Source organism: Dipteris shenzhenensis, chromosome 11 (assembly GCF_047967505.1).
Source record: "Dipteris shenzhenensis isolate YYH24624 ecotype China chromosome 11, Dip_SZ_1.0, whole genome shotgun sequence".
In the NCBI taxonomy this organism is placed as follows: Eukaryota; Viridiplantae; Streptophyta; class Polypodiopsida; order Gleicheniales; family Dipteridaceae; genus Dipteris; species Dipteris shenzhenensis.
In genome coordinates, this window is record NC_141606.1 from 18,842,305 (window position 1) to 18,914,393 (window position 72,089).

Consider the following 72,089-nt stretch of genomic DNA (forward strand, 5'->3'; position numbering starts at 1 on the left):
TCATTTGTGTAGTTCCTTCCACTAGAGAGGAGATAGCCAGACAATCACTTTTCCATAACACCTTGGTACGATATCAAGGTCTTACTCTTGGCAGTGAGCTCAAATCCAGAGTGGCAAGATGGCATGCCCAGCATTTGACTAATATTGGAGATTGGTTCAGGGAAGGCCAGGAGATCATGGACAAGACTAGTATGCATACTTATGGACCTCCCTCACACGTTGCTACCACTAGACTCTAGATTATAAGAGCCATTCCTCAGCCGTAAGCCTCAAGAGTATCCTCAACCTATTTTTAGGTGGTCTAGATGATTCAATGAGCTTGGCATATGTGTAGGTGTGAGAGTAGGGCTAGCACCTTTCTTATATTATTTTGTAGATACTTCTCATAGACGTACATGGACAAAGCCACTCATAGATTAGTAGGATCAGAGTTATAAGCTACTTAGGGAAGCAAGGGTAACTAGATCCCTCGACTGTCAAAGAGGAGCCTAGATCGAGACTTTTGATTTTTCAGGGGAGACCTTTAGCAAAGTTGGCTTAGAATCTGAGAGAGTGGTCAAGGCTAGCACCCACTGCTTCAAATCCTTTTCCCTTTTCTCAGTATCTATACAAGATCCAGTAGAGAGATATACATCATACACACATGACTAGTCACTGTTCAGCATTAGCAGTCACGAGGGATTACTGAGTAGCATTTGGTGAGGTTTTGGACCCATTTTTGGGGGATAGGAATGCCCCTGTGAATGATAAGCTAGAGAAAGTATGAAACTTTCTTAGCTCTACTAGTGGGCTCATGGCTACAATAGATGGGTAGACCTGCTCTTTGTATGAGATGTCAACTTGCAGAGGAATCTTACAAGCATTAATGGCTTACGGAGATGTCAAATTGCCAAGGGGGTTTGGACTGGTGTTTTTGGGCAAAGTCATGCTTGTTTTTCTGCTTAGTCTTTTCAAACAATGCATATAATTAGATTTTGAAGAAGAATCTAAAGGAGTGCTTTGAAGGTTAGATTGAAGTTGTTAGCATTGGAACAAACAATGACTATTGTGTCACTTTCTTAATTATTCAATCATGTGAGAGTTTGGATAGAAAGAGCTTAGGGTCCCATTCTATCTTTCTTATCTACATTGATTCATATCTATTAGCACATAGAATACTATTTATGGGGATTTATAAGTATGATCACTTGCATCAATATGTTGAACATAAATTATTTAGTCCAATCACCCACATTTGGCATCAAACTTTCCTATTTTGTGTGTAAGTATAGATCCAAAAACTCAAGGTGATAGACACTTAACTTGTGCCCCATTTATGATTCCTTCAATGTCATGCCATTTAAGGCATTGATGGGTGATCTATTAATCAATATACTATTGTTTTTGGCTAAAACTTTAGGGCTTTCATTTTGTCTAGATCATGCTACTTCTTGCACTCTCAATTATCTTGCGCTTCTTCCATTTACACACACTATTTTGGTGATGAGTACTTGGCAAAAAAAAAAATCTATGGATATCCCTCTATTTGCAAATTTAGGAAATAATTTTGAGACATGTTCTCACTGGTGGTTTTCATAGATGGTATCAATGACTTATATATAGTGGGCCCTTGAAGTTCTCTCCCATTGTTATTCCAAGACATTTAATCTAGTAGTTAGATTAATCTTCTTCAATACTTTTGAAAACATCTAAAGTAATTCAAGCCTGTCTTCATGACATAGATGAATACTTTTTTAGTAGTGTCATCTATAACATTTCCTTGATAGATTGGAGTCCACCATTGGCCTTGTTCCAGTGGCCAAGCAATTACATGACCCTAAAGTGAAGATGACCAAATCAGTGGTGTAGTAGATTCACTTTTGTGCATACATAGTGATCTAGGTAATTGTATTATAAACTTATAGAAAGTTTCATCTTTAACATGCCCAATGATTGCTTGTTTTCTTGATAATGCTAACTTCTTATCATCCAAGTGAACCTTTACCTCCTTAGTAACACAATGCAAGACTAATAAGATAATCATTACTAATCTAAGATATTTGAATGTCACCTGTCCCTTGATTGATAATAGAATACTTTCACATGCTTACAAATTTAGTGCACCCTTAATTGGAGTAAGTGTATTTTTACATTATTTTATTCAATATAGTTGTTATGATGCACCTAAGTCCATTATCATAATCAAAGACATGCATAATCTAAGATTGATGTGCCCTACAATCTTGTATGGCCTTTCTAACTCTATGGGGCCTCTTGCCATTCTAAACACATTTTCTTAGATGTGTGGCCTTTGTCTATTGACCCTTATGAAGCATATCCTAGATCCATTGAATGTGCACAATGTTGCTAGTTCCCTAGATTTCCTTACCCGATCTTTTGGCTTGTTGTGGTGGAAATCCTTGGCAATGTGGCGTAATTTGTAACAACGATAGAATTTCACCTTTCCAGTTTCCTTTTCTATTGAATGAGGAGGCTATTAGTTGTAACTGCACTTATTCCATCCATGCTTGGGTGTAGAGCCATTATGTTATTCATTCCATTATGATTTCTTTCCTTTGATGTGCATATTCTATATCTTAATAATAAAACTAATGCACCATCCCTTCCCTTGATCCTTTTCATCAACTTTCTTCTCAAGTTAATAAGCCTTTCAATTCATTTATGAGTCATCTATCTTGAATTCCCTGCCTGTACCATTGTTACTTAATGGCCTTCAATTGAGTCATTTCCACAAACTCAACGTCTTCCATGTCAAAGCCCACATTTTGAATCAAGCTTTCATATTAGTCAATGTATACATTGTTGCATCACAATAAGCTCAATAACTAAGACTTGAGATTGAGATGAGTGAGTTGTTTGGGTCTTAGTCATAGATTAAGGGTAATTTTTACCATACCCCAAGGGGGGGTGTTAAAGTGAGGGATCAAGCTCTCCTAGTCATGAGACAACATCATACTTAAACACTAATCTAAGGAGGATGCAGCCTAATTGCAAACATGATGAAGAGAGTGCTCATGGCATGTACCTCAAGTCAATTAGGTTCCAAGATAGATTAGCTTGGATTCATAAATAGAATCTTGGGTGTATGCGCATCTCTTTGTTTTAATTCAACGATACATGATAAGCCTCTTATATAGAGAGTGCCCTTAGAATAGTCAACACTTGTGGGAGCCTCTGATCCACATCTCTCCTTCTGGATATCCTTGATCCACATCTCCACATCATGTAGTCCACATCCTACGGTGGCTACTTTAATTCTTTCCTATACCATACTTAGCCTTTAATCTATGTGCTCATGGCACCATATCTCAACACCTCCCCTTGGTGCCATGATCCTTTGGCTACCCTCAAGGTGGTCAAATGTGAGTTTACATTCCATCACGTCCCCTTAGTGCATACCTTGCTACATAAGGTGGTCAAGTGTGGCTTTTACATGTCAATACCTCCCGTAGGTGCTTTCATAGCTACTCTCAGGTGGTCAGGTTTGATTTATAAACATGTGGGCTAAAGCTAGAAAGGTTGTTGCTTTTCAATGCCTATTCTCGATGGTGTTCTCTTCTTTGCTTGACATAGCTTGATGCATGATGCTTTGTTATTCCATGTGCCTTAATGCTTTATGTGTGGATGCCATGTTCTGGGCTCATACACTTATGCTTTTGGTATTGTGCATTCATGCGTTGCTTTTCCATTTGTTGCAAAGGTCTTACCACCATCAGCTTCGTTTTGCTTCAATGGTAGTGTCTAATTGCTAACAATGATTCCTAAGGTTTCCTTACCTGACACATGGCAGATAAGATTTGGTGTGATTAAGTTAATCTATAGTTAGGTGAGTTATTTCTGATGGAGATTTCCATCTTCGTACCTGTGCCACTTCTCTTTGCACATCTTTCTTACAAGAATCGATCTCTTGGAGTCGCATCTTAGACATGTGCTAGGTAGCAGCAGCCACAATTCTTTCCCTGGATCTCTATGGGATCCGTCGATCTTGCATTGTAGTGTGCTTTTGATCGATTGGATCGGTGGGGTTCTGATTTGCCGCAGTTGCCTTGCTTTTTGGCTCGCGCTGTTGAAGGTTGCTAGTTGAGGAGGTTGAGTTTTACATGAGGGATGACCTTGTCTCCTTAGTTGTAAGCAAGGAGCGTAATCCACAGACGTTGTGGGACTTTGCAGTTAGCTACGTGGATGGTTTCCTTGATGGTTATGGTGCTCTGTTGGTGCTTAATGCAAAAGCTATCATTGAGGAGACATCACCTTAGTTGCTTGTCAGTTGTAGTGCAGCCTATGGTGGCCTCATTGGCTTGTAGCACAGTCATCAACTGTGGTGGTTGCTAGGTGAGTATTGCATTGGCTATGTTGTTGGAGTCATCTGCTAGCTACTACATTGGTCGTTGCTAAGGGTTGAAGGTTGAGTCGTTGGATGGGGTCATTGAGGGTTACTTGTTGGCGCTGGCCTTGCCTAGCTCGCTTCAAAATAGTAACATTTATTCAAGGGCTCAGTGAAGGAGGATGCTTACCGTGGGGTCGACTAGCAGGTATTGGAGCTGCTTGTGTTGCTGATGGAGGCCGCTGGTTGAGCTTTTTCCATCGCATTATTTTGTTTGGAAAATGGAGAATTTGACTGTGGATGGTCATTTGAGCCGCTATTGGACAATTGCGCAGCCTATGGAGACCTTTTGCATAGGTAGAAAGCCCGTGAAGACTTTGTTAGGCTGCTCGTTGATGGCGTTTGTTTAAGGCTATCAAAGAGTGAGCTCCATGGGTAGTTGGAATTAGCTTTTGATGCATCCAATCGGCATTTTGAAGGAAGATTAGTTCAAGCTACAGACACATAGAGAGTTTGTTGTCCCATAAAGTCAGGAGCTGGCCCTTTGCAAAGATAGACCCCGCAATCTATGCCAAAAATACAGGCTCAAAGTTTTTGAAGAGGTGGTAAGGGTTTGTTACTAGCTCAAACGGCTGAGCATAAGGGAGAGGAGAAAGATCTCTCTCTCTCTATCTCGAACTCACAGACTTGTAAGGCAATATTGCAAAAATCTCTCTAAAAACTAATCTAGGAGAAAACATGAACTCCTAAGGCGTGCCTACAACAAATCTACTAGGAGACTAGACCTAAGCGCTGATACCATGTTAAAGTGAGGGATCAAGCTCTCCTAGTCATGAGGCAACATCCTACTTAAACACTAATCTAAGGAGGATGCAGCCTAAGTGCAAACATGATGAAGAGAGTGCTCATGGCATGTATCTCAAGTCAATTAGGTTCCAAGATAGATTAGCTTGGACTCATAGCTGGGATCTTGAGTGTATGTGCATTTCTCTTTTTTTATATTCAACAATACATGATAGGCCTCTTATATGGAGAGTGACCTTAGAATAGTCAACACTTGTGAGATCCTCTGATCCACATCTCTCCTTGTGGATATCCTTGATCCACATCTCCACATCATGTAGTCCAAATCCTAGGGTGGCACTTTAATTCTTTCCTATACCATACCTTAGCCTTTAATCTATGTGCTCATGGCACCATATCTCAATAGGGGTGACAAAATATGAAGAGGGGAGAGGAGAAGAGTGGAGATGAGGAGAGAGGGCATAGCTAGAGAGCATGCCACAAATGACTAACTGTACACTAGATTTAGTTGAAAAATGTAGAATATATACAAACCCATTTAGCGTTAGGGTTAGGGGATCTAACCCTTTCCTTTATAGCACTGCACATATGATCACATGATGGTGCTATGCACACATGATCACATGATGTTGAGCATGAACTCTCAACAAGGGGGTGCATGGGCAGGAGGGGAAATCATGTGTAAACATGGTTTTCTTCAAGAATGTGGTACATAGAAGTGTTTTTGTGGTAATGTTATACAAGGTGCCCTTTATTGGAGATGCGCAATCAGAATTCCCTCATGATTTGACCCATCTTCTAACAAAACATGTTTTGCATAATGTTATTATATTAAGTGCTTTCTATTCTTATAAGTCCATTTTGAAAGAGTGTAGTGGGAACCTTATAACATGGGCTAGGTAGTAATAGTAAAACTACATAAAATGGGATTTAATTGATGGCTCTTATAGAGTGGGAACACAAATCCATAAGCAAGAGTGGATGCTCCTTCTTGTGCTCCTCTATTGTGTTTCAACTAGACCCCTCCCTTTGCCATCCCCTCTCTCTGTCAACCCCCCCTTAGCCTCTGCCACCCTTCCCTCAGCTAACCCCTATCTCCCTACCTCCTTGGCCCTTCCCTCGCCTCCTCTCCCCCTCTTCCTTGCCCCCTTTGCCCTCCCTCTCTCCCTCCCTACCTCGCCCCTTCCCTCGCTCCATACCCTGCTACCCTTGCTCCCTATCCCTACCTCCTACCCCCGCTTCTCAACCCTAACCCCTGCCCCCTCCTCTTAGCCCCCTACCCCTGCCCCCTCCCTTGCCTCTCAGCCCCCTACCTCCACCTCCTGCCCCTACCCCTGCCCTCGCCTCTTAGCCCTACTCCTCCCTCTCTCTGCCCCCCTGGGCCTCCCCCTCCCCCTCCCCCTCACAATCCTTTTCCCTCTCCCTTCTTCTTTCTACCCTCCTCTCTCTTCCGGATCCCTCTCCTCTCCCCTAACATAGCAGAAGAGGTTGTCAAACGAATATTTATTGTGAATAAATCAACCTTGTCCGCCCAAATTTACAAATGGTTTCCCATTCAATCAATCCTTGATTGCTTCCACCAACTCCCATGAGACAAGTAATTTTTTCTAAAGAGGAGTTGTAGTAGCTCAGAAAGTAGAGCTTGAAATCTCTACTTCTCTCCATGCCTTGATCTTTGGATCCCATCCTTCTAGGCTACAGGCTTGGGATTAGATGCATGTAGCGTTCCGTGGTGGACACCTCGCACCCCATCTCTCCTACGTTTAGTTATTGGGATGAGGATTCTTCCAGGTGTTCTTTGATACTCCAGAGTCTGCGGCCACATTGCTTAAAGCAACCCTTGGATGCTAGGCTCCAGGAGGATATTCCTCTCACATTTGGATTTTGACCCTATTGAGGAGGACAACCACATCTCTTCCCTCTTCATCAATTTTTTGGCCTACAAGTATACCATTGAATCGTGGCTTACAGCCAACCTCTCCACAGGCATGCATTCAATATACAGTAAACAAAGCCTTAAGAATAGTGTAGTATGCAGAGTGTTCCATGAAGTGAAAGTGGATGAAGTGCAAAGGATAAGCCGGCACGATTGCGAGAAAATTAAAGGAGTTCATGGTCTTCACAGCATATGGGGCTTTTCAAACAACCAACCAATTGGAATGAGAAAACTTTATTGTTTCTGCAGTGCATGCATCATAGGGGATCATGACGATTGTGAGAACATTGCAACTGTGAAGACATGGGACCATGTTCAAGCTTTTCCTGTACGTTCAGATGGAGTCACAAACAATGGAGAGACAAATTACTTGCCACAATTTGGGGAGAGTTTCAAAGACGTCACTGACTGTCTGGAAGAGAGGGATAACTTTGCAGTTGTTGCAGATTTTGGGGAGAACGAGGAAGATGACCCATAATTTCTGTTGTAATGCACAAAACCTAAGTACAAGGTTGAGGAAACATTTGCCTAGCTCTAAGCCTCCCCAGGCTAACCTGAGCTAGTCCTGTGTACCTAGTACACGTCCAGATACCAATCCGTGCACATTAAGAAAACCGTCCCAAAAGATGCCGATGGAAAGAGATGCTGGAATCTGGCGAACCGGAAGCCCACGAATCCTGAGACCTCTCTGAACCCGCTACTAGATGCACGTACGAAATCCTGCAGCAACCGTGCTACTGATGTGGCTGTACGGTCTGCTGATGCAGGCCGTACAGTCTGCTGACGCAGGTCGTACGGTCTGCTGATGTGGCTGTACGGTTGTTGACGCAGGTCGTACAGATGCTGACGTGGACTGTACAGCATCCGTATAGTCTGCGGGTACTGTCTCGGAGCAAGGGGTGCTGATGCAGGGTTCGTTGCTGCAAGAACCGCACAGACGGCGCTGGCTGCCGCAACAGTGTACCGCTGATGGCGTAGGCTGGTGTAGGTTGTACCATACAGATCTGTACAGTGCTGATGCAGAGCCGTACGATGGCTGACGTAGGCTGGCGCTGGCAGTTGTACGACTGCAGGCTGTACGGTGCAGAAGTAGAGCTGGCGCAGGCAAGTACGGCTGACGCAGGCTGGCGCAGGCTGGCTCGCAATTCGAGGAGCTGCTTCGAGGCTCTAGGCTAGGCTTGTGGGTAGGCTGGTACCCTGCGCCCATCTATATAGGGAGTAGGGCAGCCTTATTTGGAAGCTGTGCTTCCAAAAAAGGCCAAGCTCCCCTAGCTTTGGAGGGGGTGCTTTTTTGAAAAAAGCACCCTCTGCGCAGGCTGCACGCAGCCCTCTGCGCAGGCTGTACGCAGCCCTCTGCGCAAGCTGTACACAACCTGTTCGCTACCCTACGAGCCTCTCCTTGCATCCGCCTATTACCGTACTGCCCTGGGCGTCACCTCTACACCTCCCTTGCAGCCTTGTCACCTCTCTCTCCTACCTTTCTGCTCTCTCTCCACTTCCTACAGCCTTCTCTCACAGGCCCCTTTCAGGGATCTCAAATTCTCTCCCTCCTTTTCTTTTTCCTTTTCCCTGATATCTCTCCACCCCTCCTATCCCAGGTACCCAGCAAAAAAAACGCAGCAACAGATTTCGAAATTTAGGGCATACCTGGAGGAAAAACTCGTCAAAAGTTCTCGCATCAGAAGTTCCTACCTCAGGAGCTGGCTCTGATACCAACTGACACATCCCAGCACTCCTGAAACCCCTGATCTGCAAGCAAACCACACACAACGTCAGATCTGAGTAGGCTGCTCACCACCCAACCATGACATCTACGGGATGTGATCCCAAATCAATAGATGTCCCCTCCGAGCCACGAGCTGAGCTACTGGCACGAACTCCCAATCAGATCCAAACCAGCCTGGTGTCCCATACCACCAGGTGGCGCTATGAAGCCTTGGATCTACCACTGGGACTTGGGCTACGCTAAGATGCAGGCGCGCGTCCGCGACTCAATCCAGGATCAGACCTAGCACCTGGGAACGAGACTTGCTCCCAACTGCACACTGAGAACTGAACCCCCTAGGCCTCTTATATAGACTCGGGCCCCAAGCGCCAAAAATAGCGAAGACCTATAAATAGTTCGTACCCTTGCCACTCAACCCGAGAATGCGGTTTCCTTTGAGCATGCATTAACTAACTTATTAAGCCATCAAGTTAGTTTTGCCAGCGAAACCCTTTTGAAGTAGGTCTTCCAAGGTAGTTGATCCTAAGTATGTAAAACCATGACCAGTTTCATTGCTATTGTGAAAACTCTGATTTGTCTGGTTTCTCAACATGAGAATCCTAAATGTGTTCTTGGACACATAAAGAGCTGTGAACATATTCCATGCTTCTTTGGATGTATTTACTGTGTTGAGCTGTCCAAGCATGACATCTTGCACATTTTATTTGATCGAATTATATGCATATTTGTCTTTCTTGTCCCATTCTACCTATGCTTGGCCAATGGCAAGCCTGACTTGTAGGAGTCATTAAGACTCACATGGGTATTTGATCCATCAATTCAACTTCCATAGATTGTTGAGAGTAAGTTAAAGGCTACTATGTGCCATAAGACCTTATATTGTAGCTTGACTCATTGGAAATTTAGATTTGTAAGGATGTGTATACTTGCTACTAGAGCTCATGGAGCTAATGGAGCTAATGGAAACACTCACCAATGGAGCTAATAGAAAAATTCCTATACATTGATCTTCACCAATGGAGCCAATGGAAACACTCCTACCCATAGGAGAAACATGGATATACCATTTATATCCTATATGTAAGGATTCTAGATAACTCATCCTATCTAAAAATATGTGGGCATGGTCGTAGGTACCCCTCTTGTAGGTAACTAGGCCTCCACCCAAGATTCTATGCCATGACAATTTGAAGCATATTGGTAGTCCCATATTGGACTCCCATTTTGTCTATCTCCCAATTAATTGCTATTGTTACAACAATATGTAAAGGGGTTGATTGTTGCATTCTTATGTGGAAACCCATGCCCATTGGTAATATAAACCTTTTACAAAGTGACTCATTTTCTCATCTTGAACTATTTGTGTGGAATTCTTACCTATGAGCCTGTTTACTCTATTAGCATTGATCTATATAGATTCATAAGGTAAGACAAACTAGCTCCTCCTTTCCCCAATCAACATAACCAACTGGTTGAAAAGCCTCTAAGAAATATTTTCTTAGAGCATCCTAGTTGCAAAGTGACTTGCCCCAACCTAGAATTTACCATCCAAAGCATCTAGAAAAATCCTAAGCTTCTCAATATCTATGCCCTAAGTACTGGCCAAAGCCAATTAATTAGACTTATTTATCTACACATTGGGGTCCTCTCCTATCCATTTAAAAATAGTATGATGTATGATAGAATTATTATTTGTAATATTTTGACACACGGGTGGCTCTACTAGTTGAGGGACCTTGGCAGCTGTCGTAGCTACTTCTTGTTCTAGATTTGGAATTGGAAGGTCAATGACTACTTCTAAGATTTTACTCAGTCAGATATGACATATTGTTTTGAGATTTTACTCAATTGGGTATGGCTTTTACGACTAGGGGACCTATGGTGTCCTCCTATCTCAAGTCTTTCTAGATGGCATCTTCTTGCTCTTTCTTTTCTAAACTAACCTAATCTTCACCATGCCCATGGGACTTTCAGGGGGTATAAGAGTGGGGCTTGGGAAACCATATTCATTGGCTACCTTTGTAGTTCCCTTGGGGCTATAGTAATGCCTTGGGAACCCATTAGGATTTGCATTATCACTTGGGTCATGCGTGGCACGTTCTTTGATTCCTTTATGTGCTGGGTCTTTGTTGGCAAGACGCATTGCTAGGAGGCAGATAAGAAGTTGGCATCTTGCAATGGTTGTAGTGGCTACTTTATGTATTTCCTCCTCGAAACTTACTTTATATGAAGCAACTTCAATTGAAGTGAAGCCTTTGAGAGGAGGGGCATGCAACATCCTATAATATCAACGTGATGAGTGGTGGTAGAGCTACTATAACCATTGGAGTCAGCTCGTTGTTTTGATCTTTGTGCCATAGAGGCACCACTAGTGTGTCCTCCACTTGTCAAGGTTGCCAACCTTTCATGCCATCTAATTTTTCAATTGATGAGATAGCACAAAGTCCTACCCAAGATGACGTCTTCCTTATGGGTTCCATGGGCACAATAATGAACGTATCAATTGCATGATTATTCATAGATAACATAATAATAACATACCATGTAACCTGCATGGCTTTGTTGGTATATGTGCAATTCCCACCTCTCATATGTAACCACCAATTTTCCATAGTGCCATTTTGTAGGGCCCCCATTATGAGGAGAAGCCATGGTGTGAGCACTGAACATTGGTAGGATCCTATCTTTGATAATAGATGAGGTCTCATGGTGACCATTTGATGGTTAGGAGATCCTAAAATGAATAACACACTCCTTGGTGGTTCGGGGTCAGCGCCCTCAATCTTGGGGGTCTAGGGGCAATGCCGCCAATGGCGACGCTCGTGATGGTATGCCCTCTATTGCATGTGCACGAGTGGAAAATTTCAAGAAAACATGTGCTACTATCCTCACACTGTCACACAAATGTGCTAAGTCAATATACATGTGCCACCGCCAGCCCACCAATGTGGTGGAATCAGTCTACTATGAAGGGCTACACGGAGGCCACTTCTCAAGCCTCAACATTGAATGCCAATACCCCTACCTCAAGTCCTTCTCCATCCAAAGTCTTTCTAGATTGCCATCAAAGCTCTACTAGAAGGGTGGACAGCACCATCAGTTGTACCTTATTTGGTGATACAAAATTTTTATTTTGCTCTATTGTGTCTATTCTTTGGTTATTGTACTATCATTTTTGTCAAACGATCTCTCCACTGCATCAATTTCTATATGGTATTAGAGAACTAGGTGCTTTGAGCAGCGATAGTGCAAGAAACTTAGTTGCAACAAAGCTTTAGCACTTAGTGTTATGGCTGCTCATGGTGGAACTTTTGGAGTATCTACTGCTACTACTACTGCATCTCCTACTCCAACGATTCCCATTTGACCACCCGCCTTCATGGAAGGCAAACTTGATGGTACAAACTACACTCTTTGGAAATTTAAGATAAGTATATTTCTAGACTCATATGAGCTCCTGGAAACCATTCTCAGGAGTGATTTGGAACTTGTTGGCACTATCGATTGTGAAAATCCCACCAACATAATTCCTCCTGATGCTACTCTTCTTCGAGCATGGAAGCAAAAAAATGCTGATGCACTTTGCGCCATCGTCACAAGTGTATCTAATTTGTTGCTCACATTGACTCAACACATGTCCAATGCATCTGAGGCTTGGAACATCTTGAAGAATCAGTACGAGACCCATATTCAGACTTGGATTCAAAATCTGGAAAATCAACTTGCTATCAAAAAGCTTGCAGAAGGGGAGACTATTGAGACATTCATCACGAGGGTAAAGAATGGATAATCAAATGGCTGGTGTGGGCATTGCAAAGACTAGCGAAGAGCTAGCTCCAATGTGCATTCAAATTCTTCCACAAAAATTTGACGGTCTGGGAACAGCACTTAACACTCAAGTTCAAACTCTTGCACTTGATTTTAAAGAAGTTTGTGTATTACTACTTGAGGAGAAAAGAAATAAAAAAGAACCATGAAAGAGATGAGTAGGAAAGCTTTACCTCTTGTTTCCATCCTTTTCTTCAGTTTGTAGGCTTCCTTGTTTCCTCGTCATTCCTTTGGTGTCTTGCAAAGACTCACTAGTTTGTAGGATTATACTTGTCTCCTCTTCATTCCTTTGGTGTTCCTCTCATTTTTACTCTCCTTCCCTCTCTTTCTCTCCTCTCTTTTTCTCTCTTTCTCTCCTCTCTTTTCTCTCTTTCTTTGCTCTCTTTGCCTCTCTTTCCCTCTCTTTTCCTATCATTTCCCTCTTTCTCTTGTCTCCTCTCTTTTCCTCTCTTTCTCTCCTTTATTTCTCCTCTCTTTTCCTCTCTTTCCCTCTCTTTTCCCTCTCTTTTCCTTTCTTTTCTTCTCTTTCTCTTCTCTCTCCTCTCTATCCTCTCTTTTTTCCTCTTTATCTCCTCTCTTTCCTCTCTTTCTCTCCTCTCTTTTCCTCTTTTTTCTTTTCTTTCTCTCCTTTCCCTCCTCTCTTTCCCTCTCTCCTCTCCTTTCTCTCTTTCTCTTCTCTCCATCTTTTAGTGTTTTGCGTATCCTCTTTTTTGCCTTTTCACTTTTTCGTATTTTTATTTTTTTGCTTTTTTTCTTTTCTACTTTTCTGTCTTTCCGCTTTTTTACTTTTTTGATTTTCCATCTTTTTGCATCTCCACTTTTCCACATTTTTGCATTTTTGCTTTTTCATCTCTTCGCATATTTGCTATATCGCTATTGCGTGTTTTTGGCTTTTCACTTCTTTGCATTTTTAGAGCAACTGAAAGGACGTGATATATCTTTCTCAAGAGCGATCTCCAAGAGCGCGTTAACCAACCTGAAGAATTGCATGGATGGCAAATCCCAATTGTCATCTCAGTTCGCTGGAGTTACAATGCACCCTCAAAGGGATTTTTGAGCAATACGAGAAGCAGATGTCTCAGAAGGTGACTTTTCTACAAGAGAAAGCCACTGATGCAGCAAAGGCACCGCAACTTGAGAAAAGTCTCAGGAAGGTGCAGAAGCCAAGGTAGAGGAGGCACAAGAGCAAGCTGAGGCCGCTATAAAATTGGTCGACATGGAAAGGCATAGAAGAGAGAAAGCAGAGAAGCACATGAAGGAGCACCTAGATAGGCTCAAAGAAGTGAGAAATGACGGGGCATGGCAGACAAGGAGCTAAAAAAGATGCGAAAGGACCTTGAAGATCAGAGAGCCAAAAAGGAGGGTCTTTACAAACGGCTCTGCAACATGTAGAACACATTGAACATTGAAAAAGACCAAATGATGGAGGAGCTGAAAAGGGAGAATGTAGAAACTAGAAAGGTGATGCAAGAACTACGAGAGAGATTTAAGGCTAGGAAGGATGGGGCAGAGAGCAGCCGGGGGTGGAGAAGACAACGAGGCAACTCCCTAGGCCAGAAAGGATGCAGAGAGTAGCCACGGTGGAGCAAGTTCCAGCCACCACGGTGGAGCAATTTGCAACAGCCATGGTGAGGGTTGTTTTTTTGAAACACTATTGGAAGTATAAACAACAAGCTACAATACCCTGCAAGAAGATCACGATAGATGTTTGCTCAAGCTTGCTGTGGCTTTCGACAATTATGAAAAGCAGTCTGTCATCCTGCGAGATTTCCAAACTAGTGGAAGTCTTGGAAACTGCCCACCATGAAAATGTTTTTCAGGAATTTATGAAAGTTCAACAGATGCTGAGGGATTCAGATGAAGCTGTTGCACAGAGTGAGCAAAAAGTGGAGGGGATAAAGGAGAACATCTGCAGCCTTTGGATGAGGGAGGCTATCCTGCTATGCAGCAGGGTCTGAAATGCGTGGTCTACCATACCCCCATCATAGATGACTGTTGTATTCGATGGCCTGCATGCTACCACCCTATGCACGTTTTTTGCTTTGCAGTGTTTGTGCATACAAAATCACTATATAGAGAATGCCATTTGCCATTGCCATGTCATGGATAGATCAAATGTGCCTGCCTGCTACAGCTATCTATGATGAGAAAGTAGATGTTGCAGCTCAATTTGCCATTTGGGCAAAAGATCTTAAAGACAAGGAGCTCAAATTGAAGAAGGCCAAGACCGAACTTGACTACAAGGAAAAGGACCCTAAAGGGAGGAGCCAACCCCCTGCAGAAAAGGAGCAAGAAGCGCCAAGCCTGCAACTAGGAAGCCCAAATCAAGGATAGAGGAAGTGGCATGAAGGGAAGGGTCGGGCCAAGGGCCCGGGCCAAAATATGAATGAACCAGGCCCATTCTGGAAAGGAGCAAGGAGGGCCACCGAGCCTGCAATCAAGGAGCTCAACAAGGAGTCCTTGCAATGTAATCTGAAGTAAAGGAGTCTTTGAGATTGTAATCTATGTAATTTGTGTGTAATCTATTGAATTGTTAATCTTCTACATCGTTTACTTGAGCAATGTTTTCTCAGCTAAGTGACTAGATAGTGTTTTCTCAGCTAAGTGACTAGATAGTGTCCTTTGATCCACGCCAGCACAGTGATAATAATGAGACAAAAGATTTCAATTTGACACGTAATGTGAGATGAAAGATTTTGATTAGATCACTAATGTGAGAGTGAAAGATTTCGATTAGTGAAATATTATACCATGAAATAATGTGAGAGTGAAACATTTCGATTAGACAACTAATGTGAGACGAAGGATTTAGATTAGACAACTAACATGAAACTGATGAATGAGAAGGTCGGGCTCAATGAACGCTCTCCCTATTTAAGTGCAGTGCAGACACAACTAAGAGCCCATTATGAAATCTAGCCCCAAAACTCTGTACACCGATCCACCTACTATGAATCTATGGCATACCAAAAGACTTTGGAATGCTTTTGTTCAATCTGAAAACGATGTTAGATGAAATCCTCATAGAAACAGACTCGGAGAAGGAGGAAAATAGTTGCAAGGAGGACATGCTTCAGTGGTGGGTTTATTACTTGGACTCGGCACAGACGGTGAATATTAATTTCCATGGCTATTGTTTTTTCTACTCCTTTAAGGTACTTATCAAGCTCATGATGTAGGTTTCTTTTGGCAAGACATGATAGAGGCGTGAAGATGTATAGACCGCAAAGACCAGGATGAAGAGGACCCCCAGCAAAAGGAGAAGTTACTATGGGTGTATAAGTCGGCAGAGTCAAGCAAGCAGAGTGTAATCCAAGTGTGTGAAGAGGTCTGCCATTGTGCAGTAGACTGGCCTCAAGAACTGAGAGATGCTTGCTATAGAGAGGTTGATAAGATTGTTGGGAGTCTGGAATTTCCTTGAAAAAGCAAAATGTTGTGTTTTGAAATAATAAAAATCTTTCAGACATTTCTTAAACTTGTGGATATTCTCATGGTGCTCGTAATACCTAATTTTGTATTAACCTGCTTCCATGTTAGTACTTAAATGTTTTAAGTAGCTCGGTGGTTGAAATATGACGGTTAACTATACCCAATCTAAAGGGCACTAGCACTATGCAACAAATTTTAGGATAGCATGCTAGTAGTGTAGGGATAGCATGGTAGCAGTGTAGGATAAGTTATCGCCAGTGCGGTGGTTGGTTGCACTATAATATGAACAGCCACCAACATGGTGGTTTGCTTCTATTATTACAAGATGAATGGATTCGTTATGGAAAACCAACGCAGTGGTTGTTGGGATATACTTAAAGCAAGCATGGGATGAAATATGACGGTTAATGAAACGATAAATAGTCTAAATGGCACTGTTTTAGTATAGCACTGTGCAACAAATTTTAGGATAGCACGGCAGTAGTGTAGGGATAGCACGGTAGTAGTGTAGGATAAGTTATCGCCTAGCACGGTGGTTGGTTTGCACTAGGATATGAACAACCACCAGCGCGGTGGTTTGCTTCTATTATTACAAGATGAATGGATTTGTAGGATGTGTGGATTCATTATGGAAAACCAACACGATGGTTGTTGGGATATACTAAAAACAAGCATGGGTTTTACCATTTGGGATTTACAAAAACAATTTAATAAAACTAGCACGGTGGTTGTTTGGGATATACTAAAAAGAAGCAGTCTCAATACAAGTTCCATTTTGTAGTATAAGTGGACATATTGTTTCCCTGCAATGAGACTACATACATTTTCTTAGTACTATCTCAATCATCCTCGTCCACCGGTCCAAGACACCCCAAGAGGTTCTCATGCGTGTCTAAATCCAATTTGAAGACACTCTTGCCCTTCATTCGTTGTGGCACAGGTTGCATCTGGAACTTAATAGCTCTTACTAGATGAGAGTACACACATGTTTGTGGATTCTTATGTAGAAGTTCGTAATTGCGGCCTCTCTTGGATGTTTTCTTGTACCAAAAAGCTCCGACTACTACATCCCACTTCTCATAGGTTGTTTCCTAATTATCCTTAAATGTTTCCTCAAGCTTATACTTAGGTTTTGTGCACTGCAATAGAAAGTATGGGTCATCTTCCTCGTTCTCCCAAGAATCTGCAACAACTGCAAAGTTATCCCCCTCTTCCAGACAGTTAGTGAGGTCATTGAAACTCGCCATCAAACTATGGCGAGTCGTTTGTCTCTCCATTGTTTGTGATCACACTCCATCTGAATGTAGAGGAAAAACTTGAACTCGCTCCCATGTCTTCGCAATTGCAATGTTCTCGCAATCGTCATGATCCCCTATGATGCACGCACTGTGTAGAAACAAGAAAGTTTTCTCATTTTAATCGGTTGGTTGTTTAAAAGGCCCCATATGCTGTGCAGACCACAAACTCCTTTAATTTTCTCGTAATCGTGCCGACTTCTCCTTTGCACTTCATCCACTTTCACTTCATGGAACACTCTGTGTACTACAGTATTCTTAAGGCTTTGTTTACTATACATTGAATGCGCACCTGTGGAGAGGTTGGCTCTTGTAAGCCATGTTACAGCGTCATGGGCATCATTGAGTTTTTCTTGAGGGCATGCTAATTGGTGTTTAAATAGAGCTTGCTTAATAATAGCACTGCATCCATCATGTTCACCCTTGCCATGGCTAGTAGACCCAAATAAATTCCACATCATGTCTAGACCGATTTGAACCTTGAGACGAAGTAGAATCCATGTGCTGATTTAAATTGAGAGGTAGCACCATCTGACCACACCCAATGTTGTTTTATATTTTTTGCATGGGGATTTTCTTTTTTCAGCCATTCCCAATGCAGTAGAAAAGCATATTGCACAAATAGGGTGTCATGTTCCCCATCATCTGAAATGTAGAAATGGTAAGTGTGTTGCACTAACTTGGACCCAAAGAAATTCCACATCATGTCTAGACCGGTCAGGGATTTAAACCTTGAGACGAAGTAGAATCCACGTGCTAATTTAAATTGAGAGGCAGCACCATCTGACCACACCTAATGTTGTTTTATATTTTTTGCATGGGGATTTTCCTTTTTCAGCCATTCCCAATGTAGTAGAAAAGCATGCTGCACAAATAGGGTGTCATGTTCCCTATCATCTAAAATGTAGAAATGGTAAGTGCGTTGCACTAACCTGGACTCCTATGAGTCAACAAAAGCAGATTGGCATTAGGCATAGTAGTGAAACTTTAGCTGCCACTTTTTTTCCCTCTAACAATACACGTCAACATAATTGGATATTCCAAACAAGTGCAATGTGGCCTAAAATGCTTCAAAACACAAATAGAACAAAGGGCACGCTATCGGGTTTGATGCTGTGTATTATTAAATGCAATGACCTTTGGCATGCTTATGAGCCATATAGCAAGCAAGTGCATGGAAAAAGAAACAATTCAAAATTGTAAATAGTATTGGATTTATTAAAACATCTTTGCACATGCACAAATTGCACTTTTCCAACATCTTCCATTTTAGGGTGAATCTAGATACCAATACCAATAACTATCAATGTTTTAAGACCACCATGCACTAGTCGCAATAGTTTGGATTCTAAATTTTCAATCCGTTTTGGTTTTTAACAAATCAAAAGAAAGTTATGGAGTGTGCCCTCAAATTGGTATGCATCACTTTAGCACAACATTAGAGACCCATTAACCCATGCATAATGATCTCATTTAGGTGTGTCCTTGGGTTGAGGAGAAGCTCACGTAGTGTACTTTAGAATGATTACTTGGTTGCTTGTATATACCTAGATGAATCCAGGAACATTCCCAAACTCATCGTCAAAAAACACAACATAGTGCAGTTTCAATCTCACGAGAGTCACTAATAAGATTGAAAACCATAAACTCCATCACGCATAGCAGGGACTAGCTACTATGACATCTCCACTGATGTCATCAGTGCCCAACCGTGGGTGTAGACCATAATATAAAAGTATGCTCTCACACATACGAATCCACACACCCACACATACTTGAGCATCCATTTATACAAAGTCTTCGTACTGAGTTTCTGTTGGCACTCCGGAGGTGAAGAGCAAACTTAGCCATGTAGAAGGCTAGCACTAAAGGAGAAGGTATGTATAGAATAAAATTTTAATGTTTTTGAATAAATTGCTATATCCTATAGTCGTCAGGATGCATGCTTCACATGCAACAAAGTAGCTGTAATGCTTTAACGGTCTCATTCCAAATCCTTATTCCATAATTTTTTGCTCTCATGTTCAAGTTTGGAATGTGTACTACAACTTGAAGATAAAGTTTGCCGAATTCCGTTAAGCAATGCATAAGTTATGGGTCATGCAAGATACCTATACATAGAAAAGTCCCTGAACCTCACCAAAAATGGCTACACCCAAGCAAACAATGACCCCTAGGTTGTAATGCATTCCCAACTCACAAGCTCATGGTTCATCACATTATTATTGACTAAAATATATTATTGTTTTATGTTTAAAAATTTCTTGAGCTACCAAATAAGAGAAAACAAGCACAAGGTCTACCCACACAAGCACTTAAATGCCAAGCAAAAGTCAAAGAAGAAACTACGCGAATCATTATCAACATGCTTATTTTGTACCCATCGTATCCAATCCCGCATTGAAAACCAGACAACTTCCTTTACTACAATAACAAGATAATAGGAACTCCAAAATAAAGCAACAAAAGATCTCAACATATAGCGTTTTCTACAACAAATTTCAATAGGACATTCAAATTCTTAAACAAGCTTTGACCAAGGAAAAAGACAACCCAATGAAAGACCAATGCAACCATGGACCACATTAACAACGGCTACATTAAAAGAAAGTCAAGATTAAATGTGGACCAATATGATTCTAACAACTAATAGAACTCCATAATAAGGACAAGGTACAAGTAGCTTTAAGAAAAAGTACCTACTATCCAAGGGAGGGTAGCGAAATCAATTCGAGGGAGTTATTGATCCTATTGACAAGAACCAAAAGAATAATCAAGTGCACTCTATACGATCAATATCTATATGTAGAGTAGCGACAAAACTCTACTTGTCATAGTTTGCGTCTAAGAATATGAAAACCACCCTCTAAAAAAGATATCAACATACTTCGAAAATCATGATCTAGAGAGAAATTCCTTACCAAACGCTCAATATAGAGAGAAATATGCTCAATATATAGACAAAATTTTCTTACATGTTATGGCAAGCGCAAAGAATGTATAAATATCCAATAATGCAAAGCATTCTCCGCTCTTTTAAGTAGTGTGTTCACTTGAGTCACTCATGTTCTTGTGCATTCTTTAACTAGTGTATTCACTCCACTCGAGTGCTTGCACCTTCTCACTCTTAGTGCCCATGCTTCGTAACGGGTGAGAGCACATTCTAATCCTACAAGTCCTACAATCCTTCCACCACCACTCTCCCTGTCTCACTACACTCCATTTCTCATATGTACTCCCCCTAAACTCCAAAACTCATTCTACTTTCACCATCCTTCTCTTCCACTCTTGATCTACCCATGCAACCCTTAACTCCTAGACTAGAATTGCTCAACCTTGACTCGTGAAGGAGACTACCTCTCCTCTTCGTCGAACCTATCCTCCTATAATCTTTTCTTGAAACCTCATAGTCTTATTCTTAAAACTCCCAATGGAGGTCAAAACCTCAAAGAGTCCCCATGAAAATCTCATTTCACCTGAGCTACTTTCCATGCCTAAGCCCACACTTGTAATCAAAATACAAGCCGAGATCCTATGCTACACAATGAACAACCAAACATTGTTCTTGGTGAGGAAAACCCCAAAACTCAAAAATTACATACGAACACATGCGTTGGATTCGATCTATGTAACCTTTGTAATAGCCTTAGGTTTGTCCATTTATGGTATGACGATATTATGAATTTAAATGCTCCTTATTGAAGTACCTTCATCAAATCCATATGAATTGTTGATGAGATGATATTTGAATTAGAAGATCCAATGGTTGCTTACCAAGTAGCTTTAATTCATGTTTCTTATAGACCAAGATATCATCCAATTCTCGGAATACAGGCATTACATTGTCAAATTTTTATCATTTATGAAGAATCAAATTCTTGTGAATATATATACACTTATACAATCACAGCATATGCTTTGTCATGCATATGTGTAATCAAGTATGGACTAACAGCATATGCTTTGTCATGCATGTGTGTGATCAAGCATCCCTTTTTCCTTTAAAAATTTAGCAAACATTATTTTTGCTGTTCCTAATCTTCTTTGTCCCTATCGCAGGGATACCACATGGCTAATCAACCCGTGTGAAATGAAGCCACCTTGAGACTTGACAGCTTCTCTAAATACTTTAGCATCCCACTTATCTACTGCAGTCATTTGGTCCCCTCTGAACTTCTCTACATTGCCAAATGCCACATTTAAAAAAATTGACAGGAAACGCATATTGACAAAGTAGTTGACTACCACCAAAGAGGAAATTCGTAAGCCATCATTCACTATATAACATTTAAAATCACCGTGCCATCATATGTTCTTGCCAACAATCATACTATTCAAGCAAGCCCCTTGCAAAGTTTTGGAGGTGGCCCATTTTCTACAGTATTTAAAACCACAGCACCGCTGTATGTTGAAGCTGACATGACAACACTTGAATATCACTGAAACACGGATGCCAACCTTATATGATGGATCAAACTTAAGTTCCTGTGATGACGTATGATAATATCCACTCCACATTGATAGCATGCTTTGTCAAGTGAACTCTTGAAAAATGGCGAGTTAAACAAAGCACAAAATTTCCGGCTTTTCATTCTCGAGTTCTACAGGAATTGAACACCAATAACATATTCTGCTAATTCCCTGCACATCTCAACCAAGCCTGATGCTTTCTTTTGCCATGCCCTTAACTGTTAAGGTAGAACGACGGCTTATCCTTTCCACGAAGGAAGTACACCCCATAGTAAGCATCCCACAATGAGCAGCTTCAAGACCACTATAGCCACCTTATGTGCTAGTGACATGCTAGTTGCTCAATTGATCTTCACCAAAGTTATCTTATGAAAGACTCAGAATAGAGGCTACATAAAATGAAATCACAAGTGAGGCTACATAAAAAGAAATCCGTTCTATTTTACATCTCTGTTCCAATAAAATAGACCTACTTTCATCCAGTATATGTCAGTCATTGCAACAAAAACTGCTTCCTGCTGTGTACAAACTTTAAATTGGCAACCTTCCCATGCCCCCCAGTGCTTGCAAAAGAGGCTTTTTCTATATGTACCAGCTTAGCTGGATGGTTATAGGGATAGATATGTACCTCGAAAATTATGCATGGAGGCAAGAGTGGTAACATACCAAAATCCAGTGTAATACACTATATAAATGCTTTGTCCTATGGTTTCCCTCAACCAAAAAGCCACATCTTCTCTAAAAAATCCAGCTTGAACTCCTCTTTGGAGCTACTATTAGATTCCAAACCACTTCATGCAAGACCAATGCCAGGTCAAAGCATATTCAAATATGATGCACAAGCATAACGAACAGAAAACAGGCCAAGATCACTAGCAGGAATATTCATGAGATGCATCCATTCAAAGTTGGCAGAAAAATATGAAAGGGTAAATACCCTGCTATATGCCAAAAAAAAGGAGCAAGCATAACCTGCAGTGCAGCTTTCAATCCAACAATGGGTTGACAAGGCCCAATATCTACACCTTGCACCCATACCTTTTGCAGACAAAAAGAGACCAGATGCAATCTTAAACGCAACAATGGGTTGCAAGGACCCCACGTGGTTTGCAATGTATTTCCAAGCTCATTGAGCTTGCAAAAAGTGACAAGCTTAAGATGCAAAAAGGGACAAGCTTAAGATGCAAAAAGGGACTACTCACATTGTCAAATTAAAAAACATAGGAATTCCATATAAGCGCAGCCAACAGAGGTAGCACATCTAATTGTGCAAGCCTATTCATGCATGCAGCCATACTCGGTCACGAAGCCTTTGAGGACCAGCTCCATAAAATTCATCAACTTTCTCTCCCTCTCTGTAAAATCGGAATGTTGGTGTGTAACGAACATCTTGAGTTTCTTCAGGGCATTCATCAATATCTGTATAGATGAACATCGAATTTGGATAGTCATTGCTTAAATTACAAAAAGTTGGGAGCATTTGTCTGCAAGCATGGCACCTGCATGTAAAGAACTAGGAATTACATGGAACCATTGAGTCTGTGGAAATTATGAATCTAAAAGGATCAAACTAAATCACATTAGCTACAAAAAAACACTACTCTTTAAACATAGTTAAACTTTAAGGAATGAATCTGGACCTAATCATATCCCTCAGTAAAGGGCGTCTGTGTACATAGTGAGCAAAGGATACTAACTCTTCAGCATGACGGACTTAGGTTAAGTCCAACATTATATCTGGAACTTTCCCCGAAGTGGAGACAAGGAAATTGAAAGCTACAACATGTGACCTAAAAAATGAGACCTAAGAGGTGATGTTTTTCTACTCATAGGTGCCTTTTGGTTGCAGGTGTTCATGCAGATTTCAACAAAGGGTTTGGAAAACCCCAAAAAAAGATGAGTGCATATAATATAGTTAGTAGTTCAATACAAAACAGTGGTTACAGAAACTTAAAAATGAACCTTGTGAAGAGAAAAGACAACCTTGTGCGTAATACCCAAAAGACACGTGTTCATCCAAGACTGCAATGCTCCCTTAGAGAAGCCCTAGATCCTTGGTCAAAAGGTTGCCAAAGTTTCTCCCAATCTACACTTGGCTAAAGTAGACAGCAGTAGAGAACCAGTCCGTCGTCTCCAAAACTGATTTGCCATACCCATAGCAATTGTAGCCCTATTCTCTGAGTGACGCTCTCCACTAATGTATGTCAAGAAGCACAATTGAATCCCCAATAAAGTTAACCATCTAGGGATGTCTCTCTTTAGCGTGAGCATTGAAGTCTCTTGGCAAGAGAACTTCACCTCAATGGAAAACATTTGATGGCTTGAGAAAGGAAAAAACAAGAAGGATCAGGGCCCTTTTCTAGAACAAAGTTTGAGGCATATGTGATGTCTCCAATGACAAGTAGCAAAATGGCTAAGTGCAAGGCATGGGTGTTATGTCCATAACTAGAGTAACTATGACCTAGCCATGATTGGACTATTTGGGATAAGGCTAGGCTAACCTAATATCTAGGATTGGATTTGGGTTAGAACAGACTCTAAACCGGGGTTGGGAATATATATATATACCTAGATGAATCCAAGAACATTCCCAAACTCATCCTCTAAAAACACAACATAGTGCAGTTTCAATCTCACGATAGTCACTCATAAGATTGAAAACCATAAACTCCATCACGCATAGCAAGGACTAGCTACTATGACATCCCCATTGACGTCATCAGCGCCCAACAGTGGGGATAGACCATAGTATAAAAGTATACTCTCACACATACAAATCCACATGCCCACACATACTTGAGCATCCATTTATACAAAGTCTTCGTATTGAGCTTCTGTCGGCACTCCGGAGGTGAAGGGCAAACTCAACCATGACGAAGGCTAGCACTAAAGGAGAAGGCTAATCACAAAGTAGTCCAAATCTCTTCATTCAAGCTACAACTGCTTGTAAAGTCTAAACGATTTCATTTTAGTCTCTCCCAAATAAGCATCTAAATCTAAATCTAGCTGATAGGGCAACACACCATTTTAAGATAGAAAGAATTATCGCAATACCAGCAGACCGCAACTTGGACGAAAACTTGGGAATAACCTAAGGTTGGGACTCGAGCTAGCATGGATGAGGTCCTCTAGATAGAGATGATCCAAGTAAAACGAGCTATTATGACAAAAGCTAGGCTTATAGGAAAAGAGGTGGCCCTTATGAAAAGTAAAGCCGGAAGCATAAACTTAGGACCCGCTACTAAAGATAGCCAGGTTAGGGTTATAAATGCAAGCCAAGAGATCAATATCGGGATCATCTTGGAGATAGATGTCTCAAGTGCATGTAGACCTGTAAACTCAAGATGGTCTTGTGGCAGCGTATGCTGCTGTTTGAGACTTGTGGAATCTAGGTGAAATACAACTTAAGACAAAGGTTGCAGCAGCAAGCATGGAAATGATGAGTTTGGGCTTCCCCTCCTACTAGATATAAAGGTATACTGGCTTTTACACATGCATATAAAATCAACATCTCTTTGCAAAGTTCGCTGTTCTTTTGCCTCATATAAATTACTTTCCTATGCACAGGCTTACATCAAGCCACAAACTTTTATCATTCACACTTACATGCACTCCTTGCAGTGCAGCAGTCCCATAATCACACATGCAATCCTAAGGCAACGTTGCATGCTCAAGTACATACTTTTAGCACAGCATTAGTGACGAATTCATGCATTCAGCAGCAGACTGATTTGTGTCATGGCTTAAAATATTTTAGGAAAGCTTCCAATCTGAAGCATGCGCACGTTACCCAATAAAAGTTTGCAATTTGAGAAATACAGCTCATAAGCTGCATCATCAAGCCACACGTGTACCACAGAACTGGGCGACACCTGCTCACATTGACCGCACAGCTCCCGCCAGCCACAACGTAGTGCTGTACATTACCGAATCCTTTGCTCATTAGCACGGCAGCAAATTGTTAGCAGCCTCAGTGATCGAATCTTCTAGCATTTATAGGCCTGCCAATCCTTCACGATCAGTAGCACAATACTGATCTTTCAGCAACCACCAATCACTCTACTTACCTGACTAGTCTCAAACAGCCCCAATCTCTTAATCACACTTCAGCTTGCCAACCACTAATCACTCTACTTACCTTCCTGATTTCAATCAGCCCCAATCTCTTAATCACCCTTCAGCTTGCCAATCAGCAGGTCGCTCTTACCTGGGGAGAACCGAGGTCAGGCTTAGATCGCCAGCGCACAACAGCCAGCACCATTCTGATCGTCAGAGCACAGCAGCAAAGCTGCTCTAATTGTCACAGCAGCCACCGCTGCTAAATGGAGATCACACAGCAAAACAGGCATAAATTGTCAGCGCCACTGTGGTCAACAGTGCACAACAGTTAGCATTGCTGCTTGTGAACAAAAACAGAATCTAAGCCTGTTGTTGGTAAGGTTACATGTAATCTCACGGCAGCTATTCCACAGTCCAAAAGGTGGGCGAAACGGCCCACAAATAGCTCTCAGCTATTCGCCATCTCTGTAATGAAGGCCAAAAGTGGGTCAAGATAGTGGGGTTAGGATAATTAGTATTTGGGGTGTTTGCAAGATAGAGGGGTCTAAAGGGCTAAGGAGGTACTATATAAGTACCATCCTCTCATGTACAAGGACACCTTTTTTATGTGAAATCCAATCCTATCTATGCTTCCACCCCCTTCCTACTACCTGCTCCCTACTCTCTCACTCTCACTCCTTCAGCTTTAACTTCCACTTTAGCACTAGTTTCAGCTACAGCCTCTACATCCCCAGCTACAGCTACAGCCACTATCAATGACATACCCATACCCATGACATCGGCTGCTTCCTTCCCTTCCTCTCCTGTGACAGCTATCTCACTGCTTATGACACCTACTTCGGAGGTGTCATACACTGCTCCGCATTACGCCTCGACCTTTCTCTCCCCTCTGCCTCTTAGTAAACCTACGCTTCCACACCCTACGGGGATTGCCTCATCCATGACACTATCATCTCCATATCGTACCCAGCTCACCCAGTCAACACCCAGCCTCCGGTCTCATCCTCACACATTCATGCCACAGCCCTTCTAGTTTCAGCTAGGGCACAGATGAGCTGACCCATCAGAGGCTTGGGAGAACTTGCTAATGGAGGTATACAGTATACATGAGCGCCAGTTGGAGCTGACACGCTTCGCACAAGAGCATGTCCGCTTCACCCAAGAGCAAGAGCGCGTCATATAGGAGCAAGCTCGGGCTATTCGAGACCAGGCTGATCTCATTCAAGGACTCAGACAGGACATCTCACAGCTCCGACAAGAGGTCGCCGCCAAACGCACAGTCCCAAGGAGCACTCCAGTTGTTGAGGCACAGATTGCGAGCATGCAATCTGCTATTGAGGAGACGTCCAGATGGGTCGACTGGCCAAACGAGGACCCACAAGGGCAACCGTTTCGGCTACCCTCTTGGAGTAGCACATAGAGCCAATAAGGCTTCAACATCAGAGTGCATGGGATTCCGCACACTGAGGCTACACCAATGACAGATGCGATGGCCTTCGTGGCCACTACTCTGGGGGTAGCTGAGCACAGGATCGAGAGGGCATGGCAGGTGGGGAGAGACCCCAACCGAGAGCAGCCCCTGATCATACGGTTCCATGACGCTCAAGCACGACTTTTGGCTTTACGGCACATGTCAACCCTACAAGACCAACCAACAATCTCCATGGATAAGGACCTCACCCCACTACAAGTTGAGGAGAGGCACTCCCTATTGCAACAACAAGATCAGGCCCGCAAGGAGAGGAAGTGGGCAGTAGTACGAGATGGACAACTCCTTACAGGCCCCCGTCGGGCATCCATCCCCCCACCCACATAGGCAGGAGAGACCCTATCTTATACCATTTGGAACTGTAATGGTACCTTATGGTCAGAACTAGGAACTTCTCGGAATCCTACACAAGTCGCGACATAGTCTTTTACACAGAGACACATCAGAGTCCAGAGCGCCCACTACCAGTTGTTAGCCGGTACACTTGGGAGTATGCTTACAGAGATGAGACCAGAGACACAGGGGGAGTACGAGGATTAGGAGTAGTAGCAATTCTCTACACCCTCCCGAGACATCCCACTTTGCTAGAGATATTCGAGATGAGGCAGAGACATCTCCATTTGCAGCCATATATCAGTCCATTGTAGACTTCTCGAGCCGCAAAGAAGTCCTCCTAGTGGGAGACTTCAACGTGAGGATAGGAGCCCGTCAGGTACCACTCCTCAACTTCAGGGATGATTCCATACTACTGCCAAACATTGACCTTGAGGATGCACGTATACTACGGGTTTCGGCTGACAGACGAGGTATGCAATCGATGGGAAAGCAGCCCACGCTTCCTTTCTATGCACCAAAATGATGGGAATGGGAAAGATATCAATCCACCCAAAGAGTCTCCTAGAGCTATGATGCCTAGAGGAGCTATACAGCCTAGCCATGCTATTCCTTTCCCTAGTACGCCGCGAAATCATGCTTCAAAGCCGTGGAAGATGCCTCAATATGCAGGACAAAAATCTGGTTTTTTCCAGGCTATTACAGCTGCAATTACAAAAGGGTTATGTTGGGGATAGCTGCTCAAATAAAAGCAGCGGCCCACATGATGGAAACAAATATGGGCAGCAAGGGGGCTGTTATATCAGTTTGCAGGACCAATACATTACTCCAGATGATGCCCTAGCAATTCAGCATTCTAATGGAAGAAATGCCTATATTCAAAGTAGCCTACATAACCGTGACAATGAAGCAGACCTAATGGGTGAAAAGATAGATGAGGCGCTAAGCAATGATGAGCCAATCTGTGATATTGATGAAGATGCACAGCAAGATAAGGATGTGGATGCACTTACACTCGATCCTTCTAGGCATGCAAACTTTGAGGACAAAGTTTTTGAGGAGGTGAGTATCCAGCATTGTATGGTCTCCATTAAGGATGAAAATATAGAAGCCCACACAGATGATAGCAAAGGATGCCAAAGTAAACTTACCCACAGTGACAAGGAGCAGCTTGTGCAGCATGAAAAAGATATGCAAGACAGATTTAGTCCTGAAGCTGTGTCACAACACATTCAGGAGCATGACAGTGGGGAATATGGCCACAACTTCAACATAACTGATGCCCTTTACTGCTGCTCACTAGGTGAGTATAGTTGGGAGTTTTGCTTGCTACACTTAGCAGCCATTAGGAAAACAATGGCATCTCATAGGATTGCTGTAAATGCGAGGGCAGAACTTTGCAAGGGTGTCCTCGTGCTTGGTACAATATGTGATAAATGCTGCCATGTATTGGCACTCGCAAAAAAGAGAGGAGACTAGTGGAGTCTTTCATAAAGATGCCAATCATGAAGATGTGGGGTAGCTAGAATAGGATGCCTCTCTGGGGCAGGCAAACCCACAAGCAAGGCCCTCACTCTCCCTCACATGGGCGGGCAGACCCACAACCAAGGCCCTCACTCAAAGAGACAGGAGATGAACTCGAAAAGATTTTCCAATATGCAAGTGAACATTGCCAAGACCGAAATCATGATCATTGGACACAATGCAAGCAACTCACATTCACATTTAAGGGAAAAGATTTAGAAGTGATACAATCATACAAATACTTGGGTCTATGGGTCCCAGATAACTAGAAGTAGAACACGTGTGGAAAGAAGAATCCTAGGGGGAATGAAAGCATGCTTTAGCCTCCGAAGTAAATGGAAAAAGTCACACATCCAGAATTTGGGAGATGAGAAAATCTATGTCTACTACGCTAGTGTAGATAGTTCAGTCTCCAAGACCCATTCTGCTAGATGAGACAGGCATCCTACCATTGGAATGAGAAGGTCTATGCCAATACATAAATTCGATACCTCACTACAGTGGCAGAAATGGACATGACTATACTCCCTCTCAAGGCCATGGAGGCAACCAAACATAAGGGCTGGTATAAGGAAGGAATAGAATTGATGGGCTACCGCTGGACATACACATAAGATCTCCCAAACAAAGACATTGACATCAGACAGCTCGTAACACAGAAAATCTTAGACAAAATACGGAGAAACCAAATGAGAGGATGACTTTCTACAAAATAGAAATTAATACAATGCTACACCCACACACACGCGTAAAATCTCAATGTAAACATCTTTCTCCAAGAGACAACTAACATGCGAACTAAGAACCAGCTCTCATGAACTCCAGGTGGAGATTGGTAGAATGGAGAATGTGCCAAGAGAGGACAGAGTTTGCAAACTATGCCTATCATGAGACACTGAGGATGAGGACCATGCAGTTCTCATCTGACCCATGAGCCTACATGCAGTTCTTGTTTTGGGAAGCTTCTCCCTACATCTAGCATAGTACATAAGAAGCTTCAACAGTGGCGTTAGGCATTGCATCTATAATGTTTTTCGAACACTTCTAGGGCCTATCTGCAGCAGTTGGTTATTGTGCTCTTGTTGGAATACGGTAATGAGTTGATTCGTGCTACTCCAGCTCTCTACACAGTTCATCATGTCAAGAACAAACTAGCAAGATATCATCTTTTACGGAGACCAAAAAATGACTAAGAGACAAATTCGTTCTAGTTTGTTTCTAGGGCGCAGGGTTTGTTGTCCTTTGAAATAAATGATTCGTCATACAGGTCATACGGTCGTTCTACAACACTTCAGAGACAGCAGATTGTCAGACAAGACGTGAATGAATTTTTTTTCGAACCCACAATAACACCAATGGGCAAGTTACCACGAATCAACTTACCATCCAGCTCCATAGCTGACAACTGCCTGCAAAAGAGTGCAAAGGCAACGTTATGCTGACAATTTAATGGCCCTCTTATATAGATAATGCATGCTAAGGGGGTTAAAGAGAGAGAGATAGAGAGAGAGAGAGCGCTAACAGTTTGCTTGGCCTCCTTGGCTTGCAGAAGGAGGTCCTTTAGCTGTCGATCGCTACAAGCACTACGTAGGTTGCCGTGAAAATTGACAGGCAAAGAGATTCCGGTGCCTTGAAAGGCATTTGCAGAGGGGTTGGCGGGCTCATGCTGCCCTCCCCCTCCTCCTGCTTCACCATTAGCCTGCATGAGATGAATGACACAGTAAACCTCGGAGGGAAAGAACTGGGGGTTTAGTTCTTGTTTATATAGGTGTCCATAGAACCAAAATTCGTTTATATAGTTCTTGTTTATATACGTGTCCATAGAGCTAAAACTCGTAGAATTAGAGGCACTCTTGTGCCGCACTGCCCTCTAGCAAAATTTTAAAAAATAGGCTTTCCTGCTCACATCTCTCGACGGGGCAGAAAAGGAGTGGAGAGGGAGACAAGGGCGAGGCGAGACTGAGTGGAGGAATGATGGGACTATGAATAGATGATTGCTAATTACAGTAGGAGAGGAAACTCTACTTTTCTAATGTTAAATTCACTTTAGGATGTCCGCTTTAGTTGGGTACCTAAAATGGCAAGTTTCTAGTTGCTATAGCCTGCTGCCCCTAGCAAGGCACTGCTAATAGAGTCTACTCTTTCGGCGAATAATTTTTAGAGCTTTTTCAAAATTAAATTCATGAAGGTTAAGCAAAATCTCAGCCTCTTTTTTGGTGATTGCAAGTCATAAATTTACTGGCTAGATAGTCCCTTCTTCTAGCTATTTGACAAAATAATAGTAGATGTCTATGCACTTTGACCATTTCTAGACCAGTCATGATGCTTTGGATTCTTATGTGATTGCACTCTAGTTGTCAAAAGATCATGGTAGCACTATCTTCAATTTCATCAAGATCCTTGAAGAGCCAACATATCCAAATTGCTTCAAATGCCCAATAGACACGTGAGATATACTCAAATCTACTATCAAAAGTGCCACTATTGCTTTGCTTGTGGGACTAGGATGCAATGTGAATTCAATATAAAAAGTGTATCATGAAGACGACTTACACGTGGGGTTGCCTCCTTAATTTGCATCGTAGAAACCTACAAGATGAGGTTTTGCAGATAGGCTCTCTTTCAAATATCATAGAACCTATGGGTTGGTTGTTCCATTGACATATCTTATAATATGCTTCATAGCATTCCAATGATGGATGCATGGGTTCGCCATAAAGAGTCTAGTGGGACCAACTGCATAGCATATATCACACCTTCTAATGTCATCAAATAGATGGGCTTATCAATTGCATCTTGATACAAAGTGGGATTTGCGAATTGAGCATTGTACATGTTATGTGTGGCCTTCATGGTGTGCATCCATTATCCTAATTGGTCCATCCCTGGAGTCAATATGTCGCATTTGGATCAAGAAATTACCACCTTCATTTTGCTTTATCTTAACACTCTAAATCTAATCCATCATGAATCCCAAACTACCTACAAAGAGTAACCTTGACTCCTTAATCATCTTATGGCTATTGCATGCTATGATGAGGCCATCAACATAGAGTGCAATCTTTGTTAGAGCATGTGCATTCATCTTTATATAGAATTCTTATTCAATTTCCCTCCTTGTGAACCTTGTTGACTAAAATAGGTGTCAATCTTGCTATACCAAGCCCTTCAAGCTTGCTTAAGACAGTAGATTTCATTTTTCAATTAGCAAACCAAATGTTTAGATCCACTCAATGAACCCTTCTACTTGCTTCATATAGGTGTCCTATTGCAAATTACCATTGTAGAATGTACACTAACATCGATCTAATGCAAGTGTAAACCCAAGTTTCTTACAAGAGAGAATAAGGCAAATGGAATTCATGATTTCATCATGAATGTTGAGCAAAGGTCACCTTATAGAACCATTCACAACATATGACATTTTTTCCTTTGTTCGGCCCTACTAAATCCCATACATCTTTAGAATGCTACCATATTCCTCCTCCATCGCTTGTACCCACCCATGGGACTATGCTACCTCTTAGAAGGTAATGGGTTCCTTGACTTGTGCCACACAACACTTGCTTATTGCTTTATTGGCTTTAAGTCTATAATAATGTTTCCTTCTCACCCATCAACTTCTTGGACCATTATAGCATTTCTCTACATGACCATGAGATACATCCTCTAACTACTCTCTAACTATGAGTTTGCAAACGTCCTTAGGTGATGCTATTTGCTAGGTAGCATGCTTTCAACAAATAGTCCACATTCTATGGATGTCTAGACAACACACCAATCAAATCTTGGGCATGAAATTGTACCTTCAAAGTTGGCACTTTGTAATCAACATTGTTGGGTTCAACATGCCATGTGATGACCTGTTTGTCCAAACACTATGTTACTTCCTCCATAGAGACATCAGTTTTTGCCGGATCACTTTTCATCAACACAACTCCACCAATTTCTTCTAGACTTTCCTCACCATGTACAAGAGTTGATCTACTATAATTTGGACATATGCCTGCTCCAAATCTTTGAACAGATCATTGGGTTTTTTGTCATACAAAGTGTACCTTTGGGTTGCACTCCCCAGATTTCTCCGGATTGACTTTTTGGTATAGGATGATTTGTATTGGCAAACTATATCTCTTCCTATTGAGTTTCCTTCCAGGTTGCCACAACTCTTTGATATTATCTATTCCTTGTAACTTTTGAATTTCTTTTAGAACTCTGCTTCTCACTTCTTCTTTGTCCTCCATCTAAGTTGTTTGTCCTTTTTAACTAGTTTTGCCAGTCTAGAAAATCGAGCTAGACCTTTGGGTTGAGTGATTAAGAGTGCCAAAAGTTATACATTCATTCACATCCAATCGAAAGAATAAATATATTCCCTCAAGATTAAGTGTAAGAATGTAACCTTTATGAAAAATAAAAATGTAAATCGTAAAGCATTCATTCACATAATCTTGAAAAAATAGAAAATATTCAGTCAAGAGTAAGTGTAAGAACATTAGCACCTAAAAGTTCATCCACATAAAATTGAAAGAACACATATATGTTCTTTCAATATTATGTGTAAGAACTCTAATTAAGAGTGCAAGTAGGTGGGCATTCATTTTCATCTCCCACATTGTCTTCTATTGTGTGACTAACTATCTTCTCATTTTGCCTATCATGGCCATCATGGAAAGTTGTTCCTTCTCATTTGGCCTATTTGACCATGATGGCAAGTTGTCCCTTATTTTGTCTCATTAAATAGATCATGAGAAGAAAACATTTTGTGCATTATTAGATTACATAACTTGTATGCCTTGTGCTCTTTTTCATAAGCAACCATTAGCACCAAACTTGAAATTTACGCATCTTGGCCTTTGACATAGAAGCTTAGGAGGTGGATGAAAGATCTTGAGATGTTGAGTGTTTGAATAATGTCATAACCAACCTTGATGCACTTTCTATACACTTTTCACTATTAGCATCAAGCTTCAAACTTACCCCTCTTATCATTTGACACATAGCATAGGCAGGTAATCCAAAGACCTGGAGATGTTGAACGTCTAACTTATGTCCTCCAACGGCACAGTCTAAGTTGCATTTTGTGGAGCATTGATTATGTAACTCAAGGATCAAGATTGTCCTTTAGCAATTTAATCCAACCTATATCAGATGTTTGCAAACTTTGATTGGAGTACAAACATATTTGTTTGCATGCACATGCACGTGTTTTGTTAGTTTGTGTGTGTGTGTGTGTGTGTGTGTGTGTGTGTGTGTGTGTGTGTTGAGGGGGGGGGATTGAGTATTAATTTTAATTTTGTGATTGTGTTTGTGTTGTGTGTCTGTAATACTATGGAGTGGTAGCATATATTGAGGAACTCCCAATAAATAGATGTGTGTGTGTGGGATGGGACTGGGTGGGGGGGTGGGGGGAGTGTTACTTATAATTATGTGGTTGTGTGTGTAAGGGGGGCAAGAGACGGGGTGGTTTCAAGTGGTGATTCTAATTACGTGCTTGTGTGTGCCTGTGTTTATACATCTTAACTTTAACAAAGGTTTCTCTTAATAGAATAAAAGCACCTAATTGCTCATTAACATTGTTTGTCTACACGTCATCAATAAATCTTATTGTGGGGAAAGTGAGATTACGTTTCCCATTCTTTTTTTTGGCAAAAAAATAGACTTCCATTAAGTACAAATAAAACCAGCCAGAAAAAGCTCAATGTGGTAATACATCATGACATGCCTGAAAAAACTCATTAAGAAGAGGTGAAAAATAACCAAGGTTGAGGCTGAAAATGCCATCTCAACCCTATGGAAGTCTCAGAGAAGAAGGGGAAATGCTCTCTCTAGCAAGATGTGATTTGAAGATCTGGACAGCTTGCCTCTTGAATCCACATTAAAAACTAGGGCATCCTCGTGTGCATCTTGAACTACAATAACCTGAAGTGGAATGCCCATACTAGAGAATGTAGGCATCCAAGTGGACCAAGTGGTAGGCATGTCATCATCCCAATCCACTAGCAAGGCTACATAGATATGCTAAATTTTGCTTGAACTCCCTCTAATATGACTAATCATCTGAGCTTTGCTATCCTCTGGAATGTTTTTGAAAGCTTTCTAGGCACCCATAGTGGAGGCAAGTCCCCTCTACCAACTGGACCATTGCATGTAACGAGAGTGGTCTACCATGCTCATCCAATATGTTGTTGTTCCACATGAGTGGCTGCCTATCAATCTTTTCATAATAGGAAGGGGGAAACCTCTGAAGTGTACTCCTGAAGCTGGCCCATGCTTTCAAGATAGCATCCAGGGGAAGGGAGGAGGAAGATTTGAGATGGGCTGAAGTGAAAGTTCATCTGGCAATATCCATCCAGTCTCCTCCTGAAGACGGTGTGCATGATTGTATGCTACGAATGAAAAAGTCCTTTCGTGGCTTCTATCCAAGTATAAGTCCCCTCACAACCATCTTGTAGAGCAAGGACCTACAATGTAAATCTGGATTAATTATATTGAGGCCCCCTTCTGAAGTGGGGAGAATGAGAGTCTCCCAAGCAACTCTGGCTGTAACATCATATGTGCCATCAAGTCCACTCCATAAAAAATTCCTTATTTGTATCTTAAGCTGAGTTATGCAGTCCCTTAAATGGCACCAGCAAGAACACCCAAACCATGCCATGGCCAAAAGGACCTCGTTGACCACGACTACTCTGGAGGCAAGGTCAAGCTTTATAGAATCCCAAAAAAGGAGGTTTCTCCTTATACTCTCCAACACCAGAGTGATCTGTTGTGCCCAAGCCAACTTGGCATCCCAAGTATCTGACAAAAATACCCCTCTCAATGTAAGTGAAACCTATGTCATTTCCCTAAACTAGAGTGTCCTTGTCAATGATCCAAAAGCCATTGGATCTATGCTAATTAGCATGCACCCCTGCAAAGCAATGCATTAAAAATCCAATGCTATCCTGAAAGAAGTGAGTGTTTGTGGCATGGCATCCAAAAAAATAGCATTGTCATCTGCCAGCTCGCTATCCAGAAGCTCCACATCTCATCTCAAAGGAAGTCTAAGCCCAAAACATCAGCTCAAGATCTAATATAGATACTCATAGCTTTAGCCACAACTTAAAAAAGAAAGGGAGCAAGGGGACATGCTTGGTAGACTGATATGGAGATCTCAAAACTGTCTCCCCTTACATCACTAATAAGCACCTGGTTGTGGGTTGATTTGTATACAGAGAAAACCTCTCTAATCCATGCATCTGTAAAGCCAAAATGAAGAAGGGTGCCCTCCAAACAGCCCCAATCTACTCTGTCATAAGCTTTCTCAAAGTCCAAGAGTAGAATGGACAACCTCTTGCCACTGTGCATGGCCCATTGTGAAGCCTCCTAGAATGAGAAGATATTATCAAAGATGCTTCTGCCATGCACAAAACCAATATGCGTGTCATGAATAAGATTGGGAAGTAAGGGTTGCAATCACAGGCTTATTGCATTGGCCATGATTTTGTAACACATGCCCAAGAGTGTGATAGGCCTCCACTAGGACACTAAATTTATGCAACCTCCCTTTGGGGTAAGATGAATGAGACCCTCCATAAGTGAGCTAGGAATCTGACCCGAGTCCCAAATGCCTTGCAAGGCTGAGGTAATGTAATCCCCAATCATATCCCAAAAAGCAATAAAGAATGAGGGAGAAAGTCCATCTGAACTTGGGCACTTGCCCTTGTGAAGGGCTAAGAGGGCAATCCTGAACTCTGCATTGGTGAAAGGTGCATCCAAGGAAACTCACATATCCGATTTCAGCACAACACGGGAATAGTCTACGAAATAAAAGTCTACAATCACCTCTAATATGAGTATCAGGATCTGATGTGAGAAGGGAGGCATAATTATCTAAATCTATGCATTGTACAACATCTGAATCTGTTTGCAAAATCTCGTATGAGTCAATGAGCTGTGAAACACTCTCTTTACTATGTCTAGGGCCAAGAGTACAGAAGAAGTGTTTATTGACTCTACCCCGCATCTGTTTCCAGAATGACTCATGGCATGAAAGGCATACTCTGCTCTGTGATCAAGCAATATCTGCAAATGAACCCTTGCTATAGCAAGGCACTCTTGAATCCAAGCATTGGTGGGCCTTTTTTGCTCTTTGCTTTGTAGGTCTACCAACTGCTGTGGCGAATATCAATCTCTTGTCTAAGAATCTCCCATCTCCTAGTACTGGTGATTGAATGATCGAAGTCACTAATACCAGTTGGGGCTGTAGCCACCATAAGTGACGGAGATGACACTCCACCGTGCATATGTGACATTCATATTTGCAAAGCTATGTCTATGAGATCCTACTCTGCATAAAAAGCATCTAGAATCCTAATGCTAGTAGAGAATCCCCTCAAGTGAGGATCAAACATCATGAGTACAACCGAAAACTGGTCCAAAGTAGAAACATCAGTGGCAATGCATACTGGCCCACCTCTAGCCTAATCATCAACATAGAATCTATCAATTTGTGCATGTATAGGCATATGTTATCTCCTTTTTTACCATAAGAATAGGAGAGACTGAGTCTGAGTGTGAAACATGTCATCATCCAAGCATATCTGCCACTAAAATGAAATAAGAAGGCATCCTAAGCTACTCTCTCTAGAGGGTGAATGTCACCCTCTCTAGCCCCTTTTTTATTAGAAGGCAATGCAACCATGTTAAAAGTCACCTCTAATGATACATGAATCTACAATGGGGGTCATGGAGAGCAGCTCCTGCTCTCCTTCCACATAAGGACACAATCCCTTATTGCTGGGGGTGTATAGGTTCAGAAACCTTACATCCCCCATTCAAGAGAAAAATCCATGGAGCTCTAGAGGGAATTATCACTTTGTGTCCAACAACCAAGGGAAGAAAAGGCTATGAAACTAAAATGCAAGTACCTCCTCTAGTGCCGAAGGCAGGTGACCAAAAGGTATGACCCAAAAGAAGTTTTCCTGACTTGGCACAATATCTGGCATCCAATTTGTGCTCATGAACAACAGAAATATCAATGGATCCCCTAGTAACACATGGATGTAGTCGATTGTGAATCAACTTCCTACAATGGTGCAAGGTAGTTGGACAAAATACCTTACCCAAACTAGCAACTGAAACAAACCTCTCATGAGTAGTATCCCTTTTGTTGAGGGGAGGAAAATCAACTGGAGAAAGAATCCCTACACCTATGGAGGGGGATGCCTTGTCAATAGGGATTCCCAAAACCGCATTCCCAAAGGTGGAGGGAACAAACTCCTCCTCCTTGATGTTTGCCAAATCTGCTAGTATAGAGAATGAGTTCTTGTGAATCAAGCTTGGCTAAGGAGTATGAAGAATGCATGCGCTCAAAAACAGTGAGGGTGATAGATTGGCAACCCTCTTGCCTCTATCAATAGAGGTGGAGTGAGGAGCAATAGAGGATGGGGTTTGCACTCGAGAGGAGTCAAGAGTCTAAAAAATAGAATGAGCATTGTCACTGGTCCTGTCCCCTAGAGGGTTTGGAGTATCTCTGGCAGGGAATGAAGCATTAGAAGGCCAATCCTGATTTGTAGCTAGTGGCATGGGGGTAGAGGCATCCGTAGCACCACCCTCTTGAGTCTGAGGAGGATAAATAGCTAGAGGGGTATCCTCCTATGAGGATGGAGGATTTATAGCACTTGACTGTGGGGAACCGGTGTGGGCCTAAGTAAGGGTTACACAAGACGCACTTGTGTTGAGGGTCTTGGGCACATTGTTGAAGTTGAATGTGATGCTAGAGGTGGCCTAGTAGTGGACGTCAAAGGTGCAAGGTGAGAAGATGGTGCCAAGGGTGTGGTATGAGGAGGGGCCACACTAGAAGACTATTTGGGCCTTTTCTTCTTTCTTGGGCAATCCTTGGTAAAGTATCCAAGGGCTTTACATATCCTACACTAGTCATGCTTGCCTATGATGTCAACTCTCTGGCAAAAGAAAGAGCCATCCAGATGTTGAAGCATAATATGGTCACCCATGATGTTAGGGTCACATACTAGGACCCTAACTCTAGGCACCCCATCAAACCTGGTTGCTTCTACTACTAAAGTGGTGTGCTAAAGAGGGAGAGTATCTCTATGACCAGACCAAAGGCAGATCGAATGGAAGAGTGCGAAGAAGATCTGCACTCGTGGAGGAAGGAGGAGAAGGACCTACCAGGCCTCTATCAGCAGATCTGGAGCTGGGAGCTGAGGAGGCCTATGGCTGATCTGAAGAAGGATCTGTAGTCCTCATCTGTGCAAACACTCCCTCAGCTGTGGCATGAACAGTTTGAGGGGGAGCAGTAGTCCCCTCATGATCAGAAACGAAAATGACTGGGGCTGGTGCATCTGAAGTCCCCTCCTGATGTGGAATTGTAGTATCTAGGGATGCAACAGCAACTTTACGTGAATCTTTGGGAATGGTGAGAACAGAATGGGGTGGCTTTTGAAGAAACCCACATGTAGAGTAGACTTCTCCATGAAAATTCCCTTATGATCCTTCTTACAACTTTTACTTAATAGGGCACCGGTGACATTGAAAAACCTCTCTCAACATATCTTCATGAAAGGGCTTCTCCAAATTAAACTCATTGAAGCATGCCATCAAGGTAGTTTCGCTAGCGAAACTACCTTGGACAACACTTTTAAAAGTGACATAACTTTCACATCCATTGTCCAAATATAGTCATTCAGCCACTCAAATTGATCAGAAAACCCCATTTGAGCATATCTATGAGGTCATATTTTGGAAAATCTTGTATATATAGTATTAAATATTACATGTATTTTATGAAAGTGATTTTAAGTCCAAGTTAATACTTGTTTATAGTAATTTAAACTTCTTTAAAAACATGTGCATAAATACCTTGTTATTATTAATACTATAAAAACACTGGAAAGATATTGCCATATGATATAAATGTGTTTAATAAGTAATTATTTATGTATAATATTATTACATTGAGAGTGATTATGAGGGATGTTTCTTAAAGGAATTATTTTTCAACACTTTTTTAAGGTAATAACAAGGGTACAAACAGATGTCTATGAATAAGAAGATTTATGTTATGTAAAAATGAATGAGTGACTAGTCTGTATAAAATAAAAGTGAAAATACCATGTTTCCTAAAGAAATACTATTTTTTAAATCTCTTGAAAAACACGCTCAGATAAACCTACTCATAGGTTTTTGCTCATAAAATTGATGCATCCCAATAGCAGGAGAGACTATGAATCCCACTGAAATGGTTTAAGTCATCTTGAATGGACTGAGAGAGGGATACAAGAATCTAGTTCAAAGTATTTCCATTAAAAAAAAAATCAAACACTGAAAGAGTTATAGTCAGTATTACTTGGTGAAGTAACTCAAGTCTCAGGCCACAAGTCTCAGGCCATCCAAGCATGCAAAGTTCATTCCAATGATCAAGCATTCACAGCATTAGAAAGAGGTAAAGGTAGACGCAGTCGAGGTTCTAAGCTACACGTATACTACAAATGACAACCCCTATATATCTGTAGGTGACAAAAAGCCCCGGAACCTTGCATATTGAGAAAACCATGCTCTTTCTGGGGAAGCTATGGGAAAGAGCCAACATTTGGTGCCGTTGTCAGGGAGACTAGCATCTCAAGTAACGAGTAAACATACGCAGGTATGTGGAAAAAACAAACTACTATGAATTTTCATGAACATAACACTCAAGGGCAAGGAGAGTAAATTTTTTTCCAACTCTAACCAAACATATCAACCCCAAGCATCAACCTTGGGGTACTACCTTAAGAAATTTTATTTAAAAGAAGCCACTTGATAAATAATGTAAGAAAATAGTACGCAGCGGAAGATAACAACAAAACGCAAGTACACGATGGAAAGCTGAAGAGAATACAAAAATTCTGATATACCAAACTGCTGATACAACTGATGGTTGGCTGTCCACCCGTGCGCTCTACAGACAGAGCTTCGATGGTGATCTAGACAGATGCTGGACGGAGGACTATGAGCGTGAAGAACTGGTGATCTGATGATAGGGGGTGGCCACTTATATAGTGTAAGCCCCCGGACCCTGCTGCTGGGGGCTTTGCCCCCAGACCCCCACCGGGGGCCTGCGCCCCCCGGACCCCCTGCTATCGGGGGGGCTATCGCCCCCCCGAACCCCCCCTTTGTGCAGACGGGTATCTACTCTTGGCTCCTAAGCCGTCTCATAACCATCTGGTCTACTCTAAGACCCCTTCCAGTGTCTAAACTGGGGATCCCTCCCAATATCTGATACCCATCATGGCTTCTCCTCATATGGGGGCCTTACAACATTGGGTACACAGAATATTGGTGGGTTACATGAGAGGTGGACATTTGAGCTAACTCTAACACCCCCCCTCAATGTTCACCCGAAGATGAACTACGTGTTCGGACCAATGCCGAGTCGATGTAGATGCCGCAACAATAAATCACTCCCAAGAGCCTTCGTGAAGATGTCTGCGCAATTGTCCTCTGTGGGACAATACTCCAGCTCTATGACTCCATCCTCGATGAGCTCTCGTACGTAGTGATACTGGATCTCTATGTGCTTTGTACGAGCATGGAACACAGGATTCTTTGCAATGGCCATGCAACTCTGATTGTCGCATTTTAGAACCGTCGCATCTTCGATTGGAACTCCTATGTCTTGCAGGATCCTCCTTAGCCAAACTGCTTCACAAGCAGCAATGCATGCTACCTTGTACTCAACTTCCGTCGAAGATAGTGCCACTGTTGGTTGCTTCTTGCTAATCCAAGAGAACACTCCTAAACCAAGTGAGAAACAATATCCAGAAACTGACTTTCTAGAATCACAATCTCCCGCCCAATCTGAGTCACAGTAACCCGCCAAGGTCTTCCCTGCTCTGTAGGTAATGCCATACTCCAGTGTACCTGTCACGTACTTTAGCACACGCATCCCTGCTTTCCAATGGTTCTCTCGAGGTTGATTTGAGAACCTACTAAGTACACCAACTGCAAAGCTGATATCAGGTCTAGTGTTGCACAGAAAAATGAGACTCCCCACAAGTTTCCTATACTCCTTGATGTCGACAAGTGGTGATGCATCCTCCACTGAGAGCTTACCATTCACCTCCATGGGAGAGACCACGTCCTTACACTCGGTCATACCGAATGCCTTCAAGATCTCGCGAGCATATCTTTGCTGAGAGATGAAAATCCTGCCAGGTTTTTGTGTGGTGCTCTTCTTCCACCTCCTATGTATTTATGTATATTTCCCAAAAAGCTTCCGAGCAAAAATCATACAAAGGCCCCTGTGCTTTCCTCCATGCACCCTTTTACAAAAAGCCCATCCACCTTCTAGAATAGTTGGCTTTTACTAAAAATAAAGCTTTTTCTAACTTTAGTTTATACACTTCGCCAAGCCACTAATATTCCAAAATTCAAATCTATACATAAGCCTTTATAATATCAAAAATTAGGCGTAAGCCTTATTCATCCCCGATCACTGGAGTTGTGCTTATGTGCCCAAAATATGGCGGATCATGCTTGCCAAATGCCATCGCCCGATCAATTACTCTTCCCCTGGATTCACATGATCAATAGTAATGAAATATTTCAAGCATAAGATAACCTTGGAATGAATCACCACAATCAATCAACCTTTCAGTATTATAGCAACGCGAAATTAATAAATCACAGATGAATGGTGCACACATGTGACCCATACCAGCTCATGGTGCACCTGATGCTACACATGAATAAAATTGTATGGATGGTGCACACATGCTACACATACCGTCATCGTGTAAGTGGTGCACACAATGCTACACACTCATACAACCGCCGTAGCCATATATCCAGCCATGTAGGAGCACACATGCATCACTACGGAACAATGAGCACACATGCATCAGCTGCGCAACAAAAATGCTGGATCTCACTAAACTAAATACTGAAAGATTAAATTAATGGGATAATTCCAATTCTCGTAACATTGGCAGATTGTCGAAGGTCACGTGATGGTGCTGCATTTAGTTTCGACGACTCTACCCTTTTTTGTTGTTCTTTCTCTTTTACTGTAGACCAGGTCATCGAGAACAACATAACTGAATTTTTAGCAAAGGAAAACATCTTTGCTAATGATAATATTCCCAGTACTTGGCTGGTATAACCGAAAGTGCTTTTTTGAGCTATAACCAGTGAAGATGCATTTAAGTGCCTTCTCCTCAAGATTATGCCATAGCTACCATGGAACATGTGTACAGGCATCCAGTGATTGATGGATTTAATGAAGATGAAGAGGATGAATGCCTCCAAATTAATCTAGATGTTGTTTGGATTATTCAAAGCCAATGTCATCCAGATAATGGACTAATATGCATTATCACAAAGTGGAACTCTATTGCAAGATAACATTTTTGTAGAGCCAAAATTTTAGAACATCAGAATTGGGTGTCGACCTAATTGCTATAGAGCAATCCTTCAAAAGGGAACTCCAACATTATTGGTGTGTTAATGAAGGTGACTTGTTGAACCTCAACATGGGCTTTGAAGAGAACCCATAAATCTTTGGGGTGAGTTGAAACTTAACCCCAACATTACGAATGAAATTACATGAGGTCGTAGTGTCATTCACAGGATTATGACCTATCCAAGTCTCATAGGGAGTGATAGTCTTAAATTCCCTAGTGGGTGAAATGAGGCTTATCTACTATTGGCAAACAATGGAAAGAGGTAGCTTGAACTGAAAATCAGGTGAAGATCAAGACATAATTGGCACACATAATGGCATCTAACGATAATTTCTTGGGCAAAGACTCACCCTTCATCATGCACCATGCCATACCTTAAGGTTTTATTCTTGCATTCCACAACACCATTTTGCTGTGGTGTGTGTCATAGTACATTGATGTCTCTAAATGGAACCAAAAACCTTTAGCTTTAAAGGCCCTGGATAGCCTTCTAGAAAAGTTGCTTAGGCTTCTACCACATTCCATTATTGAATCTTCCTCTTTCTAGTTTGTGCCTATCGTATGGGCAGTGAAAGATGGACAAGTGGCAACTGGTAGTGAGGCATGATATAGCTAATTCATTTGACAATGCACAGTCGATGGAGATCCTCCCATTCTTGTTTCAATGCATGAACTCAGCCTCAATTGTAGCCACACTAGAATTCATCGCATGCTATCTTTCAAAATTTGTCCTCGTCCATGCCGGGTGATATTAGGATTTCTTTTTTGCGTACCATGTTCACAAGTGCATGCCGACTGCTTTCTCAAGAGATTACTTAAATACTCCTTTGCCAAGGCCAATTTATATGCATTGATAGCTTCAAACAGTCCTTGCTCATGATGACCTTCAAGCTTGGCTCTAACTATTTTATGTATGTCACATAAGAGGGCTACTGTACCATTTTCCACCTAGCCATGTGACTCCCTGAGAGCTTGTACATACCTATTCTTGAACTGCCTTTGAGTTCCTTCATATCTCTCTCTCTTTGGAGTCTTCCCAATGCCCAATGCTTGCCACTTGGAACCCATTTGAGTGCCACATGTCTGTTGGGGTAAAGGCCAATGGCCTAATATATACCCCTTTGTACCATACATACATAATAAGAGCTTACCTTGATCTGGGTGAGTTAGCACCCACAATTTTCGATGTTCTCCCTTTCTTTGTTGCTCTCCAATAAGACCTCCTCTCCATCAACTGGTATCAGAGCTTGGTTGAACGAAGCCAACAAGGAGACTGTAGCATTTGGTGTTGCTGTGCCAAGAGCCCGAACTTGTTGCGTGGAGTCTCCTACTACCTATGGGCTGCCCCTGAGAGCTGTATTTTGACATATACTAGCTCGTTTTTATTGTTTCGGCCATATATATAAGGTTGCCTCAACTGTTCCAGCAATCTATTGCCTTGTTTGAGCGGGGGAGAAGGAATATTATCCATCTACGGTCAAAAACGACCTGCTGCTCTACAATTCCAGCCACTGGAAGTTGCTTTTTTGGGGCCCGAAAGCAAAAAACGTCTTTTGCTTGTGGCGGACTCCAATTGATCAAAGGCGGCTCGTACATTCAGATTTCAGTTGGGTTTATGCCTTCAAGTTGATGCATATCAAGCCAAAGGTTGGCTGAAAGTGATTGCTTATAATTGATGCATTTTGAGCCTTTGTTTAGCTGAGAAAGTGAGCATAGGTGAGCAGTGTTTTTCTGAAGCTGTCTTGTATCCCAGGAAGGGATTATTTTTGTGAGTGCAATACTCTTCCCACTAAGAGAATTTTTTGGACAACAATTTTCAGAATTGTTGAGCTATTTCATTGGAGTTTATGCCTCAAATGCTTCAGGAAAAGTTGGTGATTGGCAGTTTGCAGTCTTGTGACAGCTAGAAAAAGTGAGAAGGTGGCTGTTTTCAGAAGTGAATATCAGAGAATCCATGAGGAATTGTCTTTTGAGTTGAACTAAGAAGTTTTAGTTTTCTAGACAATTACAATCTTGTTTTTTAAAGCATTTAAATTAGAGATTTAGAGAAAAAGTTATGATGCCTGGTATGGCCATGATTTACAGTTTTGACAGTTTATGACAGCAACTAGAAAAAGTGAGCAAGGGACTACATTCAACAATAAATATCAAAAAATACATAATGAATTTGGACCTGTAGTAAACTAGAAGTTTGTAGATCTATTGGTTGTCTACAACTTTGGTGTTTATAACAAAGGCAACCGAGTTACGGTTGGGAAGATATTGACAATTCAAAACAAGCCAAAACTGTTGTAGACTGTTATTACAGCAGTAAAAGTTTGCAGGTGGTGGCTTCCAACAGTAGATATAAGGAAATGTGTAAGAATTTTGGACTTGCTATAAACTAAGAAGTTGTAGAGTTTTCTACAAGCTACATTTCTTCTGTTTACACCTTTTGCATCGGAGCTACCGTGCAAAAGCTATTGGCTAGTTTTGGGATGCCCTGAGGTCACTTATAGCAGAACATGTATTTGTGACACTGACAATGTGGCTATTGTCATTGCAGTTGATATTTTTGGGCTTGAGTTTGGTACATTGGTGCAATGTATCGTGGTTGTTCTATCATCCATTGTGATGGCTTCGACATCAGAGAATGCATTGTTTAACTTGAGAAATTGGATGGCACAAACTTCTCCTATTGGAAGGAGCAAATCTACAATGTTCTGGTGCAGAAGAAGCAAGTAAAGCCTATAAAATGCAAAGGCATAAAGCCAGAGGATTGGAAAGATGATGAAGAGTGGAAGGAATTGGATGAGCTTGCATGCTCCATGATCATGCTCACACTTTCAAAATCGGTGTATTTCAATGTGAAAGATACTGCAGGTGGTGCCTATGGAGTGTGGACAAAGTTGCATGATCTTTATGAGAAGCAGAGTGCTGCTTGTCAAGTGTATTAGCTGAAGAAACTCATAGATCTTTGCATGGAAGAAGGGACTTCAATGTCTAGCCATTTAAATGAGTTTAACACAATTTTCAGTCAACTTTTAGCTCAGAAAATTGCCTTTGATGACTCAGTTAAGGCAATGTTCTTATTGGTCACCCTTCGTGAAAGTTGGGACACTTTTAGGACTGCTATAAGCAATTCAGCCCATGCAGGAGGCCTGACAAGTAGTGATGTTGAGAGTAGCCTTCTCACTGAGGAGGTAAATAGAAAGAACAATGCTAGAACTAAAAGTTCAAGTGCTCTCAATGTAAGAGGGAGGCCATATTCCAGGGGAAATACCACGACAAAAATACAAGCAAGTCTAAAAGCAAATCTAGAAGAAAATCCCATGCCAAAAAGGATTTGGAATGCTTTTATTGTGGGAAGAAAGGCCATTTCAAAAAGGATTGCTACAAATGGAAGAACGATAAAGGCAAAGGCAAAGCTAATGTGCAGCCCAAGAAGGAAGAGAAATCCACGGTCAATATAGAGGAAGTGAATGCCATAAGTAACAATAGTGATGAGGGTGACATTATTTATGCCTCTATGTTTGAGCATGCTTTTCTTGTGACTAGTGATGATGCATTGTCACAAAATTAGATACTAGACTCAGGAGCATCTTTCCATGTCACTCCACATAGGGAGTGGTTTACCATTTATGATGCAAGAAGGAAAGGAACCGTGAGACTTGGAAATGATTATCCATGTGACATTGTTGGAGTGGGAGATATCCACTTGTCTCTTCTTAATGGTTCTACATTTGTACTCAAGAATGTTAGGCATGTTCCAAATCTAAAAAAGAGCTTGATAAGTACGGGACAGCTTGATGATGATGGCTATCATGATGATGATGGACATCAAGTTAGAAGGTCAACTAGACCATCACGGCAACCAGACAGATTCATTCCCGGCTTTGATTATTTGATGCTCACTGATTGTGGAGAGCCTTCATGCTACAGAGAGGCTAAGCAGAGGGCAGACAAGGTTCAATGGGATCTTGCTATGAAGTCTGAAATGGACAGTCTTCACAAAAATGGCACTTGGGAATTGGTACCCTTGCCTACAGGTAAGAAGGTACTTCCATGCAAATGGGTTTATCGACTTAAAGTCACACCTGGTGAAAAGCCAAGGCATAAAGCCAGACTGGTTGCCAAAGGGTTCAAGCAGGAATATGGTGTTGACTTTGAGGAGATATTCTCTCCCGTTGTCAAGATGACAACACTCAGAACTGTATTAGCATTGGTTGCACATGCAGATATGGATTTGGTCCAAATGGATGTCAAAACAGCATTTCTTCATGGTGATTTACATGAGGAAATTTTTATGCAGCAGCCAGAGGGTTTTACAGTGAAGGGCAAAGAGAAGCTTGTATGCAGACTGAAGAAAAGTCTTTATGGTCTAAAGCAGGCACCTAGGGAATGGTATCATAAGTTTGATACATTCATGCGAACCCAAAGTTACAGGAGAAGTGACATTGATCACTGCTTATATACCAAGAAAGCTTCAGATGGCAGTTTACTTATCCTCATTTTGTATGTGGATGATATGTTGATTGCTGGCTCAATGCATGTGTCAGGCATAAGAGATAATGTAATCAATGTGACCAAGCAGCCATCCATCTCTTTGTGGCATCGTCGATTGGGACACATGAGCATGACAGGAATGAAGATACTTTCTAGTTTGCAGTATGTTTCTGTGTTTAACTTTTCATATTTTAGCATGTGTGAGCATTGCATATATGGGAAGCAAACATGGTCTTCACATAAAAAATCTTTGGGCAAGAAGAGGCTTGAACCATTGGAGTTGGTTCACAATGATGTGTGTGGACCTGTGCCTACTGTCTCATTGGGTGGTGCTTCTTACTTTGCTACTTTCATTGATGATGCTACACGGAAAGTGTGGGTCTATCCTCTTCGAAAGAAGAGTGATGTCTTTGATGCATTTCAAAAGTTCTTAGCATTTGCAAAAAATCAGTCGGGCAAGAAGCTCAAATGCTTGCACACTGATAACGGAGGAGAGTATACCTCTCATGCATTAAAGAATTTTTGTGAGCTACGTGGCATCAATCGGGAGTTGACTACTTGTAAGAATCCTTCTCAGAATGGGGTTGCTGAGAAGATGAATAGAACTATTCAAGAAAGGAATATAAGCATGCTTTCTAATGCCGGTCTACCTCATGGCTTTTGAGCTGAGTCTATCAAGACAGCAGTACATCTTATCAATAGATCACCTAGCAAAGCACTAGATGGGAAAGTGCCAAAAGAGGTTTGGTCAGGCAAGCCACCATCTTATGGGCATCTTCGTGTATTTGGCTGTGAAGCTTATGTTCATATCACTAAGGAAAAACGCAACAAGCTTGATCCAAAGTCAAGGAAGAGCATTTTTCTTGGATATGGTGATTCAGGCGAGATGGAATACCGATTGTGGGATCCAGAGGCCAGGAAGATAGTACGCAGTCATGATATTATCTTTAATGAGGGCAAGATGCACGAGAAGCTAAAAAAGACTATTGAGATATGCAAAGTGGTGTTTCAAGAGGATGGACAACCACCATATGAGAGGCATGCACAACTTGTTCCACATGATGTAGGGCATGGACAGTGGCGCTATAAACAAATTGATTGATTGAAGGAAGCGACGTTGCTCTATCGATCAAGAGGAAAGGCATTAACCCGAATGATTACGGCCGGATTAACGGTCGTTTGTCCCCCTATAGGACTTAGGGTGTTTAAACTTGGATAGAGACAAGGGTGGAAGCTTAAGCTTGTTTTCAGATAAGGTCGCCCATCTTAGAATATGTTTGAGACTCTAACCCAAAAGCTCATTTTTAACTTTATGGCATCCATGCCACCCAAACTATGGGCGCCATTTGCCTAATCACAACATTTCCTTCCTTGATCACTTTCAATGTATGCTCCACGGCAATTCTAAGACTGACACCAATGTGTAATTACACACACGCTCACATGGCGCCTGGTTGCTACACAGGTTGCCCACCCATACTATCAGCATGATTTTGTGGGTGGGCAGCATTGCATTCAATGTACGCTCCAAGGAAATTCTAAGACTAGCACCAATGTGGAAACACATGCTCACATGGCGCCTAGTTGCTACACAGGTTGCCCACCCATACTGTTAGCATGATTTTGTGGGTGGGCAAGTAGTCTGTTAACACCCTTAAGCTTACATTAATTTTTAGTAGGGAGGATGATACCATCTAATTAAATTGTTCTTTCCATTTTTTAACATCTGGGGGACGTATGGTTTAGCTTAGCAATATGTTGCGACCAAAACCACTATTATTCAGGCTAGTGGCTTTCCAAAAAAAGAGCAAACCATTGATTAGGTTATGATGTTTCCAGGCTTCACGCTCTCTTTTCCACATCTACAAATAAAGCAACATATTTGGGACTTTCTAACAACACTTGTTTGGCGAAATTCTATCCAACTCCATCACACAATGAATTTTTGATGAGCAAAAGAACTATGGTCGACTCTCAACAGCTGCAACAAAACATTGGCCTATCTCCATGGACATCATCATCTTTACTACACAACCATCTTTTGGGCCTTTTCAGTCACTTAGAGCTAGTTCATATGCAAGGGCTAGTTCAAAAGTTTAAAGAAAAAAAACTAAGTAGCTGCTATTTTAATTTCATTCACACGTACACGATTCAAAAACAATAGTTTACCATTTGGAGGTAGATGTTGAGACTCTCCACTCAAAAAAGATGATGTGTCGAGGAGAAAACTTCCTAGTAGTTACCATTGCTCTTGTCTTTCTACCAAGCCCCTTCTTTCTAGGAGGGAACCACTTTTAAATCCGAAAATCATGATTACAAAAAAATCTATGTGCATGAACATTTCAATCTACAGCCAACTAGTCAACAATTTCTCCCCTGTGTGAACAAGCTATTAGAGCGCTCAAAGTTTCCTACAACAATCTTGATTTGTAATCCAAATTCTCATGTTAGAGAATGATACAGGAACCTAGAGTGATCATTTCTATAACGTGTAAGATAGCAAGTTCATTCATGAAAGGGGAATTTTAATTTTGGGGGGCTTACGGTATTTACGACAAGAGGGGGTTAAAATAATACTTATGGTATGTACATGTAAAAGGGGAAATTTTATTACATGTATAGATATGGAAGTAGGGTAAACAATTACGGAAACAAATGTAAATTTTTAAATATAGGGATGTTTTAAATATGTGCTTGCTCGCACGTGTTTTATGGGATTCATAGTGAACGCCTTGGGTACAAGAATCAGTGGAGGAGATTAGGGTTATTTCAATCGTTTTTATAAAAGAATAACTCCTCTTGAGAGTCAACTTCTCTTTGCTCTCTATGTGTAAGGGCAGATGGTTCAGGTAGTGACATTACCATACAAGCCCATAAAATAAGCTTAAAGCCCTAGACCTATTGCAATATAGCAAGGCTCTGTGATTGACCTCCATGTGCACACCATAGCTTCATGAATTGGAAAGGAAGGACATCACAATGTTGTAATACCTCCCAAGCTAGTTTGAACAAAAAAGTTCATGTTGATTGTGTGTGTAAATGTCTTTTTATTATTGCACTTTTTCTTGAGCATGCAGGTGTCCCTACTTATGCTTCTCATGACATTGTAGGTATTATTACCATTCAATCCTTTAAAAAACAAATAATGGGCATCATTATAAGCATAGAACATAGTGTCGATAATCATTCTAAGAGGAGTCCTTTTGCAAACTTGCAAACTTGTCCATGCCTCACTTTGATATGATGCATTGTGAATTTTCATATTGTATACATGGCCATTACAAGTGTGTAAAACATTTAGCATATGAGAACCTAGAATTAAACCATAAAATAATCCATGATGCATGACATCTTAGAAGATGAGTATAGCATAACAAATTTTGTAGTAGCCAGCTATGTGAATCATTAGATGAATCTTTTGCATGATCGTATAATAACACATTGACACCATCATATTCAGCATATGCTAAATCTTCGATGTCCTTTGTATCAAAGACGAAATCCCTCTCGATCCCCTTAATCTAGGTTTGAGTAATGAGCAAAAGGGCTTAAACTATTAGTATCTTTAGTAGAGGTTGTGTAGCCATTGGCTCATCCGATAGGGGAGAAGGGTTGTAAGTTCTTGCTTCCATGTCATCTATGTCACATTTTGCTTCTCTTCGTTGATGTCCTCATATTGAAAGACATGTCAATTCTTTAGTGCAACTTGAATCACATACCACCTTTTTGCACTTGAATCACATGATGTCATTTTGCATCCAAGCAATGTGGTTGCATATTAAATGCATCAACAATTGCACAAGCTACAATCCAAACTATCCAATAAGAATAGTATAAAAATGCAGAGACTTATTCATACTCATGAGATAGCACAAATGTATCCACAAGATTGTCCCAAATTGTGGTTGAATCAATGGCAAAATAACCATTCGAATCTTTTCTCCCTAGTTGCTTGAACCTCTTTACACACAACGTTGAACCATTTCACATCCATTATGAACATGTTGAATTGCGAAAAGCTCACTTTTATGATAGCTAATCTAGCTCAATTTCCATTGTTTTGGTATCACTTACATTAGCTCGGCTCTCTGTGGAGAAGTTTGCTATGACTCCATCATCAAATCTACATCAAAGCGATGCCCATGTAACCATGACCCATTGAACAAACTTTGCTAAGCATGAAAACAAAAAAGAAATTTAGTATTTCAAATTGTTAATGCCTCAGGGTAGTAAATCTATACAATGAGTGTACAACACATGTAACATAGTTGGTTCACTAGTGGACATGTATTTTTCATTTAGGAGACTTACGGGACATTTATGGATAGAAGGGGGTTAGAAAAATACTTATCTAGTAAAATTATGTACGGAGAAATAAATTTACAGAAAAATTACAACATGTGTAATATGGAAAATTTATATAATTATGTATATATATAAAAATTACACAAAAAATATATTTTATACAGAATTATACAAAAAATATAAAGTTTAGATAGGGGTTTTTTAACTGTGTGCTTGCTTACATGTATTGGCATGGATTTTTACAACGTGACCATCCCAAACTCAGCATTATTTTCAAGTTATCATCTTGAGAATCATAAAAGGAGGAGACTGCTACTTATTTGAAGATCATAGGGCCTTGGTTGTTTCTTGATTCCCACAACTCAAATCTTTCCCCTTTGACAAGCCTCTGAAATTACATCTTGGAGTTGTATGTAATTTTCTTAGAGTTTTGCTTGGCAATAAAGATATACCCGACCCCTCTATTGGTCCTTCTTAAATCTTATTTCATTTTCTTTTTGCCTATTCATATCTTTCAAGCCATTTTTCCATTCCCTCACGAGTATAGAGACTGAATGTGTTTGCCTTTAACTCCAGTGAAACACTCATCTATCTTCAGATATATTTTCCTTGTGCCATGTTTCCTTCACCTCTAGATCATCCCTATCATCCCAAAGTGGACATATAGAGGGATTGCATTGCACAAGAAACACTTTGCCATAGAACATTGATTTCGTTGCACAAGAAACACTCTAAGAAGAACATCCCACATTTTCTCATTTTTGACTATGCATAGTAGACAAATGTCAAGAAATTGTGCATTGGTATGCTTATATCATCCACCGTTTATGAAACCTTAAAGAAACCTTTGAGAATGATTAATGACCATATGCTCACAAACTTTCATTAGAATCAAATATCATTTGTATGGTAGGGCATGCATATTTTCTCATTTTCAACCATGCATGGTGCATAAGTGCACAAAACATTGTGCGTCAGCATGCTTCTACCATAGGTGTAGGTGTCCAATGGGGATGCCTCAATTTTACGAGCAAAAACCTATGAGCAAGTTTATCCGAGTGTGTTTTTTAAGAGATTTGAAAATTTGTATTTCTTTAAGAAACTGGTTTTTACACTTTTATTTTCACTAGAACTAGATCCCTTTATCTTAAAGATATATAAACTAGTCACTCATTCATTTTTACATAACATAAATTTTCTTATTCATAGACATCCCTTTGTACCTCTATTATTACCTTAAAAAAGTGTTGAACAATAATTCATTTAAGAAACATCCCTCTCATAATCACTCTCAATGTAATAATATTATACATATATAATTACTTATTAAACACATCTATATCAATATGAAAAGAGCTTTTTAGTGTTTTTATAGCATATATAATAAGATATTTATGAATATGTTTCTAAAGAAGTTTAAATTACTATAAATAAGTATTAACTTGGGCTTATACATCACTCTCATAAAATACATGTAATATTTAATATTATATATGTAAGATTTTTCAAATATAACTCCATAGATATTCTCAAATGGGGTTTTTTGATCAATTTGAGTGGTTGAATGACCCTATTTGGACATTGGATGTGAAAGTTATGTCACTTTAAAAACTACAGTCCAAGGAAGTTTTCCAAGCAAAACTACCTTGAAAGACCTACTTCAAAGAGGTTTGGTTAGCGAAACTACTTTGATAGCTTGCTTCAATGAGGTTTATTGGAGAAACCCTTTCATACAAATAGGTTGAGAGAGAGTTTTCAATGTCACCCCCTATTAAGTACAAGTTGTAAGAAGTATCATAAGGGAATTTTCATAGAGAAGTCTACTCTATATATGGATTTCTTCAAAAACCATCCCATTATGTTACTCACCATTTCCAAAGATTCATGTAAAGATTTGTGTATAAAATTAGGCATTGCTATAATACTTTGCACATTTCTAAGTGAAACTATATTTGCTTCTGATCTTTTTTTGCCATACTTCTACATAGAAGGAAGGTTTTTTTTTCCTTCGCTTGGATGCTTGAAAGATTTCGCTAAGAAAATGACCATCCCTATCCAATGGTCATAAAACTGAGTAAGTTCCACATACTTACAAAGTTTCTCATGGGTTCCACATAGTTTTTTGGTGGGACATGCGTAATTTTGAAGCATAGTGCATAAATAAGCCAAGCTTGCTTGAAAGCTTACGAAGAAATTTGCAAAAGAAAGCATACTACAATACGATGCATTGTAGGCTAGAAGAAGTAAAAGAAGACAAGGTTTGGCACCTATAGAAAATCAACCACACAAAAGAAGAGCTTAAAAACAACCTTGCAACAAATGACGCTCATAGAGGTGGCAAACTAAGGAGTTAGCCAACAAAATCCTAGAAGAAACTCATGGAGGCAACGTTACCATTGAATTCTTTCGTGATTTATAATTAAGTGTTGGATGCATACATTCAAATGAGTTCTAACCATCAGGTGGACAAGCCTTGCAATGTTGTTAAAGAAACAAAAGTTTGACAGCATGTCTCCTATATGCAGTCTTAGCAAGCCTCACAAGGCAGCATGTAAGTGATGTTCCAAACAATCGAACCACATGCTGGAGGCCATCATGTAGTGTAAACCTTCCATAAGTTCGACAATCTGAGCCTCCTTTTATGCTCAGTATCAATTCAGCTCCCTCCACATGTTCATCAGTGCCTGTTCTAAAACCCTTCTTGGCTGCCAATAAGAAACACATGCCACTTGTAGGCCGTGCACAATCTAAGGCCAAATTTCCTCTCCTTTGCCTTGCCCCAGCCAGGAAGCACCCTCCTAGGCATCTACAAAGGGTGCAGGTGCTTTTCTTCCTTCCCAACTATCATTCATGCTTTGTATGAAATTGAAATGCAAAGGGGAAAAAGAGACGCATGGAACTTTCACTCTAATAATTGACTGGAGAGAGAAGGCCAAGAGTTGCTGCAAAGAAGCTGCAATGTCTTCAACATGAGCCATTACAGTTGTAACAATGTGTCAAATGATTACAAGCATGAGAGTACTTTCGTCTAAAGCTTGCGGACCACTTCCCTTGGTGCAAACATCAGGAATAAGTTCATAGAAAGAAAGGAGCAACTTCCATTTTAATGAAATGCTCACTAAATAATCTGGGCTACTCACACTGCTACGAATGAAGCACAAGAGGGGGGGGGGAGATAGAGAGGGGGGGGGGAGAGAGATTTTACTCATAGCACACAATCATTAATCGTCTTATTTAACTTTGAAGTAGAAATTTTATTTAATAAAAGCATACAGTACTGATTGAAAATACAAATCACATCCGTGGAGGCATAGAGAGCCTCCTTTCAGGATCCGAAAAATCTTCCCACACAATCAAATCAAGATGGGAGTATTTTGCTTGCAGAAAGACTGCTGGCAAATCAGCCTGCCATGCATGGGCAAACCTTACCAATACATCATTGCCCTTTTTTTGTTGCATCATCAACTTCAGCCACCATATTTTTACTCGAGCGATTATATTTCATGTGGCTCTTTACAAGATGCCCTGCAGCTAGTGCAGACATAAGGGACAATTCTCCAGCGAGTACTGTTCCAGCAACAAGTCTTGCCAAGCACTGAGCATTGGCTCCTGGAGAGGCCATCTTTGAACCCTGCACTCCAAGAATGTTCAGGCAGGCAGACTGCGATGCTAGCTGAGTACCACCACCAATCGTTCCAACCTGCAGAGAAGACAGCCATAAATAAATCCTCGTTTGTAGGTTTCTATGCATACTGGACCAGCCTTGAAGATACATGCAAACAAGAAACACTCACCTCTATCGATGGCATCGTTACAGAGACGTGTAAATCACGCCCACCATTTGTTGCTTCCATCATTGTTATACAATGAGAACTCTCAACATTCTGGGCTGGATCTTGGCCTGTTGCAATGAATACAGCAGTAACAATATTGGCAGCATGTGCATTAAAACCCCCAAGAGCACCAGCCAAGGCAGAGCCTGCAAGGTTCTTCAGCATGTTGAGTTCCACAAGTGCGGGCACTGTCGTCTTCAAGACTTTCCTCACAACCTCCTCTTTGATAACTGCCTCACAGACGACAGACTTGCCACGTCCCTGAATCCAGTTGACCGCAGTGGCTTTCTTATCTGCACAAAAATTGCCTGCAGTACACAACACTTCAGAATAAGTACAACTCTCTTGGACAGAGAAAGAATGCCCATGTTTCAGAATAGGTACAACTCTCTTGGACAGAGAAAGAATGCCCATGTATATATTGCATCTGTGAGACCCATGGAGCCATTGGTTTGTTGGTGCATACCTGAAATGCTTACAATCTCCATGTCAGGGAAGTCATGCTGAAGGTATTCAAGAACGTTCTGAACGCCCTTTGAGACCATATTCATTCCCATTGCATCTCCAGTAGAACAAGTAAATCGCAAATATAAATTTCGGCCTGCTAGAGCACATTGAATGCCTTGAAGCCTTGCAAATCTGCTAGATCTGTTTTACATGGTCCGATGTACTGTTGGTCATGCATGTGATTGCCACTGTTATGCTGCAAGATATCACTCATATTGAGATTATTCAAATGCATAATTAAAATACCTGTTGAACACAACGGAGAGCATCTCAAGATTGTTTGGATCTTCAACATAAAATTTCAACTCGGCTGAACGCTGGGCTTCTACAAAGCGTACTACTGGAGCCCTTGTCATTCCATCTCTCAGGATGATGCTTGATGCCCCCCCTGACAAATGAATGGCCTTGCATCCTCGGTTCGTGCTTGCAACAAGACAACCTTCAGTAGTAGCCATAGGGATCATGTGTTCAAAGCCATCAATCAAGAGTGGCCCTGCCACACCGACTGGAATTTGCACATACCCAATCACCATTTCACAGCACTGTCCTAGGACTGAAGCGTAATCAAATCCCTCCAACGGGAGAGATTCGAGGGACCTATTAGTCATCAGCTCTACTGCTCGTCTGCGTATGAAAGCAGCTCTTTTGCAGTCTCCAAGATCTGCTTCTAGGGAGTGGGAGGGCACTGCGCCGTTACTAACTGCATTCGCAATTTCTTCGTCGCTCTTGTCCTTCACGGCTTGGCCTTTCAACTGCACTGGAGGTCTGGCAAGTGTGACCGGAGTTGGCTTTGGCAGAACACAATTTCCCACCACGTCCTCCCTTTCGTCTTCAAAAGCCCAAGGCCCATCGCTGCTTTTACTTATGTAGTTTTGAACGTAGGCGATGCCAAAAAAGCCCAATAGATAGATACAGGACGCGATTTGTGCAACCACCGCGATCATCTCTTCAAAAGTGAGAAAATGTAGGGGCGTGAAAGCCTTTTTCTTCTCCCCCCACCTTCGTAGCAGATAGTAAGAAGCAGCGCAAAACAGCACAAAGAACACTTTATTGGTGAGACCAACAGGCAAGGGCAGGGCGTCTGAAGCAAGCAGTTTTGGGCTCTGGCTGCGTCTGCTCTGCGTGTGGCGGGCATTCTCGAGGTGAGAACAATCAATCCACTCTGAACTCATTGTATGGTTTCAGGGAAGGGCTGACTGGTTGTGGGTGATGGGTGATGCGATTCCTGAATAGCAAGTCGAGTGCACTGGAGGCAAGACGGGCAAAATGCAGATTGCAGAGGATGATGACCGAACAAGTGCATGCAGCAGCCGGCAAGCGTTAGGTGTTGCGAGTTATGGTGGCGTGTGGACAGGACGATGCGTCGAGCTCCTGACTGCCGTTTCAAATGTGCAGAGAGACCACGCCAGACCCGCTCCGACTGTCTAGGACAGTAAAAGAAATGCAAACTCTGCGAGTTTTTTATGCTCCCGTCGCCAACCACGCGACCTCTTCGTCCTCCGAGGTCGCTCCCGCAACGAATAGTATTACTTCGCGACAATCCAGGCAGTCACCAATCTCCTCCTCAAATATTCTGCGATCTGTCGCACGCTGTCTGTCCGCTCTGGATGCTCTCTCGGTCTCTGCACTCTCTCTCTCTCTCTCACTCGCAAAATCTTCTCCTCCCTCGCTCTTCAATCTATGCAGCCCTCCGTCCCTTTCTCTCCTAACAATGGCACTCAGATTCTCTCTCCACGCACTTCTATCAACCCTGTTCTTCACTGTTTCTCTCCCCTAGAAAACCACCGTTTCTCTCCCCACAACAACCCAAGAAAAACCACCCGCTTCTTCTCCCTAGGAAAACCACGCGGATTAGCAGGACTACGCACAGAAAAACGTGCGCGGGGCACGCAAAAAAGGCCACGACGTGGGATGGCGCAGAGGACGCCGAAGGGGAGGGGATGGGGAGAGGGAGGAGAATGGAGTGTGAAGGGAGAGGAGGATGGGAGCAAAAGATGGCGGACCGGAAGCGAAGAAGAAGAGGTGCTGTGTGTGAGAGTGTGTGTCTGTGTTTTGAGTGTTTGTGGTGCTTGTTTATATAAGCCATACAAGGCGAAAAGAGAAAGAGTTCCCCATTTACAAGGTTTTCTCCTTTCATCTCACTTTTGCATGGGCGCCAAGCACCTTCCATAGACACTAAAACTTGTCACCTTTGCACATGGCTACCCCAAGCCATCCCTCAGTGTGCCAATGGGCCTCCCATTGATCTCCTCTTGCCACATCAACATCAATCGACCTCCTCCTTCCCCCACCGACCCCCCTACACCAATCCTAGCCTTGAGTTTCTCCTGACCATGCAAATCCCTCCCCCACAGATCCCCCTCCATTGATGCTAGCTTTGAGTTTCTCCCGTGCGGATCCCTCCCGCCTTTTTTGTGCTTCTAATGCACTCCCTAGTCATTGTCTCATACATCTCCATCCCAACACATCGTTTTCTCCCTTCCACAACGTGCGTTGCCAATACTACACTCCATGTCACGATCATTACAACACTATTATATAAAAATGATGACAACACTATTATATAAAAATAATGTGGAAAGTACTATATGAAACACTAGTGGTCGCAAAGACAAGTAAAGACTTACATTCTAATGACCAATGTCCCCTCATGCTCAATAGGAATTGATAGGCATCCCACTGTAGGGCTCACACTATGTAGGGGACTTCTCAAGTAGTACCCTCCCCCCTTGACAATTAGGCACAACACCTCAGTACCTCATGTGCATGTGCACATTTCTGACTTCGTACAAATACAAAAGCCCACCAACTTCTTCCCATCACATGCCAAAAAATGTTGTCATCCATTGCCAACATCAACTTTACAAAGGAGAAAAACATTGAGTAGCAAAATGCACAGAGACCTTCTCTTAGTACCCTCCCCCCTTGACTATTCACATTCAACACCTCATCAATCTATGTTCCTCAAGTGCATTTGCACAATTGTAAAAATACAAAACTACACCGACCATTCTTTATTCCTCTTCCCATCAGCTGCTAAAAATGATGCCATCAATTACCAACCCTCAACATTACAAAGTAGCAAAATGCACAGGGACCTTCTAGAAGTTAGTACCTCCCCCCTTGACTATTCACACACACCACCTCCTCAATCTACGTGCCTCAAGTGCATTTGTGCCCTTGTAAGTCCATACAAAATACAAACCTCACCAACCGTGCTTTGATAACTCTTCTTCCCATTGCCTGCTAAAAATGACACCATCCATTGCCAATGTTAACATTTACAAAGTAGCATAGCCTTGAGCACACTAGCAAATTTGTATAGGGGATGTCCCCACTTGACAATTACACAACACCTCATCACTCTATGCACCCTCTCAACTCCATAAAATATACAAAACCTCACTGACCATGCCTCACCACCTATAAAAAATGACACATTCACCTCTTGTCCCATGCGAATTTCGAACGCTCTCTTTAATACCATGAAGGTCACATACACATCAACACAAACATCTACCAAGTGTGCCCTACATGCTCCGAAATGCTTGCATGTAGGCGAACACTCCAAGGTACCCCTCATCTTAATGTCCTCTAGTGCTTTACCCTTGAAAAAGGATAAATTACCAACTAAGTGACAATAATAAACAATAAAAAGTAAACAGAATTCCTATATAGTTATCGCATAAGCCAATGTGGAGGCATTGGGGCTTTTAAAAATTAAGAGTCCATCACCAGTTTGATGTGCCTCTTGCATAGCAAATTTATGGGCAATCATAAACTTTATGGGCCATCCTTTGTCTAGCTTCTACCTTCATACCCTTGAGTCCATTTTTAGGCCTCACAAAGTGCACTCAACCTCCTCCTCATTCACCATCAATTAGTCCCATATTCCCAAGCCTCCTCCCCCTTTTAGGTATGCAACACACCATTCATTACTACCTTGCATCATTTCATATTGTATAACAATTTCTAGTGCAACACACTACACGTATCAAAGGTGACAAGTAATGACTTTTCTCTACACTCCAAACTCTCATTGCCAACATATTTCACTTTCAATGATACAGGAAATAAATATCGACTACACCCCTCAACCTATCTCTATCGCTTGTACCACAACTCGTAAGAAACATAGATACATAATAATTTTTAACTCAACAAATTATACACATGTCTACACCAAAACATGACATTTGATGCAAATATATGTAAGACATATCCTTTATACAAGTCTACCTTTATCACGACAAAGGTACCAAAACATGACATTTGATGCAAATATATGTAAGACATATCCTTTATACAAGTCTACCTTTATCACGACAAAGGTGCTTGTATTTTGTGATTCTCATACATTGCTTTCAATATTCAAGGATCATCATATAGATCTTGCTAGATGTGTGTCATCACCTACATCAAAATTAGCTAAAAAGTTAAAAGTCTTTGTGAATCTATGTGATTTCAAAAGGTGACTCTTTAAGCCACATTTTGTGACTAAGGAGTTCACATACTTATACAAATATATACCACAAAAATAGTACACATGAACATAAAAACAAAAATGCTACTATTTAGTTGAATATTTAGAATCAAGGGATTGAGATTTTCCATAAGTCATTGCTAATAAGCATTCCAAACGTTGCAATGAAATAATTAAATTAATTAGTTGGCGATTCTAAATTGTATTGCTTTCTTTCATCTAGCTTTCAAATGTGACTACCTTTTTATTCAAATATAGGGATACTTCCTCTAGACTACAATGCATCACTAACCTTAGATAACTTCTTAAAACCAAGGACTTCTATTCATTTTATCTCACATATGTTGCACCCATCATTTGAAAATGTGGGTCTAGTGCCCATCTAATACCCTTTGCTTCACATGCATACACAATCCGACAAGCCATGCCTCTCCATTCTATGGTACTTTAGATTTTCAAGAATATATTTTCTAATTGGTGAGCTACTGCATTGAGATGTAACATGCCTTGTCTTAAATTGTTTAGATTTAAAAAATATATATATTTTTTCACTAGTTTTCTCAGTTATTTTTTTGAACTATTCTTTCCAATATTAGGAATCCCAATTCTTCTCCCATGAATTGAGGCATAGAATTTTGACTAACCCAAAATTAGGTAAGAACTAGTTACATAACTCTTTAGATCCCATGACCCTTGATGATGCATTATTCTAAAAACTCAAAAATAAGGAGCATGATAATGCACATGATTATTTGAATAAAAGACGTGTTCTAGATGCATCTAAAGATAGAGCTTTCATGTAGTAAAACAGAATGAGAGAGAACACTATTACAAACATGTCAAAATTGCCATCCTCAAGCAATAATATAAGAACAAGGAGTGAGCCATAACTGATGGACATAAATTTATGACTTAGAGACTACTTGCATGTACTCTCTAGGATACTTATGATGAAGTAATCAAATGATCCCATTCCACTAATAAAAATTGCATTGTAGGTAGCAAGAAGGAGTGTCCATCAATACTTTAAGTGATCCCATTCCACTGATAAAAAATACATGGTAGGCAACAAGGAGTGAACCATACTTGATGGACATGATTTTAATCATTCAAGACTAGTTTCATGTACTCTCCAAAATACTTACGAGGGAATAATAAAATGATCCCATTAAGTGCAATAAATTACGATTGAATTCCATTGATAAAAAATGAAGTGTAGGCCTATCACAATCCATCCAATAAGCAAAAGACTCTACTCACTCTAAGAATTAACAAGCTCCTTAGCCATAGGTTTTCAATGGAATTTTTTCATTTAATTATTCATCTTCAAATAATACCTTGAGTTATACCAAAATTAGAATCCAATTTATAATAATTCTTTATAGTACAAACACATGTACAACATAGAGGTCTCCACTAATTAGGGAAGGACACTACAACATCATGTAGTGTGACTCAATAATATTTTGCCACAATGGACTAAATCAAAGTAACAGCCATCCTCTAGTACCAAAAACAAAAGCTACATAAGGAAGGAATGGAGGTGGACCCTAGAGGGAAGGAGCTTCCCCTCAACTTGGCCTCTGCCACCAAGTCTAGCGAACTTCTATACCTGAGAATGAGGTGACTCCTATGACTAGATTGCATGAAGAGCTACATGATGTAACTCACATTCACGTCAATTTTGCCCCCTCGACTTTGCATGATGAAGGTGATTTCCATATTCCTAGCTACACTTGAAGCAAGGAGCTTTCTCACAGCTGACTTCCCTCCTCTCCTTGGCCAGAAAGATAGTCTTCATGCATGGAGACTAGCAGTTGACTGAGAGACGCAAAGCAGGATGTGACCGAGCTAGACCCAGGAGCCAAGTTGCATGAGACTCTTTCAGAGGGAATGAAGATAAGGGTCCAAGGCCCTTTTACTCAGGTATTAAACAAGAGTTTAAGGGAGGGGTCCACCCCCCCTTCACATGGCGCTCTCAGTCACCACTAGTAAAAAGACTCGAGCGGCTTCACAGGCAGCAGAGGATATTGTCCTTCCCCCCTCAGTGTAGGTGACCACAATGGAGGTGCAAAAAACATGCATGGAGGAAGTGAAGCAAGCTTCAACTCAACAAGCCCCAATACCAGAGACGACGCAGGAAAGAGAAGCACTGAGAAGAATCTTAAAGCCCAAGAGGTTGTTAAAAGCTAGGCAAAAGTGCAATTTCCACAGGATTCCATTGCCCTTGGATGACAGCTATCCTTATCTATTCTAGTTTGTGGCTCAGTTAGTATGCCACCTTAGTTAGTTGAGTTTGGTTTGAGACCCACATATAGGGTTCTTCTATTTCTTTGTACTAGAGTTCTTTTGGCTTTCACAACTAAGAAGAGGAAAACTGTTTTCAGCCTCCACCTTTGTGTGTATTCCCCCATTGTGCATGTGAAAAAGCCGCAAGTGAGACTCCTTCCCTCTCTCCCACTATCTTCACATGGTATCAGAGCCTTGTTCGTGGTAAGGAGCTCAAGAAAGCAAACCAAGTTCGTAGTGTCCTGGTAAGAGGACTAGTGTTGCTTTCCTTTTTCGAGTTTGGGAGCAAATCTCTGCAGGTAGCATAGCCAAAAGTGCAAGAGTGCACTGTCTCAGATTGTGATGCCCTTCGCGGTGTGGCGAGAGCACAGTATATGCTGCGGGAATAGGGCAAAGCCCTTGGTGACTTTATTTTTCTGATTCGAGGCCATTTCGGGGCCCGTTTTGAAGGCGGAAGTTCTTCGCAGGCACTCAGAAAAAGGCCCTGTTTTTGCTGTGCGACCACTGTGCGGCTAGTCGGTGAAAAGTTGCCGTAGAAATTGCATCGTATGCCTGTGTGCAGAGATATTGGGAGTTGCAGAATCATGCTTGTTGCCTGTTGATGCAAAATCGTCACAAGGAAGTGACTGTGTGGTGAAATACCACTTTCGTCAGTTTTGCAGATCTGCCCGTGTGAGGCAAAAGCTGTGTTTTTTTGCAGTGAGAATATTTTGCAGTGCTCTGTAATGGCATCTGACTCTCTTTCACAGATTGTCACTGAAAAGCTTGACAAGAACAACTTCCAGGCATGGAAGTTTAGAATGACGAATTTCCTTATGGGAAAAGGCTATTGGGAGTTCATTACAGGAAATGAAGAAGAACCTGTTCTTCCTAATGTTCCCAGTCAACAGGAAATGCAGGCATTTAAAGGATGGCATGAGAGAGCCAGGAAAGTTACGTACTAGCTGTCTATCAGTATTTCGGACTCCATGATTGTGCATATTTAGGATGCAAGTACGCCAAAGGAGGCATGGGATACTTTGGCAAAAATGTACAGCACAAATACGCAAGCCAGGAAAATGCAGCTCAAACAAGAGTTGCACAATGTGCAGAGAAAATTTGAGCATAAATGACTACCACATGAAAGTGAAGAAAATTGCAAATGCACTTGCTTCCATTGGGTTGCCAGTGGAAGATGATGATCTAGTTTCTGTGACCTTGAATGGTCTAGGAAAGGATTATGCACAGTTCTGGACATCCATTGCCGTCCGTGAAAAATTTCTTGATTTTGAAGAGTTGTTTGCTCTTCTAATTTCTGAAGAGCAGAGAAATGGGGGTGCATCTTCTTCAGCAGGAACTTCAAAAGAAACTATCTTCTACTCAAATGCTGGCAAAGGTAGAGGCAGAGGTAGAGGAAGTCGATCTGCAGGCCGTGGTAGAAATCAGAATATGCAGCAAACTCAAGAAAACTAGTCCTATGCAGGAGAACGTGGTAACTCTAGAGGCAGGGGGAGCCAAAGAGGCCGTGGTGGATGGCAGAGAGGCCAAAATCCAAATAGCAATGTTGAATGCTACTATTGTGGCAAAATGGGTCATATGGCTAAGGACTGCTATAAAAAGCAGAATGACATTATGAATGGAAAATTGCAGCAAGGCAATTATGCATCTTCTAGTAGGTAGGGTGATGACAGAAATGAGCATCTATTTATGGTGTAGCATATGACCAATTCTGTGACAAGTGCAGAAGAACAAAATGATGTGTGGTATGTTGACTCAGGTGCGTCAAACCACATGACAGGTCATGCAGAATTGATGCAAGATGCAAGGAAAATGGAAAAGCCAGGATTTGTTGAGACTGGTGATGATACTGCACATCCTATTGTGCAGATTGGTAAAATTCCTTTGTCTATGCAGGATAGGAAAAAGAAATACCTGTCCGATGTATTTCATGTCCTGAACATCACCAAGAACCTGGTTTCTGTTGGTCAAATGGTTGAGCAGGGCTTGCAGGTTAGATTTAATCCTCATGGATGCTTTGTTGAGGATATGAAAAATAACGGTCGCTTGATAGCAAAAGGAAAGAAGAAGGGCAGGATGTTTACATTGGATGCGGACATGCCTGAATTGAGTGCAGCAATGTTTGCACATGGGACCAATGTAGTTGCAGATATTGATATTTGGCACAAACGCATTGGTCATTTTAATATACAGCGACTTAAATCAATGCAAGCCCAAAATATTGTTACAGGATTGCCTAAATTCAAGGTTGCAGAAATGCACAAGGTTTGTGAAGCCTGTCAATTTGGGAAACAGGCAAGGAAACCTTTTCCTAGGCATGTTCAAGAGAGTAAAAAGCCATTGGAATTAATCCACTCTGATGTGTGGACTACTAAAGCTGCATCTATTGGAGGCTGTCACTATTTTGTCACATTTATTGATGACTTTAGTAGAAAACTTTGGGTGTATTTTATGAAAAAGAAAAGTGAAGTGTTTGGGCACTTCAAAGCTTTTAAAGCTATGGTTGAAAAAGAAACAGGCCTGCAAATAAAATGCCTAAGGTCAGATGGAGGGGGAGAGTACCTCTCAAATGAGTTTGCAAGGTTCCTGCAGGAGCATGGCATAAAGCAGCAATATTCATGCAGTCATACCCCACAGCAAAATGGAATTGCAGAAAGGAAAAACGGGCATATTGGAGAGGTATCTCGGGCCATGCTAAATGAAAAAGATCTACCAGATTATTATTGGGCTGAAGCAGTTGCTATAGCAGTTTATATAATGAACAGGACTCCCACTACAGCAATACATGGCATGATGCCAGAGGAGATGTATACTGGTAGGAAACCAGACATTTCTCATTTGAAAATTTTTAGTTGCATTGCCTATGTTCATGTGCTAGATAAGTTGAGGTCCAAGTTGGATCCAAAGGCTAAGAAGTGCGTCTTTATTGGTTATTCTCTGCAGCAGAAAGGGTATAGATGCTATAACCCTTCTACACGTAAGTTCACAGTGAGCAGAGATATTTTTGATGAGATGAGCAGCTGGTATAAACCAGTAAATGTGATGATTGATGTAGATGCACAAAATGGTAATGCTGCACAAAATTCACAGCAGCAATCACAAAATATCAGTGGACCTACAGTGTCCTCTAGCAGTGGTTCGCATACTTCGCCATGGACAGGTAGATTGAGATCAGGAGAATCTCCTCAAAGCAATGCAGATAGTGGTACGCAGGTATCACAAAAAGGAAAAGAGAAGGTAGATCAGCCCATGTTTGATGTGAATGCAGGTCACTCTTATGTGGATGGTGAATCCAGTGGCTCAGAGCAGAGCATTGATGATGAGTTGGGTATTTCTTCTGTTGTTACACTTGGAGTAAGGAAGACCAGGGATGTTTTGAGAGCACCTGGAAGTGAGCCTATTTTGCGCAGGTCTACCAGGGTTAGGTATTCTGTGGATAGGCTGAAATATGATGGATTTACAGCCATTCACTATGCCTATATGGTCAAAGTGATACAGGAACCAGAACCCACTTCTTTTGAGCAAGCCATGGGAAATGAAAAATGGGAGAAAGCCATGGATGAAGAAATGGATGCCTTGGATGCAAATGCTACATGGGAATTGGTGCCTTTGCCTAAAGACAAGAATGCAATTGGCTGTAAGTGGGTTTATAAGATCAAGCACAATGCAGATGGTTCTGTGAATAGATACAAGGCAAGATTAGTTGTCAAGGGGTATGCACAGATATATGGCATTGATTATGAAGAAACTTTCAGCCCGGTTGCAAGGATGGCAACCGTAAGAGCAGCCATTGCTATGGCCGCATCAAAGGGATGGTCTTTACATCAGATGGATGTAAAGAATGCCTTCTTACATGGTGATATGCAAGAAGAGGTCTTTATGGAGTAGCCAGTAGGTTATGTTCATGCTATTCATCCTGAGTTTGTTTACAGGTTGAAGAAAGCCTTGTATGGCTTGAAGCAAGCACCTAGAGCATCTTGTCACTATTGGTTTTCAGATTTCCAAGGCAGATTTCTCACTCTATGTGAGAAAAATAGAGAAGGGTATTATAAGATAGGACAGTATCTTGTCACTATTGGTTTTCATATTTCCAAGGCAGATTTCTCACTCTATGTGAGAAAAACAGAGAAGGGTATTATGCTGCTTGTCATTTATGTTGATGATTTGATCATCACAGGTGATAGTGATGAAGACATCCTTCATGTGAAAATGCTATTGAAGCAGAAGTTTGAGATGAAGGATTTGGGAGAGCTGCATTATTTCTTGGGCATTGAGGTGATTAGATCACCAAGTGGGATACAGCTCTTGCAGAGGCAGTATGGACTGGACATGCTATCCAAATATGGGATGACAGGCTGTAAGCCTATTTCAGTTCCTTTGGAGCAGAATGTGAAGCTGAGCGCAGATGCAGGTGAGCTTTTGGAAGACCCTACTATGTACAGATGCATAGTAGGAAGTTTGATTTATATGACCATTACCAGGCCAGATCTAAGCTATGCTGTTGGATTGGTAAGTCAGTTTATGCAAGCTCCAAGGAAACCTTATTTGGATGCGGCTAGACGCATTCTCAGGTATGTGAAGTCCACATTATAGTATGGACTATTTTATGAGACTGGGGTTCAGATACAGTTGCATGGATACACTGATGCTGATTGGGCTGGTAGTATTTCTGATAGACGATCTACCAGTGGATATGTGTTCTCTTTTGGGAGTGCTGCAGTCACTTGGAGCAGCAAGAAACAGCCTACAATTGCCTTGTCGAGCACAGAGGCTGAGTACAGGGGTGCAGCAATGGCTACATGTGAGGTAGCTTGGTTGCATAAGCTACTCTATGATATGCATCAGTCTACAGATGGGCTAGTTGTCATTTATTGTGACAACATGAGCAGTATACACTTGGCAAAGAACCCAGTCTTTCATGCTAGAACAAAGCACATTGAGGTGCATTATCACTATGTGCAGGAGAAAGTGTTACTAGGTCTTATTGATCTAGTTTATGTTAGCACAGAGGATCAGGTAGCTGACATCTTCACGAAGGCATTGGGCGCAAAGAAGCTGCGCAAGTTCAGAGACCTGCTTGGTGTGTAGGAATTGGGATTGAGCTCGAGGGGGAGTGTTGAGATATCGAGCTCCACTTGCGATATGCCAGGGTGACTGTTGTGCATTTATGTCACCGACTTGTTAGCTAGAGATGCGGTTGGTACACCGCCCACGAATAATAGCTGGATGACAGCTATCCTTATCTATTCTAGTTTGTGGCTCACTTAGTATGCCACCTTAGTTAGTTGAGTTTGGTTTGAGACCCACATATAGGGTTCTTCTATTTCTTTGTACTAGAGTTCTTTTGGCTTTCACAACTAAGAAGAGGAAAACTGTTTTTAGCCTCCACCTTTTGTGTATTGGGTATGTGCAAATTCCAGTCGGTGTGGCAGGGCCACTCTTGATTGATGGCTTTGAACACATGATCCCTATGGCTACTACTGAAGGTTGTCTTGTTGCAAGCACGAACCGAGGATGCAAGGCCATTCATTTGTCAGGGGGGGCATCAAGCATCATCCTGAGAGATGGAATGACAAGGGCTCCAGTAGTACGCTTTGTAGAAGCCCAGCGTTCAGCCGAGTTGAAATTTTATGTTGAAGATCCAAACAATCTTGAGATGCTCTCCGTTGTGTTCAACAGGTATTTTAATTATGCATTTGAATAATCTCAATATGAGTGATATCTTGCAGCATAACAGTGGCAATCACATGCATGACCAACAGTACATCGGACCATGTAAAACAGATCTAGCAGATTTGCAAGGCTTCAAGGCATTCAATGTGCTCTAGCAGGCCGAAATTTATATTTGCGATTTACTTGTTCTACTGGAGATGCAATGGGAATGAATATGGTCTCAAAGGGCGTTCAGAACGTTCTTGAATACCTTCAGCATGACTTCCCTGACATGGAGATTGTAAGCATTTCAGGTATGCACCAACAAACCAATGGCTCCATGGGTCTCACAGATGCAATATATACATGGGCATTCTTTCTCTGTCCAAGAGAGTTGTACCTATTCTGAAACATGGGCATTCTTTCTCTGTCCAAGAGAGTTGTACTTATTCTGAAGTGTTGTGTACTGCAGGCAATTTTTGTGCAGATAAGAAAGCCACTGCGGTCAACTGGATTCAGGGACGTGGCAAGTCTGTCGTCTGTGAGGCAGTTATCAAAGAGGAGGTTGTGAGGAAAGTCTTGAAGATGACAGTGCCCGCACTTGTGGAACTCAACATGCTGAAGAACCTTGCAGGCTCTGCCTTGGCTGGTGCTCTTGGGGGTTTTAATGCACATGCTGCCAATATTGTTACTGCTGTATTCATTGCAACAGGCCAAGATCCAGCCCAGAATGTTGAGAGTTCTCATTGTATAACAATGATGGAAGCAACAAATGGTGGGTGTGATTTACACGTCTCTGTAACGATGCCATCGATAGAGGTGAGTGTTTCTTGTTTGCATGTATCTTCAAGGCTGGTATGCATAGAAACCTACAAACGAGGATTTATTTATGGCTGTCTTCTCTGCAGGTTGGAACGATTGGTGGTGGTACTCAGCTAGCATCGCAGTCTGCCTGCCTGAACATTCTTGGAGTGCAGGGTTCAAAGATGGCCTCTCCAGGAGCCAATGCTCAGTGCTTGGCAAGACTTGTTGCTGGAACAGTACTCGCTGGAGAATTGTCCCTTATGTCTGCACTAGCTGCAGGGCATCTTGTAAAGAGCCACATGAAATATAATCGCTCGAGTAAAAATATGGTGGCTGAAGTTGATGATGCAACAAAAAAAGGGCAATGATGTATTGGTAAGGTTTGCCCATGCATGGCAGGCTGATTTGCCAGCAGTCTTTCTGCAAGCAAAATACTCCCATCTTGATTTGATTGTGTGGGAAGATTTTTCGGATCCTGAAAGGAGGCTCTCTATGCCTCCACAGATGTGGTTTGTATTTTCAATCAGTACTATATGCTTTTATTAAATAAAATTTCTACTTCAAAGTTGAATAAGACGATTAATGATTGTGTGCTATGAGTAAAATCTCTCTCCCCCCCCCCTCTCTATCTCCCCCCCCCCTCTTGTGCTTCATTCGTAGCAGTGTGAGTAGCCCAGATTATTTAGTGAGCATTTCATTAAAATGGAAGTTGCTCCTTTCTTTCTATGAACTTATTCCTGATGTTTGCACCAAGGGAAGTGGTCCGCAAGCTTTAGACGAAAGTACTCTCATGCTTGTAATCATTTGACACATTGTTACAACTGTAATGGCTCATGTTGAAGACATTGCAGCTTCTTTGCAGCAACTCTTGGCCTTCTCTCTCCAGTCAATTATTAGAGTGAAAGTTCCATGCGTCTCTTTTTCCCCTTTGCATTTCAATTTCATACAAAGCATGAATGATAGTTGGGAAGGAAGAAAAGCACCTGCACCCTTTGTAGATGCCTAGGAGGGTGCTTCCTGGCTGAGGCAAGGCAAATAAGAGGAAATTTGGCCTTAGATTGTGCACGGCCTACAAGTGGCATGTGTTTCTTTTTGGCAGCCAAGAAGGGTTTTAGAACACGCACTGATGAACATGTGGAGGGAGCTGAATTGATACTGAGCATAAAAGGAGGCTCAGATTGTCGAACTTATGGAAGGTTTACACTACATGATGGCCTCCAGCATGTGGTTCGATTGTTTGGAACATCACTTACATGCTGCCTTGTGAGGCTTGCTAAGACTGCATATAGGAGACATGCTGTCAAACTTTTGTTTCTTTAACAACATTGCAAGGCTTGTCCACCTGATGGTTAGAACTCATTTGAATGTATGCATCCAGAGGCTTAATTATAAATCACGAAAGAATTCAATGGCAACGTTGCCTCCATGAGTTTCTTCTAGGATTTTGTTGGCTAACTCCTTAGTTTTCCACCTCTATGAGCGTCATTTGTTGCAAGGTTGTTTTTAAGCTCTTCTTTTGTGTGGTTGATTTTCTATAGGTGCCAAACCTTGTCTTCTTTTACTTCTTCTAGCCTACAATGCATCGTATTGTAGTATGCTTTCTTTTGCAAATTTCTTCGTAAGCTTTCAAGCAAGCTTGGCTTATTTATGCACTATGCTACAAAATTACGCATGTCCCACCAAGAAACTATGTGGAACCCATGAGAAACTTTGTAAGTATGTGGAACTTACTCAGTTTTATGACCATTGGATAGGGATGATCATTTTCCTAGCGAAATCTTCCAAGCGTCCAAGCGAAGGAAAAAAAAACCTTCCAACTATGTAAAAGTATGGCAAAAAAAGAACAGAAGCAAATATAGTTTCACTTCGAAATGTGCAAAGTATTATAGCAATGCCTAATTTTATACACAAATCTTTACATGAATCTTTTGGAATGGTGAGTCATAATGGGATGGTTTTTGAAGAAATCCATATATAGAGTAGACTTCTCTATGAAAATTTCCTTATGATACTTCTTACAACTTGTACTTAATAGGAGGTGACATTGAAAACTCTCTCTCAACCTATTTGTATAAA

The 72,089-nt window shown here is 41.5% G+C and overlaps 3 protein-coding genes across 4 annotated transcripts; 1 reads left to right on the forward strand and 2 right to left on the reverse strand.

Annotated features, from left to right (window-relative positions):
- Positions 1-23,025: 23,025 nt before the first annotated feature.
- Positions 23,026-30,966, reverse strand: LOC147896716 (thioredoxin-like 3-3). 2 transcript variants are annotated; one of them, XM_087381588.1, is made up of 3 exons: positions 30,740-30,966; positions 30,601-30,622; positions 23,026-23,231 (listed from the first exon to the last, which is right to left on the reverse strand). In XM_087381588.1, the coding sequence occupies exons 1-3, from the start codon at positions 30,920-30,922 to the stop codon at positions 23,092-23,094; spliced, it is 345 nt and encodes a 114-aa protein (XP_087237714.1). In that variant the 5' UTR covers positions 30,923-30,966; the 3' UTR covers positions 23,026-23,091. The 2 variants fall into 2 exon arrangements, with proteins under 2 accessions (XP_087237714.1, XP_087237712.1); XM_087381586.1 differs by having other exon boundaries at positions 23,026-23,311; positions 30,601-30,626.
- Positions 30,967-55,681: 24,715 nt separating this feature from the next.
- On the reverse strand, positions 55,682-58,818 carry LOC147896717 (3-hydroxy-3-methylglutaryl coenzyme A reductase 1-like). The gene is made up of 4 exons (XM_087381520.1): positions 57,035-58,818; positions 56,748-56,929; positions 56,243-56,589; positions 55,682-56,148 (listed from the first exon to the last, which is right to left on the reverse strand). Exons 1-4 carry the CDS (start codon positions 57,958-57,960, stop codon positions 55,885-55,887), a joined length of 1,719 nt encoding a protein of 572 aa, XP_087237646.1. The 5' UTR covers positions 57,961-58,818; the 3' UTR covers positions 55,682-55,884.
- A 10,159-nt stretch (positions 58,819-68,977) lies between these two features.
- On the forward strand, positions 68,978-70,526 carry LOC147896718 (3-hydroxy-3-methylglutaryl coenzyme A reductase 1-like). The gene is made up of 4 exons (XM_087381315.1): positions 68,978-69,236; positions 69,342-69,523; positions 69,682-70,028; positions 70,118-70,526. The coding sequence occupies exons 1-4, from the start codon at positions 69,019-69,021 to the stop codon at positions 70,379-70,381; spliced, it is 1,011 nt and encodes a 336-aa protein (XP_087237441.1). The 5' UTR covers positions 68,978-69,018; the 3' UTR covers positions 70,382-70,526.
- Positions 70,527-72,089: the final 1,563 nt, after the last annotated feature.

Coding starts and splice junctions, on each gene's coding strand:
- LOC147896716 (XM_087381586.1), bottom strand. CDS start 30,922: ATGCAGGCTAATGGTGAAGCAGGAGGAGGGGGAGGGCAGCATGAGCCC. Junction 30,627..30,739: donor CCAAGGAGGCCAAGCAAACT/GTTAGCGCTCTC, acceptor ACTCTTTTGCAG/GCAGTTGTCAGCTATGGAGC. Junction 23,312..30,600: donor GTCAGCTATGGAGCTGGATG/GTAAGTTGATTC, acceptor CTTTACATGCAG/GTGCCATGCTTGCAGACAAA.
- LOC147896717 (XM_087381520.1), bottom strand. CDS start 57,960: ATGAGTTCAGAGTGGATTGATTGTTCTCACCTCGAGAATGCCCGCCAC. Junction 56,930..57,034: donor CTCTCCGTTGTGTTCAACAG/GTATTTTAATTA, acceptor CATGTAAAACAG/ATCTAGCAGATTTGCAAGGC. Junction 56,590..56,747: donor GGAGATTGTAAGCATTTCAG/GTATGCACCAAC, acceptor TGTGTACTGCAG/GCAATTTTTGTGCAGATAAG.
- LOC147896718 (XM_087381315.1), top strand. CDS start 69,019: ATGATCCCTATGGCTACTACTGAAGGTTGTCTTGTTGCAAGCACGAAC. Junction 69,237..69,341: donor CTCTCCGTTGTGTTCAACAG/GTATTTTAATTA, acceptor CATGTAAAACAG/ATCTAGCAGATTTGCAAGGC. Junction 70,029..70,117: donor TAACGATGCCATCGATAGAG/GTGAGTGTTTCT, acceptor TCTTCTCTGCAG/GTTGGAACGATTGGTGGTGG.